The following is a 72089-nucleotide window of genomic DNA, read 5'->3' as shown; positions in this document are numbered from 1 at the left end:
TATCCCCCCAAATCCTGGAGCTCAGTGTTTATTTAACCACCTTGTATTTATATATTGTAAGTATGTATGTATGCAGGCTGTCTTCCTCTTCCTTTGCAATCTTAAAGCAACATAGAAATGCTTTATATTATTATAGAGGACTCCCCTGACCTCCAGGTTCTATCTCACCTTGACATAGAATAAATGCAATGGGAAAAGGGCAGGAAAAGTCCCTATCCTATTCGATGTCTACATCGAATCTACAACTCCTCCTCTCTCCCCTTTCCCCTCCCCCACCATGTAAACTCTTTGAAGATCAGAAACTATTCCAGGTTTGTTTGTGTCTTTGTATCCCCCGGATCTAGCACAAATGCACGGCAAATAAAAAAGGGCTTAATAAATAAGCTTTGATTGATTGACCTCCAAGGAAGAGGCCTTAGTTTTATTCCTCCCCACATCTGCTGCCTTCCCTGGCTTCCTTCAAGTCTCAGCTAAAATCCCATCTTCTACAAGAAATCCTTCCTAATCTCTCTTATTTCTAGTGCCTTCCTTGTTGATTAATTTCAATTTATCTGGTATATATTTTTCATACTTGTTTGCATGTTATCTCTCCCATTAGATTGTGAGCCCTTGAGAGCAGGGGTAAATATACAAACATTTCTCTAATACCTCCCCCTTCTATTCTGGGTTGCCTGGAACATTTACCCTGGAATACTGTGGCTATACCCAGCCTGGACTCCTAGACCTCTGGTTACCCCTGGATTCCCACTTCTGATTCTCCACTCCCGCACCTGGAACTAAAAAGGATAAATGAAAAGAGTCCAAACCCCGGGGTCTGATGGCGTAAGTTTCAGGGAGGGGAGATGTGCCTCCGACCATGCATGGTGCCACCTTTATGAGCCCATCAGCCTTAAACTTGAATGCAGGAAAAACCTCAAATATACCCAATCAGGCAGTTTTAAAGATTAAAAATAGTTCTGGCAGTGCAGCCAATGGAATGAGTCTGTTTCCATCTATGGTAAACAAATTCAGAATGTCTTCACATGTGACAGTTCTCACAGAAGATTTAGCATCTGGAGTTGTCCACACATTACTCCATCACCTTTGGATGAGAAACTAAGTGTTCTGAGTGAGAATTCTCCCATGATTCCATTGATGCATAAAGGCTACCCACTGTGGTCTGGGCAAAATTTTCTAAGTATCCATTTGTACACAGAATACCCAAATTCTCTAGAGATTCCTGTACCATAGATGATCTCCCTTAAAACGTCCAGGAAAACTTCCTCTGGATCCTTATTCCAAGGATGCAGGTTACCCAAAACAGATTTCCCCTATTTCAAGGGTAATCCAAATGGAATTTCATACTTGTCAAAGAGGTCAAGTAGGCTCAGTTTGAGAAGCAGCAAAGACAGTTAAATACTCATGGCTTCTAGGTACAGACAAAACTTGTCCTGAGAAACTACAGGGCATATTGCTTTCATAATAAGGCAAATAATCTAGGTCTATTAAAATGCAAAATAAAAATACAAATATTTTAATGAGCACTCTAGCAATATCAACTCCATATTTCTCACATTAGATTCTAAAACTACACATGTTAGAATCAATAATATGGGAGATATAAGTATCTAAATATTCAAAGAATCAACAAATGCAAAGCTTGCAAAATTGCATCAATGGAATTTATGGGGGAACACATAGAAAAAATTAACTGTACAATTATAGTCTTTTTAAAAAGCCAATTTCTCTTGGATCTTACAAACTAGGATGTCCAAAATTTAAAGTTCCAGGTAGAGAATATCTCCAGTGACTCTCCAAAAGCTGAAGAGTCTAATTTTAATTCCAATGGTACCCCATATGTATAATATGGTGTCATTCTGGCTGTATTCTCTGAGGGCTAGCTCCATTACATTTGACCACCTCCCATCCCCATTCTCCAGTACCCAGAGGAGTTGAGGAGTCTCTCTTATCTGCTGTGGGCTCAAGCAACCACCTATAGTGTTACACTTCTATTAGAAGCCCTAGGTCCCAGTTCCATTTAGTCACAATATTTGATTAGCTTTTTCATACAGACATTTACTTCAAAGATATAGCAAGAACAAGAATGTAAACCAATTCTTTGGGGATATAATCAAATTAAGCTTATAATTCAGTTTCTACATAACATTACTCCCACCAAGTTCAAGTATAAAACCTATCCCTGGATCCTTGCTCCACCAGACATTGCTTCTGAGCCTAGGGACAATACCCAACCTGAATTCCTGTACTCAGGGATCCCCATGATTTGAACCAAGGGACTTGAGACTCCACTCCCAATGTTAGAACAGATAAGGATAAAGGAAAAGCCAACCTTCCCAGCCCATCTCTTGGGGCCACATATCCTAAGTGAGGAGGCCCCCCGCTGAAGAGTGTCACCCACAAAATGTTGAGGTATAGACTCCAAAATACCAACACGCTGAGTCCTGATAAATGAATTCAACTCAAGTCTTCTCTCAGCCAAAGAAAAGTTTATTAAAAGTTTGCTTTTATTGGACACAGTAAATCTGTGCTAGAAAATTCTATGACACTCTCATACCACATGGTGTGAGATGGGGTGTTTTGGGTTTTTTTAAACATTTGATTTTAAAACTTTGAATTCCAGATTCTTTTCCTTCCTCCTTCATCACCCACGCTTCCTGGAAAGATAAGCAATTCAATATAGGTTGTATATGTGTAGCTATGCAAAACCTTTTCATAGTGGATATATTGTGAAAGACTGACTATATTTCCCTCCATCCTATCCTGCCCCCCACTTGTTCTATTCTCTATTTTGACCCTGTCCCTTTTCAAAAGTGTGTGCTTCCAACTTCCCTTCCCCCCAACTTGCCCTCCCCTCCATCATCCCCCCTCTCATCCCCTTCCCCCTACTCTCCTATAGGGTGATATACCCTATTTAGTGTGTATGTCATTCCCTCCCTAAGCCAAATTCAATGAGAGTAAGGTTGACCCATTCCCTTTTGCCTTCCTGTTCTTCCCCTCCATTGTAACAGTTTTCCATTGCCTCTTCTATATGAGATAATTTACCCCATTCTGTCTCTCCCTGTCTCCTCTCATTATATTCCTCTCTCACCTCTCAATTTCAACTTTTAACCATCATCCCTTCCTATTCAATTGGTCCTGTGCCTTCTGTCTATGTATAGCTGTACACATATATACACACACTCACATATGTATTCATACACCCATATACCCTCCTATATAGACATATATATGTATGTATACATATATATATATTTATATTCCCTTCAACTATTCTCATACTGAGAAAAGTTCCATAAGTTACAATTATAATTTTTCCATGTAGGAATGTAAATAGTTCAACTTCAATAAGTTCCTTATGATTTTTTTTCCCTGTTTACCTTCTCATGCTTCTCTTGCTTCTTGTATCTGAATGTCAAATTTTCTATTCAACTCTGGTTTTTTCAGCAAGAATGCTTGAAAGTCCTCTATTTCACGGAATGACCATATTTTCCCCTGAAACATGATACTCAGTTTTGCTGGGTAGGTGATTCTTGGTTTTAATCCCAGCTCCTTTGACCTCTACAATATCATATTCCAAGCCCTTCTAGGCCTCAGTGTAGAAGCTGCCAGATCCTATGTTATCCTGATTGTGTTTCCACAATATTCAAATTGTTTCTTCTTGGCTGCTTGTAACATTTTCTTCTTGATCTGGGAACTCTAGAACATGGCTACAATGTTCCTAGGAATTTTCTTTTGGGGATCTTTTTCAAGAAGTGATTGGTGGATTCTTTCAACCTCTATTTTGCTCTCTGGTTCTAAAACATCAGGGCAATTTTCCTTGAGAATTTCTTGAAGGATGGTTTCTAGGTTCTTTTTTTGATCATGGCTTTCAAGGTAGTCCAATAAGTTTTAAATTATCTCTCCTGGATCTATTTTCCAGGTCAGTGGTTTTTCCAATGAGATATTTCACATTGCCTTCTATTTTTTCATTTGTTTGGATCTGTTTAATAGTATCTTGATTTTGAGGAGGCTAGGTGGCACAGTGAATAGAGCACTGGCCCTGGAGTCAGGAGGACCTGAGTTCAAATCTGGCCTCAGACACTTAACATAAAAACTAGCCATGTGACCTTGGGCAAGTCCAATTGCCACCCCAATTGCCCTGCCTTCCCCCCTCCAAAAAAAAAAGACAAAAAAAATAGTGATCTTGATTTCTCAAAAAAATCTTGATTTCTCATAAAGTCACTAGCTTCCATTTGCTCCAATCTAATTCTGAAGGAATTATTCTCTTCAGTGAGCTTTTGAGATTCTTTTTCCATCTGGTAAATTTGCCTTTTTAAGGCATTCTTCTCCTCATTGGCTTTTTGAGCCTCTTTTGCCATTTGAGTTAGTGTATATTTTAAGGTGTTATTTTTTTTCAGTCAGATTGTTGACTCTCTTTTCATGATTTTTTTGCACCATTCTCATTTCTCTTCCCAATTTTTCTTCCACTTCTCTTATTTTGGTTTTCAAAATCCTTCTTAAGCTCTTCTATGGCCTGTAACCAGCTCATATTTTTCTTGGAAGCTTTTGGTACAGGAGTTCTGACTCCATTGTCTTCTTCCTGTTCCATGTTTTGATCCTTTTTGAGTTAGTGTACAGCAATCCAGATCCAAGCAGGTTAAAGCAAGAGAGATTGCCCATCAGAATGGTCACTTGGTCACCCTACAATCTGCAGGCCAGGAGCTCTGAAGCAAGCCATGCAGCAGCAGCTGCCATGCCTCAGTCTCTTCTCCCTCTGGGGGCAGAGGCTAAATCACACTCCTGGATCCCCTGTTCCCAAAGTCCACACTGACCTTTTACTTTGCCTTTGGCATTTATGGGTTGATAATTCTGAAACCACCACAGCTGCTGGTGATTCACTCTCCCCACGTCCCTCCAGCTGGTTGGGCCGTCCTGAAGCTAAAACCATGGGCTCACGCAGGGCTGGGCTCTGCTTCCAGCTCAGTGTGATGGACCCTTTCTGTCTGCCTGCTGGGCTGCTTTCAGCAGGAAATTTGATTCTCTCTTTCACTTTGTGGGGTCTGTAGCTCTAAAGTTTGTTTAAGAGTCATATTTTATAGGTATTTGAGGTGGTTATGTGGGGAGCACACAGAGTTTTCCTGCTTCTATACTGCCATCTTGCCTCTGCCCTGAGATGGGGTCTTATATTCAGAAAGGTTGTGGGAGGAATCTAGGGGTGGTCTCAGGGAGGAGTTTGGGGAGGGTCTTCAGAAGGAGTCAATAAGGTCAGGTAACAGTTGATTTGGATAGATATGTTGATAGGCTCAAGTGTGGGAAATAGATGGACAATGGAGGGCCAAGCTAGTAACAAAGGTTTGGGCAGAGCCACAATGAAAGGCTTATGGCCTCTTGCAAATGCCTCACCAAATGGGACAATTCAATCAGAATTCAAGGGGGTTACCAGAGCCTGTATCTCAAAGATTCAAGGAGAGCTCAAGGAGGTTCCCAGAGCCTGTATCTCATCACTGCAGTGAGTGAAAGCATCACCTTCAAATATAAATATAGGAAAAACAAAACGTGTTCAGTGAAGTAATTTTAAAGATACAGACAGTTCTGGCTTCACAATCAATGAAAAAGACTGTTCCTAACCATGTGGTAGTCCAACGCAGAGTGTCCATGCATGTGCCCTGGGACCAAATCCTCAGTGTCTTCCAAGTGGGTGATTCCATCTTAGGTGATTTGAGTATGTGCCAAACCCTCTTTTCACATATAATGGAGGAATTTGAGACTATGGATTCAAAGAAACCTATAAATTGAGGCAAACTAAAATTATGCTGTATCATTTAAAAAGCAATTCTACTCTGTAATTGATCCTAATTACCATTTTGTCAAACCCCATTTCTCCATGTAGAACAAAAGGCCCACCTTTCCCAGTACAAGTTAAATGTGTGGTTGATAAGATCAGTCCTAGCCTCCAGGACATTTGCTTGCTAACCAGTTTAACCTAGTACCCTAGTTTAACCTAGTACCCTAGTTTCATTTACCTGTAAACAAGGAAGCAAAAGCTTAGGCTGCACTCCTCCCCAAGGGCCAACTCTCTCTTCCTTGACTCTCCTTGTCAAAATCAGAGGTGGTTTGATCTCCTCAATGGGAAGGCTAATGGGGGTGATCCTGCCTGGGGCAGTTCAAATTTTCAAGCCAAGATCTCTGAGAGGTAATTGAGGTCCATAAAGCAATTAAATTTCCTTAATTATCAGAGAGAAGAGCATGGTCTGCCACAGCTGAAGGCCAATGCACAGTCTCTACTACTGCTAATTGTAAAACTTCCCAACTACCTCAACCCCCACCTGTCTTTTGGTGACTCAATAAAAATGGTCATTTCCATCCCATCACAGTACAGACTTTGCTGAAGTGGCTAGCATGACCCACTATTAACAATTATTCTAGTGACTATTAATAAACTATTATCTTACCCAGAAAAAAAAGTGCCTCAGTTTGCTTCAGTTTCATTTTACTAGTCACAAAATTTACCCAAACAAGTTGTAGTGGATATTAGGGACATCATCCTGTCCCCAAGGACTTTCTCCATTCTGGCTGGATAATCAGAGCCATATAAGGTTCATTTCCAGAGTGTACCTATGTTCTCCCCAGGGTAGAACTCATTTGTTTTGGGGAGTTTGGGATTGGGGGTTTTTTAAGTTAATTTATTTATTTTTAGTTTTCAACACTCACTTCCATGAGTTTAAAATTTTCTCCCTCCCCAAAACAGCATGCAATCTTGAAGAGGTTACTGATAAAGAGGGTTAGGGTTGCTCTGGAGACCCCAAAATATCAACATGCCGGGTCCTGCTGAATGAATTCTACTCAAGTCTTCTCTCAGCCAAAGAAAAGTAAAGTTTATTAAAAGTTCACTTGTATTGGACACAGAATAAGCCTGTGCTAGGTCATTCTATGGCACTCTCACAGACATGGAGACAGTCTGATGGGGTCTTCAATACAGAAGGATGTGGGAGGAATCTAGGGGTGGTCTAGAGGAGGAGTTTGGGGAGGGTCTTCAGGAGGAGTTAATGAGGTCAATGAGTGATTAAGAGTGAGAATAAGCTGGAGGCTACCTGGAGGCTACAGACAATGGTGGGCTAGGCCAGTTCAAGGGTGCATTGATATTTTGATAGGCTCAAGGGTGGGAAGTCTAATAACAGAGGTTTGGGTCCAGCCACAATGTTAGGCTTATGGCCTCTTACAAATATCAAATGAAATGATTTAATCAGAGTTCAAGGGGGGTTCCCAGAACCTGTACCCCAAGGACTCAAAGAGAGCTCGAGGGGGATCCCAGGGCCCATACCTCATCATTCCCGGCTCAAACAAATGAGACCCAAATTCTTTTGGGGTAAAGGATGAATATCTCAGCTTCTGAAAGTGCTTCCTGCTGGCAAGGGGCGTAGAGCCGTCCCTTCCTTTCTGGGTCCGGTTCAAGGGGGTCAGATTCCACATTCAAGGGGTCAGATGATGCCAGGTCCAGTGGGCTGGAGAACTTGGTTTCAGTCGGAGATTTGCATAGCCTTAGTGGTCATCCAGAGGTTGATGGCTTGAACCCTGGAGGAGACAAACCTGGCAAAGAGGTTAAGCAAACAAAGACTAAACAGGCATCAAAAAAAGAATAGAGGAAAGACAATTTCCCTGGCTAGAACTGAAGATGACTATGTCAGGCCAAAAGGAAAAGGGCAGTTCTAATTTCCCCTCTTTTTATCCTTTTTGCTGGAGGGGGCTGGGTCCTTCCTAAACATTAGCTTGACATCCTCCAGTGGCTCACAGGTATATTCTGGAGTCTCTGGGGAGGAAGCAAGAAGTGGTACCGGTTTAATATTAGAATTATGAGTCCAGCTGGGGAGACTTTCGAGTTTTACTGCTATTGGAGTGGTGAGTATGACTCAGTAGGGTCCCATCCATTTGATATCTAACTGTTCTCCCTTTTGGGTTTTCCATGACTTTAAGTAGACCTAGTCTCCAGGTTGTACTGCAGCAGGACACTCCTTTTCATTGCCAAGAGATTTTGGGAGATAATTATTGGCATATTCAGTCAGAGCATTCCTGACAGCTCTTAACTGAGTTTCAAATCGGATAATTAAACGCTATTTGGGTCCACCAGGATGTCAGAAGTTAGGAAGGGCCTCCCATACATGAGTTCAAAGAGACTAAGCTTGATATTTTCCCAAGGTGTGATTCGGACTCTGAGCAGCCCAATGGGGAGATTCTTAACCCAATCTTCTTGAGTTTCTTTGCATAGCTTAGTAAGGACCCACTTAAGGGTATGATTCATTTTTTCTACTTTACCAGAGGATTTTGGATTCCAGGCTGAGTGGAGGTGGTAATTGATTTTAAGTGTCTTTGCCACTGCCTAGGTTATCTGTGAAATAAAAGCTGGGCCACTGTCACTCTGTAAGGAGCCTGGCAAGCCAAAACTAGATATGATTTCCTTTAATAAGAACTTTGATACCTCCTGAGACTTTTCAGTTCTGCAAGGGGAAGCTTCTACCCAATTAGTAAAGGTGTCAACAAAAACCAAAAGAAATTTGAAACCCCTACATGGGCTCATATGTGTAAAATCTATCTGCCATTCTTCACCTGGGTAGGTACCCCCTCCTCTGAACAGGTTTTAAAAGGGGAGGAGGTTTGACTGCCCCTTTGGGATTCACCTGAGCTCAGGTTGGGCAGGCCTGACAGACTTGTCTGATGGTTTCTCCTAGCTTACTGCCAGTAAAAATGGGCTTTATCAGAGACTTGAGGGCATGCTTCCCTAGGTGTGTGTCTGGATATAGGCCAAAAAGAAGATTCTATTGACTTTTTTTTTTGCTTTTTGGAGGGCAATTGGGTTTAAGTAACTTGCCCAAGGTCACACAGCTAGGTTTTTGGTTTGTGTGTGTTAAGTGTCTGAGGCCAGATCTGAACTCAGGTCCTCTGACTCCAGAGCCAGAACTCTACTCACTGTGCCACATAGCTGCCCTCCATTGACTTTTTTCTGGGATTAGAAGTTGTCCTGAGGGTGTTTGAAACCACCCAGAGAAGGAAAGAGAGTATCTCCTTTCCTTAGCAAGGGCCTTTTCCCAAGGGCTGTATGAAGGTGTGAAGAAACTGGGGAGCTGTGGGAGTACAGGAGCCAGTATAGTCAACTGGCAGACAGCAGAGGTATACAGAAAAAGAAATCTTTGAGATCTAGGATAGAAAATCATTGGGTGCCCCCAGGGATCTGAGTAAGTATTGTATATGGGTTGGGGACTATGGGGTGTATATGGATGACAGCTTTGTTAACAACCCTGAGATCTTGAACCATTTGGTATTCTCCATTAGGCTTTTTTACAGGAAGAATCAGTGTGTTAGATGGAGATTGGCAAGGGACAAGGATTTTATATTTTAGCAATTTTTCAATTAATGGTTGTAGTCCTTCCCAGGCCTCAGGCTTGATTGGATATGGACAGCAATGGGGGAACACATTAGGATCTTGGAGGCGAACAGTAACTGGGAATACATGAGTAGCTCTCCCAGGAATTTCCTGATCCCAAGCAATTGGCTCAACTGTCTCCCACACTTCTGGGGGGACATGGGGGGTCTGGTGAACAGAGGGCTGTGAATGACTTAGTTATTCTCTGCAATACAGGCATCCAAGACAATGCTGAAGGACTCATGATGAAAAATGTTATCCATCCCCAGAGAAAGAACTGATGGTGTCTGAATACAGAATGAAGCATACTTTTTTTTAACTTTATTTTTCTTGAGGTTTTTTTTTAATCTATGTTTTCTTTCACAACATGACTTATTATGGAAATGTTTTGCATGACTACACATGTATAACCTATATCAAATTGCTTGCCTTCTCAATAGGGGTGTGGAGGGAAGGGCAAAAGTGAAAGAATTTGGAGCTCAAAGTTTTAAAAATGAGTGTTGGGAATTGTTTTTACATTTAGAAGTTTTACAACTGTGGAAAAATGAAATACTAATAATTTTTTTTAAATACACTTACTCCCCAAATTGTGTGTGTGTGTGTGTGTGTGTGTGTGTGTGTGTGTGTAATATACATATTGTCTCCCTTGTTAGAAAGTAAGTTTCCTTGAAGATAAGGCCTGGTATGTAGTAAGGGAGTGGTGATTGTTGATTTGTCCCAGGCCCTTATGTTAGAAGCTGAAGATAGAAAAACAAAAATGAAATAGCTCTTCAAGAAACATACTCACATGAGCTATTTCTCTTACAAACTAGATGTTGTTAGATTAAGATTTCTACTGTTAAAAGAAAAATACTGGGTTAGAAAACTATTGTTATTTTCTCAGCCCTGCTGAGCATAAGCTATAACATTCTGAAGCACTCTAACTTAAGAACTTCTTTTTTTTTTTTTGCTTTTTGGAGGGGGGAAGACAGGGCAATTGGGGTTGAGTGATTTGCCCAAGGTCACACTGCTAGTAAGTGTTAAGTGTCTGAGACCGAATTTGAACTCAGGTCCTTACTCCAGGGCTAGTGCTCTATTCACTGTGCCACCTGGCAGCCCCTAACTTAAGAATTTCAGCTTCCAGTTTTGCCTATATTTAGAGGAACTTTCACCTAAAATTATTTGGCTGTCACTTATGAAAATTATGAGATTGTTAACTAAGTTTTCTGGAGTTTTGTTTTAATCAAGTACTTACGTAGATATTTTAAAAAGGAAAATTGATAAGGCTACAAAGAAAAGACCTGTCAAATCTCCTTTGTAAACCTAGAAGGATTCTTGGAACCATCTAGTCATAAATTCTTGTCAACTCTGTGCAAGTTTTCTGTGTTGTGGCATTCCTACTGAGTAAACTGGAATCCTTGCACAAAATGGGGGTATAATTTTTGAACCTGCTTCATCTGAGGATATATTTATCTATCTATATTAATACGATGGTTTACAGCAATTGGCCAGCATTTTTCTAGGGATTTAAGTGAACTATCACATAGTCATTATCTATGTGGAATTCCACATTGTAATTATTTTCTTGATTTCTAGTGATACCTTTAAAGACAAAGGGAAGAAAAAGATATTGAGTAAATTTTTAAAAGTCTGATAAACTTGGATATTGAGATAAGGCTAATTTAATTGGATGTATATGTATATACACGCATATATGTGTATATATGGTTGGATGTATATATATATGCATATGTGTGTATATGTGTATATATGTGTGTATACATATATATATACTTATGCACACATGCATACATATGCTTAGAAAAACTGAATTTCCTCCCCATTGCAAACACTTTTTTGACTAGAGGAGGGTGGTATTTAGGAATTTTTAGTGACTAGCAATTTATTTTGATTTTATGGGACTTTTTGGATTTATGACACTTCAAGACAATTTACAACCACCTTAATCTTTATAAATTATTTTTGCTCTAAGGTTGAATGAGAGAGAAAAATATCTGTCAGTTTAGAAGTTTCCAACTAATTTACTTCATGAAAGTTTATTATCCTTTTAACATCAGGATAAATTTTAAGCTGTTTTTAAGAAAGATAAATACTTTTAGGAAGAAATATTTAAGTAAAAATCTTTTTTGTGCATATTTAAGTGAATGTCTTTAGTGTGATTTTTAGAAGACCTACTAAATTTTATTTGTAAGCTAATTTATGGCAATAATTTGATGGTATTAATAACAATTTTATCTAGACCCACTGTGATTAGTGAGATTATTGTTTAAGGAGAAAACTTTTGGGGGACCCTGGATTTTCTTTTTGTAGTCTCAGTCTCAGGTTTGTCGTGCTCTTGGACTGTCCTTAAATGAATGCTTTCAGAAAAACATCAGCAGTCAGCAGCAAAATGGGAGCAACATCTGAGATCTAAGACTAATGAATATCTGTCCCTGGAAATAAGGTAGGGAGGTTACCTTGGGAAAGCTAAGATTGGACTCTTCTTAATTAATTTTCCCATACAAGAAATCTGTCCTCCTGGTTCTATGTCCCAAGCTACTTATAGTGGTATAGGTCTTGAGAACCAGTTTTGATGATGTTAAAACCATGTCCCTGCTTATAACTCTCATAGCAGATTTCTATCATCAGGGTAGACAAAATGGGAGTTTGCCATTGCAGTACTGGATCTATTGGTTATTAGATTAATAACTAAGGTATCTAAATTACTGTAATGAGCTACAAGTGGGCAAGATCTTGCTTTTTAAATCTGAATTTGTAGTCATTCTATGGCCTAAGCAAGAGTTAAAATTAGTGCTTGAGCTTGTCATTTGCAGTTCCTGAAGTATCTCCTTCTTTCAGAATGATTTGAGTATAATTAGACAAAATAGAGAAATTTGTGACACAAAGATGTGAATTATTATGTTGTGAGGTTAAAGTCAGGAACCTCTTTGGTTTTTGTTTTAAGAACTAGGATTTCAATATAGGCACTTATGTCAGACAAGAGTACTAGCTGATGAACCATCTTGTGTCACCCTAACAGGAAATCTGATTTTACTTATGTTTGTTATTTAATCTGGGATTAGAACAAATGCAGAAATGCATGCAAACTACTTAAGTCAACTACTTAAAGATATTCCCATTGTTTAAAGGGATTCTGAAAGCAGTAATCCATGTTTATATACATTTGAGAGTTAATAACTGAACATGTTTCACTCTAGACAATGTTTCATACATTCTCTGTATACAATTTGGGATTATTGTATTTATACATCCCAAGTCTTTTGTTGTTTGTTATTAAGCATCTTAAAGCAAAATTACTTGTGTAATATTGAATTTAGGGATAAAAAAAGAAGAAATATACTCATGCCCTCGTTACTGCCTCTGTTTCCCCTTTCATTCTTTCAGGGCTCAAACAGAGAGCTTTCTGTCCTCCTCTAGGATCAACATATGCCCTGGATAAGGGTGGGGAGTGGGAAGAGAAATCAAGGAATGTGGTATCTAGCGTGGTCCATTGAATTCCATCCCCATATTCCTAACACTTCCTTGGGACTTCCAATGAGCGAGTATCTACAGGTGAATGTTGAACAAAATGTCCATGGCTGCTCCTCAGGATGATATTTGGGTCCTGCGTTCATGACCCCTGCTTTTTTCTGAATCTACACAGGCAAAGGTGAAGCTGTTTTACTAGTATTTCTGACACGTCCCAAGATTTGTAGGGCCTGGGTCTAACCAGCCTTAGCAGTAGCTCTCAGTGCTCAATCGTGCTCTCTTACCCACACAGCCTTCTAGTTTGGTCAGGAGGTTAAAATATACATTAAAAGACAAATAACTGATGCAAGATTTTGGAGAGAAAGATATTGATGTAAGGGGAAAAGAGACAAAAAATGGAAGAGAGCAATGGAAAATTACTATCTTTATTGACAGATTGAAATGGAGAGCTATAGTGGTTAGAGTCTGTTCAGAGGGCATCAGGTTTCAGTCTTCAATGGATTTGGGGGGCAGTACTGCCAATTAGTGTCTGGGGGCAGAGGGCCTGGAGCTACTATGGATGGGTGAGAAGAACATGGTGTGCCATTAGGTACAAGAATGAACATTGACCAATATGAAGAGGGGGGAGGAGTTAATAGATTGATGTCTGAGGATAGGGTAAGTATATTTATGGATGCAAGGGAGAGAAACGCAGCTCATGCTCAGAGAATTCACCTAACTTCACCTAATTTTTTTTGGGGGGGGAGTGTCACAGTTTAATGGGAAAGGCTTGGACTAAGAGGATCTAGGTTTTAACTCCCAACTCTCCCAGTTATTACTTCTGGATTATTATCAAATCACCCAGCCTCTAGGCCTCAGTGTCACCATAAAATAAGAGGGTTTGCTTGGAATTCTGGATTCTAAGGACCTTCCAGTTCTAAATCTATATCATCATCCTAATTATAATTTATAATTATGATTATAAATTATAATTGTAATTTTTCATATCAAAACAAAAGATACAAGGATATGTGCGCACTTCAGCAAATGTAACTAAAATTCAACATAGGTTCTTAACATCTTTATCTTATTGTCAGATTTATCTAGATATGAAAAGGAACGTTGAAGTAGATGACAATTAGCTGTTTTACTCTCCAGTTTTCCCTTTCCCAGGCCCAGCACTCTATCTCTACTCTGCTACCTAGCTGCCCACATGGGTTTGTATCTAGACTTTATTGCTTACTAGTCTTGGGGCTTCAGAGCTGGGATCCCAATAACAGCTACTGCAGTTTACTGATGTTGCCAGAAGGTGGCAGAAGAACACAATTTATCAGAGATGCTTGTTGAGGCCTGTGGAATAACTGCAAAAAGACCTCAGTAGAGATGACAGTGACGTCCCCAGAGAACATCAGCATTGAGTGAATGGATAAAGCTTGTATTAAACACACTATGTGCACAGAACTGTGCTAAGCTTTGGGTCTGCACACTGAAGAGTCAGCAGGCCCTGCATTCAAGGCACTCACATTTTACTGGAGGGTTCCAGCTGCAAGTTAGATGAAAAGTTCTCATGGACCCTAGAGTACAACAGCAAAGCAGACTGGCAATGCCTGTTCATTAATGTCATTTCCACTGGAGAAATCACATCAAACCTTCTGACAGTGCCAAGGACTTTGTAGGCAAGAACTTTCCCTTCTAGGTCAGAACAGCTGCCAGGCTGCATCTCCTCAGGGAGCATTTACTAACACAATAGACTGACTGGTCAACCAACTGCAAGTCATATTCTGAACAAGTGATACTTTTTCATCCAGCTGGATTTTCTTATAGGAATTATTAGACTTCATTTAGAAGGTTCTGGGGCCTAATGCAATCAGCACAAGGTCTTCTAAAAATAGGAGTATCTATTAAAGCAGAAGCCTTTTGCTATCAGTAAGGGAATCCTTCTTTCATTTGGAAATGAAAGAACTTCTTCCATAACAGCAGTAAGCACCTTAGTGGTCACACATCTCCCTTTTTTTCACATCATGATGCTAATAATTGGTCATTAAGCAGAATTTTCTCTCTGGTTGCATTTATCAAGAAGTTTGGTATGAATTTAATATATGCACCACAGACTTCTATATGGAGAACAGACTGAAAGGCTGAGTTTTGCTCTAAAAACTCAAATGCTCTATGGTTATCAACAAACAATTAACATATATATCTTATGACCATATATTATTTGCACCTTTCAGTTAGCCGTGTGGTATAAAGATATCATTTGTTGCAGAAAGTCACTCGCAAAAACCAGCACATTCTTTTGTCATATTTACATCAAGAATATTTTTATTACATGTAGAAATAATTCTTATTTAAAAAAGATCAGAAAGAAGGTATATGAGTTAATAATTTAATATCTCAGCAATTGTTTTGGGGAGTAGTATTACTGTTAGAGCTTTTTCCCATTCTCTTTTGAACTTTCTCTTGCTGAGATGTCATATAAAGTAATCCCTCAATGTTTTCAAGATTTTGTCACTGCTAGCACAGATTCCATCCATGTGTACTTGGTCTGGGCCCAATCCTTCTTCCAGACTTTGTCTCCTTAAATGCAGCTCTGCTTCCTCATAAAGCACATCAGGTGGTGAGTCCTCAGAGTCCAAATGTAATGATGTCACTGTCCTTGATGAATGATGAAGACAGATTGTTATAGAAAACCTACATGTTTTTATACAGGGGCATGATAAAGTCTTGAAACCAGGTGGGAAATCATGTGGTGTCTGCCTTGGGGCCTCTCCCTAAGTAGGGGATCTGAGAGGAGTTCTCCAATGTCTACCCTCCACACTCTCAAATCAGAAGGAAGGAAGTGCTCATGGGCCAGAGGCTACAGAGAAGGTGTGACTTGCTAAAGTGATTTGATCTTCCAAGAAGCAGAGTTTCTGGAGACAATGGTAAAGTCTAAAAGAGCAGCGAGGTGGGAAACACTTTCCTCACAACCCTTTGAGTTAGTCATTATTAGTATGGTTATCCTCATGTGGGTGAGTTAGAGGGATGTCTACCACAAGCATGCAAAAACTCTCTCCAGAAGAAAGAGCAGATTAGAACAGTTTGTTCCAAAGGCCATGAAAGTAGCTTAAGCAGGTCTGTGGAGTACTTAGAGCTTGGTCTGGTATCTAAGACACCAAGGACACCCATTGCATCCTGGGTCATTACCAATCATCTTGACTTTTGTACTGCCACTGGACTCCAATGACTCTGGAAGAAAGAATGAAATTGACAATTTTGTGAAACTCTGCTTCACATAAATACAATTCATGCACAAGTCAAGACATCACCCTTGATGCCATTGGTTCATTAAAAATGAAGGATGGGGGTGGCTAGGTGGCACAGTGAATAGATCACCGGCCCTGGAGTCAGGAGGACCTGGGTTCAAGTCCTGCCTCGGACACTTAACACACACACACACACACACACACACACACACACACACAAACCTAGCCGTGTGACCTTGGGCAAGTCATAACCCCAACTGCCCTCCAAAAAAAGCAAAAAATTAAAAAAAAATTTTAAATGAAGGATAAAGAACAACAAATAAACAAACAACAAGAAGAAATTAAAGCTCAGTGAGTTTGTGATTTTTTTTTTCAGGGTCATTCAACTAAGCAAAGCCAAGGGACCCAGATCTGAATTCTGGCTCTGCTCCTTGTATGACCTTGAGCAAGCCTCTGCTCTTCTTTGGATGTTGCTTTCTTTGTCTATAAATTGAGAAGGACATTGGGTAATTTCTAAGCCTCTGATCCATGGGCTCTTCCTTCCTTCTGATTTGAAAGGGTGGAGGGTGAACATTGAGAACTCCTTTCAGATCCCCTACTTAGGGAGAGGCCCCAAGGCAGACACCACATAATTTCCCACCTGGCTGCAGGACTTTATCATTGCCCCTGTATAAAACATGTAAGTTTTCTCTAACAATCTGTCTTCATCATCAAGAATAATGACAGCACTACATTTGGACTCTGAGGATTCACTCCCTGATGTGCTTTATGAGGAAGCAGAATTGCATGTAAGAAGACAAAGTCTGGAAGAAAGTATCCTCTTCACTACTATATGAGAAGTGGAGCTAATAAATTAATTAGACTAAGATTGGATAAAACTCCCTTCCAGATTTAAATCTTGTGACCTGTGAACTATGATATATGTCAGTCTGACACATCTCTAAGAATTATAGACTCTTAGAGATAGAAGAGATCCTCTGGTACAGTCTCCAAGCCACCCCTAGGAATCCCTTTACAACTCCATCAAGCAGGAATAAAGTCTCTACTGGCACATCTTTTTTTTTTCTTCAGCTTTTTGGAGGGCAATTGGGGTTAAGTAACTTGCCCAAGGTCACAGTGCTAGTTTTTTTGTGTTAAGTGTCTGGGGTCAGATCCGAACTCAGGTCCTCCTGACTCCAGGGCCAGTGCTCTACTCACTGTGTCACCTAGCCGCCCCTACTGGCACACCTTTTAAGAAGCAGTGGGACAGTGGTAAGAGCCCAGACTTGAGTCAGAATTCCTGCTTCCGTTGCTTACTGTCTGGGCAATGATGGGCTGTCACTTAATCTCCCTAAATCATAATTTCCTCAGGGGGTTGGAGCCCTTCTGGTTCTAAATTTATCAGACTATGACCTCCAGCAAGAGGAAATTCCCTACTTCCTGAGGCACTACATTACATTGTCAAAATCCTCACATTATGGGAAAGTTCTTCCTTATACCAAGTAGAAATCAGCCTCTCTAGGACTTTAACCCACTGATATTAGTTCTAGCCCCTAGAGCTACACAGAATAATTCTAATCCGTCTTTTTCATGAAAGTTCTTCAGATATGTGGAACATTCATGTACTAGACCAGGGATGGGGAACCTGCTAACCTCGAGGCCACATATGGCCTTCTAGGTCCTTGAATGTGGCCTTTTAATTGAGTCCAAGGTTTACAGAAGAAGTTCTTTTATTAAGGGGATTTGTTCTGTGAAGTTTGGATTCAGTCACACCACATGTGGCCTCAAGGCCACAGGTTCCCCACCCCTGTATTAGACTCTAAAGTATTATCTGAACTTTACATCTCACTAAATGTGTAACAGAATATTCTCCCCATGGAAGACTCTTAATGTTATTTTGTTTTGTTTTAAGTTGAATGAATAAAATCCATCTTCTTGAGGATGCTCATTCACAATTCCCATATGGCACAGTCTCCAGTCCTCTGATGTCCTATCACTTTATAGAGACATTCCAATTTGTCGATGTCCTTCCTAAAATACAGTGCCCAGAACTAAAAACAATGGCCCAGGTGGGGTTGGAACAGAACAAAGGTTCTATCTAATATGATCCTCAATGCAGCCAAAGAGAAAGAAGGGAGACAGAGACTTTCTCCTAAGACCCTTCAAGCTGTTTTCATTCTAAATCTAACATTTGAGTCTGTTAATGATATGTACATGACCAAGTGCATGTCAAGCATTTAAAAAGTTGAAACTGATGAGCTCTCTTAAAGAAAGGTAGGGTGGTAGAGTGGATTAAATCCTGACTTTGGCATTAGAGGACCTGCCTTCAAATGACCACTTTGCTATTGGCTTTCTGTATAACCCTGAGTTATTTAACTTTTATGAGCCTCAGTACCCTCATCTGTGAAATGAAGGGATTGGACTAGGTGATCTCCAAAGCTCCTTCCAGCTCTAAATCCTGTTAGTTTGCTGTTGAGTTGTTTCAGTCCTGTCTAATTCTGCGTGACCCCATTTGGGGTTTTCTTGGCAAAGATACTGAAGTGGATTGAAATTTCCTTCTCCAACATTCAGAATCATTAAGATGGGGTGGGTGTGATGGGACAGAAATAGGTTTATCATTGAGGGGAGTCCAAATAGGTTATCCTTGGTAGAGTTAACCCAGTATCAGAAAATTAGAATGGGATGGTATTAGCTGCATGGATAGTGCCTGGGCAGGGAAAAGGCAGGTCCAAAACTCAATGGAAGCATTCAAGTAAGGCAGGTCCTGAGGAAGTTTTGACTGAGCACAGATGAAAACTGCCTGGTGCTCAGAAGGAATTTTGTCCTAACTCGGGCTCCTAAAATGACCATAGGCCACTTAAAAAAAATATATGAGTATGACACCTACATTGAACCTGAAATGAATGACAATTGTAAGATGGCCATTACTGAAAAAGCACCATTTTTGCTATTCGCCGCCCCCCCCCCCACTACCACTCACATTCTGAGATTGGGTTTCCTAGGTGATAACCACCCTGGATTCAAAATACTCAGTGGCTTGATGCTCTTAAAGCTATAGTTTATATGCCCTCATAGGTTTACTCACCTTTAGTAATCAGCCAGCTGATACAATTAGTTCAAAGCAAAGGGATTTATTGAAATAGAATCGCATTAAGAGTAATGATGAAAAATTTCTCCCATAAACCTGGAGTGTACTCCCCCACAGATGCATAAAACAACAATGAGAAGATCAGATTTAATCATGGAGCACAAATATCCCTTCCACATAGCTGGAGTTAGGGACATGGAGCCCCCACCATCTGGAAAATGCACATAAAAATTTTTGGCCCTCCCTTCATACCAGAGAAGCCTGGATTTTTTCTTTTTCTTCTGTAGGGTATTTACAGTATCCTACAGTATTCAGTACAGTATTTATAAATTTGGGATAAGTATTTGGTCATAGGCTCTATGTCATCTACTGGCCTTCACGTGACATCTGCAGTTTCCACAAAACTCCCCCAAATTCCCATTTATTGTCTTATGCTGACCCATGATATATTAAAATAATGATGGGGAAGAGTTGTGATGTGGAAGGGATGATTGTACTCTAGAAGAGGGGTGCATACATAGGACACATTCTTTCACCATCACTATATTCCTCCTTCTGTTACCTTTTCTCACTATCCTTCCTTTACCCTAGAAGAGGCAGAAGGAGAAAGGTGAAGAAAGATTCCCTTTTAGGATCTGGATTTTTCCTCCAAAGCAGGGTCTTTTCTCAACTGCCAGGAATGACTGTTCTCAGAGAGAAAAGATTGAAGCTACTGCTGACGGACACTAACAGGAGCCTGACTGATCCTCCAACCATCCAGTGGCTCACCAGGCTGTAATTCCATCAAATTATCTACAACTTCAGGTCTCCTCAAGGAGTAAGGTATTTGTTGTGGTTCAGTTGTGTCTGACTCTTTGTTTGGGATTTTCTTGGCAAAGATACTGGAGTAGTTTGTCATTTCCCTCTCCTGATCATTCTATAGATGAGATAATCAGGGTTAAGTGACTTGCCTGGGGTCACATAGTTAGTAAAGGTCTGAGGTCAGATTTGAACTCAGGAAGACGCATCTTCCTGACTCTAGGCCTGGCATTCTATCCACTGTGCCATCTAGCTGCCCAAGCAGTAAAGCACCCCAAAACATAAACACTCCTTTATAATATCTTTACAATGGCCTATCAATCACTTCAGATTCTCAAAGGAGCGAAGCCTCACATTTCATTGTGTCTATGAACTCCCCTTAACAACCTGAAATTTCTTCAGGTGGGTTTGGGGAGACTCAAAGGGATCCCTTGATCAACCCCCTCCTACAGTGGTTATTTATTATTAACCATTAGTGGTTGTCCCAGTATTGTCATGTCAAACAGATAATGAGGCTAGAGGGTGCAATATGGACCTTATCCCTGCCTTTTTGCACAGATAAGTCAATATAATCCCAGAAAGCAGCCCAAACACAGGTTCCTTCTACCATGATATAACAGTGGAAAGAACATTGGACTGGGAAATAGAGGACCAGGGTCTCAACCCTATCTCTGTCATTTATTTCCTCTGTGATCAGGGGAAAGTTGCTTTGTGTATCTAGACCTTAGTTTCCTTACATTTAAAATGAGGAATTTTAACTAGATGATTTCTAAGGCCCCTTTCAAGACCAAATCCTTTTATCCTAAAGGTTTGCTGCTGATCTGAAATTTTGGCCCTTTCCAATAGATTCCAACGCTGCTGCATAGGACCTCTTAACTCCACCCTAGTAACTTGAAGGAGGGAAGGTTTTAGTCTAATGAATGCCCAGCACTGAGAATTTAAGAACCTCATCCAAGGTCCCACAGTTAGTCACTTAACCAACTACATCCTGTACATCTATCCACCCAAATCCAAATTCTCCAATGATAGACATGACCCTGACTCATTTTATCACATCCTAGGGTTCTCTGAAGTTACTGAACTACCCACGAAATGGAATGAACTTCAAATGCCAAGGTGGAGTGAAGTGAGCATTTAATGACACAGGAGACAAGAAATAATAGGTTCCCAATTGCCTGGCAATAGCACCAGTCCTCAAGCTCTGCTGCAATTTCCACCCCCGTGTTTCTTTGTCATGATGATTTCTCATTTTCATTAAATGAGAAATCACTTGTTTTCATGCTCCTGCAGAAAGAACATAAAAGACAAGTAGATACAGACAGTCCCTGTCTGGTGGCCTCTAATTTTAGACAGATATTTTCAGTGGGCATGTAATACTAAGCCCCTACTCCAAGCTGTACTAAGTATCTGGAGCCAAAAGACTCAGAGGAACTAGATTTAGATTCCAGCTTTTCCACTTATAGTTGCACAACCTTGGGCAAAACACAATCCTCTGGGTCTTGGTTTCTTCATCTGTAAAATGGAGAGTCTATATTTCTAAGATGGAAACAGATCTCTAAGATCTGCAACATAAGAAATCACCATAAAGACAGACGGATAAGGCACAGTGTAGAGCAAAGAGAGTAAATAATGAAACCACAGGAAGGAAAGGATTGATTGGGCTTCAATGTAATTCTTCTTCTGGGATTACTTCTCGGACCCACACTGGCAAGGGTAGCTTCAGTCCTCACAGGCATAGCCTACTACTTCCAGTGTCCCAGGAGTTTCCCTTTGGGTGGCTATTTTCATAACAGTAACTCATAAGCCCCCATGAGAGGGCTTCCCCTTAACAATCAGCCAACAGACTAAATTCTTTAATGAAGGTATTTTCTCAAATAACACAGCCAGAAAAGCAGTTTACAAAGCATTCCAAAAACAGAATGTAATCTCCTACAAATACACAAAGTCTATAGGAGAAAGACTAGGGAAGCACATGTGTAGGGAACACATGTGGCTAGGAAAATTCAGACCTCCAGACTTTCAGGGCCTTGATAGCCTTTTTTTTTTTTTCTTGGTGGATAGCTCCCACCAGGCTTTTCTCAGTTGAATTCCTTGGGCTCCCTCTTCAACAAGCAGCTGCAATATATTTTACCACTTTCAAGTACTGGCTTAGTTGGGTAGTCTCATCCTCTCTTTGGCTGAAGTGTTAAATGTTCTTTTTTTTTAAGAATCAAATATTTATTTGAGGAAAACAAATACACTTTTCTCCTTGATCAAACTACTGATTAAGAGTGAAAAACATGTGATCAGGAATCAATTTCTAAAACAGATGCAATTATTAAGTTTCACCTTTTATTCTACAAAGGAAAATGACTGAATAAGCGAATGATATTGACACCATAAGGTTTGTATAGCTTTTTTCTTTTACCAAGTCAACCTAGAATTCATTGGGAATGTACTCCAACCTCACAAACTGCACCGTGCCCCCATGTATCTGAAGTGAGATGTGCTCAAGAATAAGGGCACTGGGGGCATCATGGAGATAGTCTGAGATGAAAATCTACCTGACCTAGATTTATCAGCAATTTAAAAAATATTTTCACACTTGACTTTTTCAGATTCAAATAAAGCCTTTAGTTCTAGATATAAACCATGCTTATTGGGAAATAGAGAAGAACCCCATTTTTCTAACTCTCTTTTTTGTTTGTTTTGGAGGAGAGAAGGCAGGGCAATTGGGATTAAGTGACTTGCCCAAGGTCACACAGTTAGTAAGTGTTAATTGTCTGAGGTCAAATTTGAACTCAGGTCCTCCTGACTCCAGGGCTGGTGCTCTATCTACTGTGCCACCTAGCTGCCCCAGAACCCCATTTTCAAATCACCCTTCTCCTTTAATTATAACTGTGCTACAGGTCTACATTTGCCTGGGAGGGAAATGTCTTCAATGAGGTCATCACCTCCCTTTAAAATGAGCCTTGATTCAAAGAACTGAAAATTGAGGGGATGCCCATCACATGCAGAATGACCAAATAAGCTGTGGTATATGAATATAATGGAATACTATTGTGCCATAAAAAATTATTAACAGGAAAATTTCAGAGAAACCCGGAAAGACTTGTATGAACTGATGCGAAGTGAAGTGAGCAGAACCAGGAGAATACTGTTTAATAAATGTTTGTTGTTGTATCAAGTCCTCTGATAAGGATTTGATATCCAAGATATATAAACAGCAATAAATATACATAAGACTAATAAGCCAATCCCCAATAGATAAGTGGTTAAAGGATATGACTGTTCTCAAACGAACTGCAAAGTATTTACAACCACATGGAAGAACACTCCTAATAATAATAAGAGAAATTCAAATCAAAACAACCCTGAGGTTTTACTTTATGTCCTGAAAATTGGTAAAGATGACAAAAAATGGCACTAGTGGATGGTGGAGGGGTTGTAGAATGATAGGCATGTTAATATATTGTTGGTAGAGCTATGAAATGGCACAACTATTTTGTAAAGCAATTTGGAACTATGTACTCAAATAAAGTCACAAAAATATCCATTCTCCTTGGAATAAAAATTCCATTACTGGGTTTATGCCACAAGGAAGTCATTGATAAGGAAAAAGTGCCCAATATACTCCAAAATATTTATAGCCACACTTTTTGTGATAGCAAAGAATTGGAAACAAAGTCCATCAACTGGAGAATGACTAAAAAATATATGGTATTGAATGTAATGGAATACTACTGAACTGTAGGAAATGATATATGTGATGAATACAGAGAATCATGGAAAGATCTATATGAACTGATGCAGAGTGAAGTAAGGAGAGACCAAAAAAAGGTATATACCATAACTATAGCAATATAAATGGAAAGAACCATCATACACCAAAAAATAAAAAGTGAATGGAAAAAAATTATAAAGATCAAGCAGAACTCAAATGAAAAGATATGAGAGGACAGTCCTAATGGACCCCTTTTGGAGGTGGAAGGTACACAGGTGTCACACACATCATACTTATGCTCAAATTTTTTCAGTGTATTGATCAGTTCTGCTGATTTTTTTCTCTTTCTCTTTCTTTTTGTCTTCAAAAGTACTATTTGTTATAAAGGATATCGCTCTGGAAGGGAAAGGGGAGAAATACTGGGAATAACTATGATAATGTAAAAAAACAGAAAACATCAATAAAAACTTATTTTAAAAAGTCAAGTAAATTATACATTGATTTGAAAAGTCCCTGATCATATCTTTTGGTCAACTGATCATTTAGGGAAGGAAATGGTTCTTATTCTTATAAAGTTGAATTTTTATATATTGGAAATGAGACCTTTATCACAGAAACAACCAACTACAAAGAAGAAAAGATCTGCGATTTAGGACATTTAGTAAATGTAAAGTTTAGATAATTGCCTGAGGCTCTCAGAGGTTAAGCCACCAGACCCTGGCCATATATTTATTGAAGGTCTTTCTGATTCTTAATATAGAACTTTCTGCTAAAGCGTTCTATCTCCCCCACACTGTGACACAGCTGTGATAATATATTGCAGCGTTTTACCTGTGATAAAATGCTTTTATATAACTGCAGCTGACCACTCTCACTAGAACCCAGATTTCCCCTTCCCCACTCCCAACCCAATGCTCCTTTGGAAATTCTTAACAGAAGCTCTTTATACATATGGGAGGAAAATGCTACACTGTTTAAAGAAAGAAAGCCCTGTTATGCTCTGACTCCCGAGTAAAGGACCCAGGAGGCAGAAGGGGCCAGTTCCTCTGGGCTAGCACTGGTTTCTGGTCCATTGCTGGTGAATATTCATGAGCTTGTCTGGTTTCTAGGGGTGACGGTAAACACACTTGGGCAACTCTCGGCACTGATGAGCACTCATTATCCCAAGCTCCCTGGCAGAGGCAGAATCAAGCTGACTCTAAAGTCCAGCAAACTTCTGCTGGCTCAGCTGGTGTGGCCTGGGGAGTAGGGGGAACCTGAGAATATCTCAGCACTTAGAGGAGTTCTGTCCTGGCCAAGCTAGAGCTAGATGACCTCGGGGGTCCCTTCCACTCTCAGACCCTGTGATCCTAGAGTGAGGGGCTCAGCTCACTGGTGCAGAGCCAGGAAATGACCAGCAAAGAAGCTGGCTTTAATGGTCCTGGATGCAGGTGATTCTTTCACCAGGGAAGAGTACCAGACGCCAGAAGACCTCTCCTACAGACACCCTGGGCCACACACATTCAGGATGTGGAGCCCTTCTCAGGCATTTCAGAGGACCACAATGCCTGGTGGCAGGCAACAATCACCCAGGCCTCTGGACCCAGCCTTCGCCTCGGCGCCTTCCCTTGGAAGAACTCCAGCAGGTATCAGCCCCGTCAGGACACAGGGGGCCCAAGCCCGGGAGGCTGAGAGGGCTGCAATGCAGGCAAACCAGGTCCATCAGGACAGTCTGTGGAAGGAGCTGCTGGAGGCTGAGCTTCGGAGCCGCAGGCGCTGGTAAGTGAGCTCCCCTTAGGCTGCCTAGCTGCCTTCTACATCTTCATCTCTTTCTGGCCCTTGGGAAGCTGGTTAGGAAACTGCAAAACAAAGGCGATCCATACAAAGGCGATCCATTCCAAGCCCGACCCGTGCACGCATGCACTCCCACCTCCCCTCTGCCTTTCAGAGTCCCTGGCTTCCTTTGAGGCTCCGCTTCAGCACCAAGTCTTCTGGAAAGTCTTCCCTGATCTCTGCCTCACCCCCACCCCACCCCAAAGGGGCTAGTGCTAGCTCCCACTTCAAATGACGGATTGGCCTGTGTATGTGTTGTCTTCCCCAGTAGAATGGAGGTTTCTTGGGGGCAAGGAGCATCTCCTTTAGTCCTTCTGCACCCAATACCATGCATAGAGAAGCTCTTTGATCTGGGTTTGATGAAGTGAATTGTTTAAGCATTTAAATTAAATGTTAGGGGGTATGGGTGGGGGTTGGGAAGCAGACTTTAGGACTGAATGTTAGAAATGAAAGCAACTAGAGTAGAGAATTTTAGAATGGGGAAGAGGTACTTAAAACATAGAATGCTAGAACTGGGGGAGACCTTGGAACATAGAGTGTTAGAATTGGGGAAACTTAGGACTAGAATGCTAGAATTGGGGGAGACCTTAGAACATAGAATGTTGGAACTGGGGGAGACTCAGAACACAGAATGCTAGAACTGGGGGAGACTTAGAACACAGAACACTAGAACTGGGGGAGACTTCGAACACAGAATGCTAGAACTGGGGAAAACTTAGAACACAGAATGCTAGAACTGGGGGAGACTTAGAACACAGAATGCTAGAACTGGGGGAGACTTAGAACACAGAATGCTAGAACTGGGGGAGACCTTAGAACATAGAATGTTAGAGCTGGGAAGAACACGAGAGACTATGTAGTCAAACCTCATGTTAGACGTTAGAACTCAAGAGAAAATGAGTCCTAGAGATGAATAGGGCTGTGCCCTGGCTCACACAGTCGATTACAGTACACCAGGATGAGGTCTCAAGTTTCCTGATTTCCAGGTCAGTGCTCCAGTCCAGCATAATACTAATTTTCATCTCATTTTCTCATAAGCTTTTTTTATTTTCATCTTAAAGTTCAGGACAGGGGAGTCCAGAGAGCTTAACATTTCCTGTAACTAAGGTAGACGGCTCATATACTGCTTTGCAAAAGTAACTATGTTTTGTTTTGCGTTTCCTTTTTCATTTCCAAAGTTCCTGGCCCCTAGTAGGTGCTTGTGATACAGTAATAAGAACCTTAGATTTACAAATCAGGGAGCCCCATCAAAAAGGGAACATTCTCCTGTTAAGATCATAACAATAACTCCCACTTCTCGAGATTCTATAGTTTGCTATGCCCTTTGCCCAGCACTGGGCTATGGAGAGGAGGGGGGCGTGGGGGGAGTGGGGACAGGATGAGCATTATCATCCCCATTTCACAAATGGGGGAATTAGGATCCAGAAGTTAGATGACTTTTCCAGGGCCAAGCAGCTAGTAAAATCAAAGCTGACTCAAACTCATGTCTTCAAAATGCACTAGTTGCTCATTCATTCATTCAACAGATAAATATTTATTAAGTACCTAGTCTGGGCATTTACCTCTAAGGTCATAGACCATTTGACAAAAATTGAGTTCGAAACCCAGGTCTGCCACTTTCGATTTGTGTTACCTTAGACAAGTCATTTCTCCTCCCCCCAAGCTTTAGTTTCCTCACCTAGAAAACATAGGGCTTAGACTAGCATATCCTTCTATGATCCTAAGAGGTTCCTATTCTCTAATGTTCAGTACCAGGGGTGGGAAACCTGAATCCATTTGAATTCAGTCAAAGGGCCTCATGTGGCCTGGAGGCCACAGATTCCCCACCCCTGTAATCAACCCCATGCCTCTCGAGCAAGGAGATGCTGACATTCAATAAAGGAAGGTTAGGGTAGGCCAAGGAGAAAAGTCAAGAATATGTTTTACCAAGAAATAGTATGAAATACCGAAATCAGTTACCTTTGTTTTTGCTGTCAGAATTCTCTGCCAATTCAAAGTCCAAGAGATTTTGTGGAAAGAGTACTAAGTTTAGCACCAAAGGACTGGAGTTCAAATCTTGATTTTACAAGTGTGAGCATACAGCCAAGTTACTTCTCCTCTCTGGGCTTTAACTTCCTTGGCTATAAACAATAAGAGGAGGGAACTGGATGGCACTCTGGGATCCCCTCCAGCTCTAAAGCTTAGTATATTAAGCATAGTCCTTTTTTATCCATGAAAAAGGGCTTGAATTTCTCTCCAATTACTTGTTATGTATATGTTAGAGTTTCATTTGGGAAAATTGAATTTTTTTCAGTCTGTAAGAAGAGTTAGTTCCATACAAATGTAATTAATTAGTGGCCTAATCTTTTAATAAGATGACAAGAAGGGGAAGTCTTTCCAGTAATTTAATTTAGTACATAAATACAAAGTATCTTAATAAAATGCCTTTTTAATTCAATACAATAACCATTTATTAAGGGCCTACTCCACAAAAGGCACTGTTCTGAGCACTGGGGAGACAAAGAAATAAACACATCACTAGCAGTAAAGAAGCTTGCATTCTCCTGGAACATCTCTCTACACATGCAATAAATATATGATCATTTGAGGAAGGACTGGGAGTTGATAACTGGAGAGCTGTCACAGCCACAGACAATATGATGCCTGAGCCAAACCTTAAAGGAAGCTAAAGATCTTGGGAGGCAGAGATGAAAAAAGAAATTCATTCCCGGTATGGGGGAGAGCTGCTCCTGGAGCTGAGAGAAGCCTTTCCAGGTCAAGGAGTAGCTATTAGTTCTTTAGCTGGCACACAAGTGTACATGAAGGTATATTGCAATCAGACTATAAAGAACTTTAATTGCCAGGGTAGAGGCAGCTAAGTGGTGCAGTGGACAGAGCACCAGCCTTGAAATCAGGAGGACTTGAGTTCAAATTGGTCTCAGACACTAACTATAGGACCCTCGGCAAGTCAACCCCAATTTCCTCAAAAACAAACAAACAAAAAAAATGCCAGGCTGAAAAGTTTGCCCCAAAAGCAATAAGAAGCCATTGAAGGTTTTTTTAGAAGGCAACAATGTGCTTGAGGAAGATGATTTTAACAAATATGTGGAGAATATATTGGAGAGTGGAAAATCTATTAGGAAAATCAGTTAGGAAATCATTACAATGGTTGATGTGAGAGGTAACGAGGACCTGAACTAGGGAATGGCCATGTGAGTTGAGAAAAAATGCAGCAGAGGGAGACATGACAAAAGTTAGACATGGGAAATGACAGAACGGGCAAAGTACAAGATGATGCCCATGTTAGAAGACCAAGGGAATGTGAGAATGGTGGTGTCAGCATCAAAAATTGGGCATCTTGAAAAAAAGGTTAGGTTTAAGGAGAAATATGAGTGCAGCTTCAGACTTAAGAAGTCCAATCCCTAATGAGTCAGAATCGCCAATGAAACGTGAGACATTTAAAAATATAGTCAGAAGTCAGGGAGGGAGGGAAGGGTTTACTTTGAAAGACCAAAGAACTTGTAATGTAATGCCAAGCAAAGGCAACTTCCCAAGGTTCAAAATACCAGCATAGGTGCTCTCCATTTTATTCAGTGAAAAATTAAGAACAGAGAAGATCAAAATATGACATCATTCAAAATACAGCATTTACTAAGTGTGATTCAATAATCTCCAAGTACTACCTGATTTAATCAAGTACTACCCCACCCCAGGACATTACATTCATTTAATCAATTACAAAGTCCCTGTTCTAAATACTACTCCACCCCTAGGCTGTACCTTCATTTAGTCCATCACAAAGCCCCTCTTCTCAAATGGAGATTAGTTTCCAATCATAAGTAAAGTACATTCATTTGTTCAACAATAGAACACAAAAAGGTCAAAAGTTCCCCACCCCTGGATCACAATTGAATCTACCCCAGAGTTACAAGTTTAAGCACAGCACTTAATACCCAAATGGAGGTCTTTTCTTCATCTTGACCAGAGGCAAGTTCTCAGCAATCTTTGTTCCTGGGGAGACAAAGCTTAGCAAGGCCACAAGAAACATTGCCAGTCTCTTCATTAATTCATTCTCTGTCTGCAGAACAGTCCTAGGACCCCTGAAAACATTAGCAAAACCCTCTTCCAGGATTTCTGTAAACATACAACAAGAAAATCCTTCTTCAGGGCTTTGGAACCAACATCAAGGTTCCAAGAATTCTGCAACAACAGCACTGTCCTTCACCAGTGGACAGTATTCACTCTCTGTCTGCAGAACAGTCTCAGGAGCTCTGAACCAACAGCAAGGTTCCAAACCTTCTGCAACAACAGCACTGTCCTTCACCAGTGGACAAATCTGGCAAAACAACATCAAAACAGACAGACAAAGTACCAGCATAACAACCATGTCTCCTCAGTTCTTGGCAGCTCTGGGTGGCAGGTCTCAAAAGTCCTGGGCAGTTCAAAGTGGCCCTCAGCAATCCTCTCAGTCTCTCTCTGCCCCCAAAGGTTCTGCTTCCAAAAAGTTCTTCTGCCTCTCTCTTGTGTCTCTCCAAATCTACGTCACCAGCTCCTCCCAGTTCAGCACTCTCTTTTCATGTCAACAAGTCCATCCCACAAGTGGGATTAGCAAGCTCTGGGTTTTAACACAATCAAACCAAAAACCAAGCCAATACAGGGGAATCTTTAAATGCCATTATTATTACAGAACTGTCACCAAAGCAGTGGCCAGTGGGGGCAGCTAGGTGGCGCCGTGAATAGAACACCGGCCCTGGAGATAGGAGGACCTGAGTTCAAATTTGACCTAAGACACTTGACACACTTACTAGCCGTGTGACTTTGGGCAAGTCATTTAACCTCAATTGCCCTCCAAAAAGCAGGAAAAAAATAAAAAGCAATGGCCCATGATGAAGAAATATGCCTCCTACCTCTTGTCAGAGCAGTAATAGACTAGAAGCACAGACTCAGACATGGCCTATGTGTTGATTTGTTTTTCTTTACTCTCCATATTTATTACAGATAGGAGGAGCAGGGGTGGGGAGCAAGGTGGGTTAGTGGGGAATGGGGAATGATAGACACTGAAAGGGGCATCAGCAAAACATGTTTAAATGTACAGAAGGAAAAAAAGAAGTAGAGAAGGGTGCCCCATTGAGGCAATTTTGTTACTACCTGATTAAATTATGTATTTATCTATCTACTCCAACATCTATCTATATCTACCTACACATATTTATATATGATATATATGTCTGTGAGTATGTGTGTGTATACACACACATGCATAGGTTGTCCCCAAAGTCTTAGTGTACTTTAAAGCCCCCTGTGCTTAAACATCCTATATATTCATATATACACATACCTGTATGTGTATATCTATGTATATATGCATATGCATATACATATGAGTTAACATTCATGCAAGCAGAGAACACCTCTGACAGTAGCTCCCCATGGAGGGAGGGGTCTAACATGGAATGGAAATATCTTAGAGAAATATGGATAGGCATTCTGTAACTGGTTTGCTTCAATGAAGGGGATTAATTTATTATGAAAAGTAGAAATAAAAATATCCTTTATAGATTTAATAGAACTTGTTTTCTCTTCTCAGGATTGAAAATTGGAGTTTTTTGAAAGACTATGATCCAATGGTAAGATGCATTTATGTATGGTAGCTTTGTCTACTTTATATCTTCTTCTAGTGTGTCATCATGGAGTGAAGGTGACCCTGGGTTCCCAATGACCATGCCATCAGAGTTAAATTCTAGCTGGTCCCACAGAAATACAAGAGCCTAGAGTGCTGGCCTCATGACAGACAGGACCTTCTTGGCCAAATGTACCAAAACAGGAAATTCAACCAGACACTTATTAAGGACACTTATTAAGAATGTGCAAGGCTCTGTGTGAGGCTCTCAAGATCCAAAGGCAAAATGCCAATTGTATTAGGCCTCAAGAAGCTTAGTTTTGCTTATAGAATACAGCATGTGTACAAGTAGCCAAGTTCCAAGTATATAAGCATGTGAAGACTTCTCCCACTGGAATGGATGGACTAGAACAATTTATTCCAATGGCCATGAAGGCCGCTAAAGCAGGTGCTATGGGGCAACTAGAGCTTGGTTAGACATCAAAGACGCCAAGGTCATCCACTGCATCCCAAGTCATTGCCAGTCATTCTGATTTTTGTCTTGCCATTGGACTTCAGTGACTCTGGAAGAGAGACTGAGGTTGATGATTTTATGCAACTCTGCCTCACTTAAATCCAATTCATGCATAAGTCAAGACATCACCCCAAGGTGTCATTAATCCTCATTGAAAACAAAGAACAAATAACAGCTGTGAAAATAGAAAAATTGTTCTTGGTTCTCAGGTACCACCTCTAGGAAGAAGGTCCAGCATCAAGAAATCTTTCATGATGTTTCTAGTTTGGGGATGTTTGCTCCCTTTTCAAATCACTCTGTGTGTTCATCATACATCTAGAACAGAGGAAAGTATCATGTAGTACATGTAGTAGATAGAACCCTAAGTTAGAGTCAAGAAGGCCTAGGTTGACCTAGGTTCAAATTTGGGCTCTGATGTGGTGACCAGATGTGTTATGTAGCCTCTAGACTTTCTACATTTAGGGTTGGTGGAGGGAATTATCACATCAATAGTTCCCTGTGCTAGTGAAATCTCAAATTCCTGGAGTAACTTTCACATATCTATGTGTGCACACAGAATCCTGAGCATAATATATAATTTCTGCAGGCAGGGATTGTTCCATTTTCATGTTTTGTGTCCTCAGCAGTTACCAGTGTCTTCCACATGATAGACACAATAAAATTTTACTGAATTAAATTTACACACCATTGTGGGGTATCTGTAATTAGGCAAGGGGCAAATAGTACTTTACTGCTGCAAAACGGGCAGCTAGTAGAGCATTGGCCCTGGAGTCAGGGGGACCTGAGTTTAGATCTGGCCTCAGACACTTGACACAAAAACTGGCTGTGTGACCTTGGGCAAGTAACCCCGGTTGCTCTCCAAAAACAAAGCAAAAAAAAAAACCACCCTGTTCTGATGCTACTCTAAAAATGGCACCATGGAATGAGCTAAATTTGCTCTCAGAGCACCCAGGTTCAAATCTCATCTCTGCTATTGTAACCTTTGGAAAAGTTCCTTTCCCTTCCTCAAGTCCTCAGTTCCCTGACCTATAAAATGAAAGGATTAAACTAGATAGTATCTTTCAGCTCTAAATCCTGCAAATTAAAAGGTACAGAGCTCTAAAAGGAATCCCCCCTTCCCTTGTAAAAAATAAAAAATATACATCCTGGCCTACAAGATGAAGCTTATATCTCAAGAGCCTCCCTTGGTGATTCAATGGATTAAATGAATGCTCAGAGTCAAATAATGACCAGAGGCTGGCAATGTTAGTTTGGTTCCTACAGCCAGGATGGGTCAGAAAAGCAAGACTTGAACCCAGGTCCCCATGCTCAATCCGGTATTTTATAAACTAATTCACAAGCAGCATGGTAACACACTGGAAGGCCCGAGTTCAAATGTAGCCTCAGATACTACCTAGTTGTGGGATCCTGGACAAGTCACTTAATCTCTGCCTCAGTTTCCTCAACTGAAAATGGGGATAATAACAACACTTACCTCACAGAGTTGTTGGGAAGATCAAATGAGATAACAATTTTAAGCATTTAGCATGGTTCCTGGTGCATAGTAGGTGCTTAATAAATTCTTGTCCGCCTTATAAATTCTTCAAGCACTTATAAATGTTAGCTGCTTATTAGTATTAATATTGGCATCATCATTACAGTGCCAAAATGCGACGTGATTATATTTATCATGCCAGCATTTAGATATTTTGTGTAACTTAAATGAAATATGGTTTTCTTTTTTAGGGTAACAAAAAAGAGCACCCAAAGCTACCAGAATACATCTCTTTATTTTCTGACACCGTTCCCAGCACAGCTAATCAAGTCATTGGCAGCAGAGTGAATACAGAGTTGGGTAAGAAGATAGCAGGCATGGATTTCTTCTTTGCTGAAGGAAACCGTAAGAAGAAACCTAAGGATGGTTCTCAACCCATTTAGAATTCCAAAGAAATATTTCACGTTGTTCCCCAAGTGTGTATCCAGCTTAACATGAAACAAATGACGAAAAACAAGTTAATGGAGAACAGCACTCTCACTACCAGTTTTTGTCAAAGGATCTATTGGCCCTACTGGGCTGTATCAAGGCTGAGCTCCAAGGAAATACCGTGGAATCATCGGTGGAACATTTGAGCTGGCAGCAACCTCACTGATCACTGAATCCAAACATCTTGTTTTATAGAGGAAAAAACAAGGCCCAGAGAAGGGAAATGATCTGCCCACAGCCACAGAGTAATTTAGTGGCCTGGATGGAATCTGAATTCCCTGACACCCAGTCTAGTTGACTTTACATCAGAGCTGACTGCCTCTAAATTAATTCTGGCCATGAAAGCCTTTCAAAAGAGATGTAAACATTCCTTGTATAAGTTTTCAAGGGGAGTATTAACTTGATCTTATTACTGGCAAAGTTGAAGTGTGGGAGGATTAATATTTTCTGGCTCCTGGAGGGAAAGGAGCTATTTCTGCCATTGGGAGATTTGGCCTTTGGAGATTGCTTGGCAACCTCTGGCTGGCACCTCCCCCGCCCCCCAGGCATCTCTTAGGAATCAAGCTAACTCTCCATTGTCATAATGAACTGTCCCTGAGTGCTTGTACAAAAGACATGAAACAGGATCTGGAGTCATCAGGAAGATGAATCATAGGGCTGCTTACAGACGTTTTAAACAATTGCTCTTAAATGGTAGTTAGCACTGAGGGCCCATGCCTAGGAAGAACTCAATCTTGTGCTGCCTTCCTGGTGGCATTCAGCCAGGTTGCCTAACCAGCTTGGAGAGTGGGCTTGCAGAAATATACCGAGAGCAAGCTGATGCATGTGGGGGCAAGGGGGGAAGGGGAGGAGAGGGAAGAAAGGAAGGGTGCTAAAATGGAACAGGAATTAATCCTAGGGACACCCATCCCCATGAGAGAAGGAGACACCTGTCCCCATCAGAGCCGTGAGGGAAATACTAATCACAGCTTCTTTGCTTCTTTTTAATTCCTTCACCATTCATTTATTTAACAACATTTATTAAGCTCTGACTGTATGTATGGAGGGGATGATGTGGGGGGGGGGGGGCTTACAAAGTATATATAAGACTGTCCCTGCCCTCATAGAGTACCTAAGAACTCTTCACTTTTGTAAAACACACAACCCTATGATAGTAGTATAATGGGTAGTCTAACACTAGCCAAAACAAATTTGTTCCGTGAAGTTTGGATTCAGTCAAAGGGCCACACTTGAGTACCTAGAGGGCAACATGTGGCCTCGAGGCCGCAGGTTCCCGACCCACCTAGTCCAAAACCTGGGCTTTTACCTATTCACTTCATCCATCAATGCCCAGCCCTCTTAATTCTGTAGAGTATATAATCATGCCTTCCATCCCTAAAGTACAGCATCATTATTTCAGTCAATATTCAATAATTTTTAAAAAACTATAACTTTGATGGTTGCTGTATCTTCCTTATGTGGCTTTCTTCAAGTCTCAGCTAAAATCCCACCTTCAACAAGAAGCCTTTCTTGATCCCCCTTAGCGCTAGTGCCTTCCCTCTATTACTTATTTCCAACTTATCCTGTATATAGCATATTTGTACAGAGCTGTTTGCACTGTGTCCCCCATTAGTCTTAGAGATACCATAAAACAGGAATTGGGCGGGGAGGGGCTGCCTTTCTTTGTGTCCTCAGACTTAGCACAGTGCCTGGCATACAGTAGGCATTTAATAAAGGTTTATCGACTGATATGTCTGTGTGTGCAACATGGACATCAAGGGTGTTATGGTTGGACTCGACAATCCCATGCTGGAATTACAAGACAAGTGGGCCTGTGGCTTTGGGCTGACATGAACAGAGAATATGGAAACAATTCTGGATCTTTTCTTGACAATGAACTCCAGAGAGACCACAGGATGCAACACAGAATGTGGTGAAGAAACGAAAAAATGTTTTGAAGCTTTCAGGCTATTTGTTAAATGGAAGACTGAACTCCCTGAAAAAACTGTCTGAGGATTTAATGTTATTGCTACGAGATCAGCGTGCAAAATTATTTTCACATTGGAGCAGTTGACCAAGATACAATTCACAAAACTTTATGTTCCTGGCTATTAAAATTCCACAGTCTTATCAACCACCTTCTCCAATCTAGAGAAACTCATCCCTGCAGGCCCTCACTCCTAATTGGTGACTCCCTCTTCCAGATCAGTATTTCAAGAAAAACTCCAGCCAAGCTTCACTTCACTCCTGCCTCTCCACTCATCTCCTGTATGTATAGCCTTAACTACTTTGCCCTTCCCCTCCTCCCCACAGATGTTACCCTTCTTCTCATCAGCCACCTCCAAGTAAATGAACCATGATCATATCAATGGTGCCATTGTTTCTGGATGGGGTGTGTCAATTGTTTAGTTGTGCGTTCAACTCTTAATGACATTGTTTGGGTTTTCTTAGCAAAGATACTGGAGTGATTTGCCATTTCCTTTTCCAGCTCATTTTACAGATGATGAAACTGAGATAAGCAGGGTTAAGTGACTTACCCAGGGTCACACAGCTAGTAAGTATCTGAGGCTGGATTTGATCTGATGAAGATGAATCTTCCTGATTTCAGCTCCTGTGCTCTGTCCTCTGTGCCACCTAACTCCCCAGGATGTGTCAGTATTCTCCCCTATATCTCTATCACCATCCCGTAACTTTCTGGACCTAAGTGCCTCTCCTAGGATGCCACCCTTCTTTGGGTATTGTTCACCCCTGTTTCCCTCCTGCAGGGAAGGGACTGCCATTATGCTTGTTTATCTATCCCTTCCTTTGCACTTACGAAAAGCTTTTTTCATTTATTCTCCAGAAATCAAAAAATGTCTAAATCAGTATGTGACCAGAGGAGGTAGGCAACAAATCAGGAGACTTCGGAGACTCCACCCACAGACATGATGACAGCTCAGCGCCCACAAAGGGCATGGAAAAAAAGCAGTCACAATAAAATGACTGGAGCATTAGGAAATGAGGCTGAATCATGCAATCAGTTAACTCCCTAACACTTCCTGAAGTCTGACTTTGGATACCAACCCCCTGGACTCTGAAACTTTGTCTAGCAGTTGATCTTCTCAATATACTCTGGCTTTTTCATTTGTTCACTCTACAGACACTCTGCTAAGAACCCAACCCGGCTTTGTAACGTTTCTTCCTTCTCAGATCTTGCCTCCTCTCCCCGAGGCAGATTGTCCTCCCACCCCACCTAGGGATTTGCCTGATTCCCAGTGCTCATGGGCCCAACAAAAGGACAAAAGACATATCCCTTTCCTTCATTCCTTGCCCCAGAGAGAACTTCTTAGATTTGTCATTGAAAATATTCAAGCCTGGGGCAGCTAGGTGGTGCAGTGAATAGAGCACTGGCCCTGGAGTCAGGAGGACCTGAGTTCAAATCCAGCCTCAGACACTTAATACTTACTGTGTGACCTTGGGCAAGTCACTTAACCTCAATTGCCCTACCTTCTCCCCTCCAAAAAGCAAAGAAAAAAAAAACCACTCCAATATCTTTGTCAAGAAAACCATATGGACAGTATGGTCCATGGGGTCGTGGAGACTCAGAAACAATTTAATGATTAAAAACAAACATGGTTTGGGAGGTCAAAGACTCCTTGGGAGAGTCACATGTGGTTCCAAGTCCTCTTCAGGAGAGACACAGAGAATCAGCAGACATGTAGAGGAAGTCGGCTCTTCACCCCATCCCTGATTTTTGTCTTGCCTCCTTAGAAAATGCTAGGATAAAGTTCCTTGAGTGGGGATCAGGTACTCTTGTCTGGTTTGAGTTAAGATCTCATCTCATTTCTAGCTAAAGAATTCATTTGTGTATTCTTTTTTTTAAAAAAATTTATTGCCTTTTTAAAAAACAGCATTTATATATTTATCTCTGCCCACACTCCCCTTTGTAACACTATTCCACACCCCAAAGCCCTATCAACCTGATGAGAGATAAACATGTTTCATCAGTCTTCTGATTAATATTAGTTTTTTACCTTAATCTGAATTGTTTTTAGTATTTTTCTTTCCATGAAACATGTCTTGATTCTGCTTTCTTCACTCTACATAAGTTCATACAAATCTTCCCTAGTTTCTCTGAGTAATTTCTTATTTCTTTCACAAAAAGTGCCACTGGGGCTCTCCCTCACCTCAATACCCCTTTGACCTCATTTTGTCATATGCCTTGTAGTACACAGACCACTGGGTTTAAATAGTTTAGTGATTTTTCTTGAAAAGTTCCAAACTGTTGTAATGGTTGGACCAGTACAAAGCTCTACCACCAATGTGTATTAAGATCTCCTGTCTTAAACAACATTGCTGGGTTGGTTTTTTTTTTTTATGTTTGCCAATTTAATGTGAGGTAAAACCAGTATTGTTAAATGTTCGTTTCTCTTAGCAATTTACTGTAATATTTTGTTTGTTAACTGCATTTCTTAATTCTGAAGGTCATTTGTTTATATCTTTTGAACATTTAGCTAGGAAATGGTTCTTAGTCTCATATTTTTGTATCAATTTCCTGTAGTAGATTTTATTCTGCTTTGATTAAACAATTTTTCCTAGTCTAGTTTCTCTTGATTTTGTTTGTATACATACATTTTAATTTTATACCTCTATCCTTTGGTTTAGAATTCTCCTACTTATAATTGTGAAAGTTACCTCCTTTCATTCTCCTGATCTTACCCCATTGTGTGGGTGTTATTTTTTTCTAAACAGTAGGCTGAGAATTCGTTTGGAACTTATTGTGGAAATAAATTCTAATCCAAACATTTTCTGCCAAACATATAATCAATTTTGCTAGTAATTTTTGTCAAATAAGGAGGGTCATGATTTTCACAGTAGGTACTACATGGATGACTAGGGGCAGCTAGGTGGTACAGTGAGTAGAGCACCGGACCTGGAGTCAGGAGGACCTGAGTTCAAATTTGACCTCAGACACTTGACACTTAATTATGTGACCTTGGGCAAGTCACTTAACCCCAACTGTCCTTCCTCCCCCCTCCAAAAAACAAAAACAAAACTAAATGGATGACTAGCATTAACTTTATAAGTTACTACCAGAGTGGTGTTAAGAGATACATAAGGTGGAATCAAAGGAACTCATTCTGCAAACAAGAAAAGAAGTAGAGCTGTGACCCTGGAAGGAAATGTATGAAGCAACAACGGGCCTATATCTTAAAAGGCCTGGAAAGAAAGGTTCATTCTGGTTTGGGGAGTTTGGGCTTAAAAGTGAATGGATTTTGACACACTTACTAGCTGTATGACCTTGGGCAAGTCACTTAACCCCAAACTAACTGCCCTTCCTCCCCCTCCAAAAAGCAAAAAAAAAGTGAATTGTTTTTGGAAAAATTATAATGCTCAATGTCCGGTTTCAAGTAGCATTCTTTCTACATCAAGCCTGCTGTTCTCAATATAGAGCTGGTACAATCACATAGATAAGTAGATTAAAATGAGATTCTGGTTCATAGCATAGTCAAGCTCTTCAACAATGATGCGCTTGAAGAGTATTTTCTTCTCGCACATTTCTGAAAGCTATGGGAAACTTCATAGAAGTAGGTAGTGGGCCATCTATGGAAAAGAGGTATTCAATCATTTCCATTTCCACAATGGTAATTTTCTAGGTTACAAATTCCCTTGGTGGTTGATGTTAACTTTTCCATTTTCACCTTTACCTTAGTCAAGTTTTCCAGGGCATCATGAAGTTCCTTGCACAACATCTTAAGGTCCTCATTATATTTTGGGTGTACCTTTTGAGAATGAAAGCCAGAAACAATGCTGTTACATTCTAGTTCTACCTTGTCTTCAGTAAGTGCACTGATTTTGATGTTTCCTATTTTGTTTGCAACAGAAAACCCCATACTGTCGAGAGTCTCCCATTTCGATAATAAATTGTGCCATTCTGCAGCCTTGCCCTTCATTTTCTTGCACTGACATATAAGACAGTTCTTTTGGGAGTAACCTGGTCAGAGTTCTTGACATCCATGTCTTTAGAGCCCAAGATCCAGTCCTGTTTTATGTATTATTTAGCATATTCTAAGCTTCATGATTTTTCTACATCTTGCTATTTTCTTGAATTAATGAGTTTGCCAACTATTTTTATTTGTGATGGCCTTTTATGTAACCAATGTTTGGTGGGAAGGAATTAAACTGGTAAGTGTAAGCTTGTTGTTATTCACCCATTTCGGCTGTATCTGACTCTTGGTGACTCCACTGGGGGTTTTCCTGGCAAAGATACTGGGCTGGTGTAGCGGCACCACACTGGCATGCCCAGGATGGCCACTAGCACAGGTTCTTAGATATGCTTTACTAGGAAAGACAGCTGTTTAAGGGGTCAACAATATGTTTTAATTGCATTCACTAGTTCAGGAGAAAAGTTAGAGCACTAAACTTCAGAGAAAACACAAACAGAAAATACAGAGGAAATACAAGCAGAGAAATAAAAACCAATAGACAGGGCTTCTAACTGTCTGAGAAATTAACACAAATCAATAGACAGACCCAACTGTCTGACCAGGGCAATACAAACATAGTTACCAGAGGGAGAAGCAAAAATATCTGGGTTTTTCAAAACCCAGGGGGCTCCTTAACAGCTACCCAAAGTCTCATCTGGTCAAATCACAAGAACACTCTTTCAATGAGTTAGCCCCAAAGCAAAATGCTAACCTCAGAGTATATATACCCTTTTTAGATCCAGAAGACATTACAACCCTTGTGACTCAGTGCCTAATTAGAAATTAACAAAAGGTGTGAAAGCTTTCCTACAAGCAAACCTCCCCTAAGCAAGCTTTCTTTAATGGGCTCCATGTGAGGCCTATTAATGGACAGGAAAGAGCTTATATTCCATTAACATTAAAAGGGGTTTGCAAATTCCTTCTCATTTTTACATATAGGGAAACTGAGGCAAACAGGGTTAAGTGACTTGCCCAGGATCACATAGCTAGCAAGTGTCTGAGGGCAATTTGAACTCAGATCTTCCTGACTCCAGGTCCAATATTGTATTTACTTCACCACCTACCTGCCTGAGTGTAATCTAAGGGCTATCTTAAGGCTTCCCACTTAAGAGTAATCAAGGTAAGAGGCATTGGATATTCCAAAGCATTATGCATCTAGACCAGAGAAATTTGAAAAGGTCCAACAGATATGAGTCCAGCCTGTTACCTCTCTGGAGACTGTACAAAAGAGAAACCAGCCTTGTAGGACCTGCCTATCCTTTCCAACCCCCTGTCCCAGCTAGCACGCATTGCTCCTGGTTCTCCTCTCATGAACCATGTCTATACATTCAGACCACACAGATGAACATAGACATCTCCCATGGACTCAAATGTATCTTACATTGGAACTGGAAGGAAACATAAGAGGATCATCTACCTCATTCCCACCCTCCCATGTAATAAGCAGAAAAATGAGACCCTGAAAGATGGTATAGTTTGTTCAAGGTCACACAGATCGATGTGGGGTATAATCAATACCAGAGCCCAGGTTTCCTGACTTCCAGGCCAGTGCTTTTCCCATTAAGGCAGCATGGTGCCTCTCAATAATCACAGTAAGCATGGAGCAAAACATGAAGTCAGAAGAATCTGGAGAGAGTTCTGGCAAAATGATGCATTAGTAGTTGTGACTGAGCCCCTACTCCCTTACACCAATTCTGAGTAGAGCCAAACAAAATAGAATAACAGAAAAAAAGAAGGGGATGGGAGAAGACAGAAAACTAATGGAAAAACTGAAGAAAGAAATAAGTGAGGAGGCCCCAATACCACGGTGTAAAAGAGGGCCAAGAGAAATGCCCAAAGGGGAAGAACAAGGCAATGACAGCTAGACCTTGAGAAGAGAAGCTGGACTCACTACAGCCCTACCCTCCAGAGTGGCTGAAAATAGCAGTAAGAGCTCTAGCAATAAACATTGATTAATTCCTCCTGGTGCAAGATGCTCACCATACCAAGACAAAGCTGAAAGTCTCTGGCCTCAGGGAGCTTCTCTAAGGCAACTAAAGTTCTTCCTCTGCCCAAAATGTGATTCCAAAGCCAGCAAGATTTGCTGCAGACATGATGAATGATAAAAATGGAAAGCATACAGTGGTTGAAGAATAATGATCTTGACTCTTTGGTTTTCCTTTTGTTCTGGCTCTAATTCACTCTCTCAGTAAATCAGAAATGATCTGGAGAGTGTCTAACTCTAAATTAGGCAATTATCAGTTAACAGAAGACTTTGATCTCCTCTGGGGAGATAGTGGGACATCATGGTTGAAAAGGAAAGAGTCCATCTTCTCCTGGAGGCCCTTCGGCCTGTATTTTATTAGCTGGTTGTAGTATCCGTGACTAAAGAATTCTGACCCTTTCCTTATTAGGGAGAAGTTCTTGGCACTATACCCTGGTAGACAGCAACTGAGATGAATTATTCTGGGTGACCCAGAATAAACGAACTAAGAAGTTAGTAGTCCAACATGACACTGTGCCCAGAAGCCATCAGAACAAGTTGGGACCGTGTGCCAAGCAGTAACAATAAGACTACTACAAATCACCAAAGAAATCTTCCCAATGGAGATGCCATGGGGCAAGCAAAGCAGTGCACCAGCCAAGACCATGTGCCAACACATTAGTTATCATGAGAAGAGAGAGAGAGGGAGAGAGTACAGCCAGGGAAAGCAGATCCCACAGGAACAAGATGAAGATAATCCCAGAAGACACCAATGATCCTGCAGCATCAGAGGTCTGATTTGCCTCTCCATGAACATGCCCTGACTGTGAGCCACCCCTCTGACCATGAATTGTCCATCCACATATGTGAGCTTATTCTCCCCATTGATGATGTGTATATGGTTTATTTTTATTTTTTTTTTTTGGAGGGGGGAAGGCAGGGTAGTTGGGATTAAGTGACTTGCCCAAGGTCATACAACTAGTAAGTGTTAAGTATCTGAGGTCGGATTTGAACTCAGGTCCTCCTGACTCCAGGGCCGGTACTCTATTCACTGCACCACCTAGCTGCCCCAATGTGTATATTTCTAGGAGAACATAGCCTAGGTTTATAGTAGGCACATTAAATGTTCTTCCTATACTATTTCATTAAGTGCCTTTGCTTTGAACTAATTCTGTCCTTAGGCTGACTAGAGAAAAAATAAACACATCATCTACCTCCCACACTGTGATTTTGAATGGTTGTAGACCCACAGTGTACCTGGAATGTGGGTTAGTTTTTCTGAGTCCCCATATTTGAGAACAGGGTAGCCCAGGGTCTATGCTTACAATTTATTGGCAGGGGGGCAGTTTATAATGTGTCTCCTTCTCTCTACTCACATAACTCCAAACCTACTTCAGGCCCTTACTACCCCTCAAATGGACTGCTAATGGAGCTTCCTGATTAGTCTCTCTGCCCCAAATCTCTCCACTCTCTAACCCATCCACCCTGCTGCCAAAGTGATATTCCTAAAGCATAAATTGGACTTGGTCATTCTCTTGGTCAAGAAGCTCAGATCACTGATTGTTCCCTCTAGGATCCAATAAAAATTCATCTATGTGGCTTTAAGGGCTTTCATGGGCAGCTAGGTGGCACAGTGAATAAAGCGCCAGCCCTGGAGTCAGGAGGACATGAGTTCAAATCTAGCCCCAGACACTTAACACGTACCAACTGTGTGACCTTGGGCAAGTCACTTAACCCCAATTGCCCTGCCTTCCCCCCTCCAAAAAAGGGGGGGGCACCTTCACAACCTGGCTCCAATATACTTTTATAGCTTTATGGCACCTTACCTGCTTCACACATACTATTGTTCAGACAGGACTTTCTTGCTGTTCCCCAGATACAACTTCCCACCTCCATGCCTTTGCATAGGCTGTCCCCCATATCTGGAACTTCCGCCTTTCCACCTCTTATAATCTCTAACTTCTTTCAAGGTTCAGCTCAAAACTGTCTTCCGTATAGGGCCTTTCCTGATCTCTCTGGCAGCTGGTACCCTCTCCTCCCCATTTTATACATTGCTGTTTGTTGTTGTTGTCTGATCATTCCTGACTCTCCCATGACCCCATTTGGCAAAGATAGTGGAGTGATTTGCCATTTCTTTTCTCCAGTTCATTGTACAAATGAGAAAACTGAAGTTAACAGGGTTAAGTGACTTGCCCAGGGTGTAATGGGAATGCAGATTTGGAAGATCTTCCCTGACCCTAGGCTAAAGTGTACCTGAAGCCTGGGGTGGGAGGCTTGTTTTTCAGTAGATACTTCTTGATTGGCCAGTGAGTCAATAAGGTTGTTACATTCTCTGAGCCAGGAGAAGGCTATATAAGCCCTGATGTGTAGCTTTGTTTTGGGGGCTCACTTTGAGAAGTGTTCTGTGATTTGATATGGATTCTGAGAAGCCGTTGTCCGGAGCCACCACCCCCCCCCCCTTTGAAAAACCCAGATGTTGAAACCCAGATGTTGATTGGGTATGGATGTAATGGTTGGACAGTTTGAAATCTGTCAACTAGATCTGTTGCTGTCTTGATAATTCTGTCCGTGTACTTTGAAGTTCGGGGTGCTGACCTTTTCCCCTGAACAAGGTAAATGATATATGTCTGACTGATTAAAGTAAGCTTGTTAACCCATTTTGAGTTGCTTTCCTTTATCAAAGCAGATCCAAGAACCTATATTGGCAGCAAACCCTGAGGACGCTTGGGGTGCTTGCTGCTACACAGGGTCACACAGCTAGTAAATATCTGAGGCAGGATTTAAACTCAGGAAGATGAGCCTTCCTGACTCCAGTCCTGGTACTCTATTCACAGCACCCCCTAGCTGTCCTTTTATACATTTACTTTTTACATATATATATTTTGGAGGGGGGAAGGCAGGGTAGTTGGGTGGTCTACTTGTATTTATATATGTTTATATATAACTTAACACATACTAGCCATGTGACCTTGGCCAAGTCACTTAACCCCAATTGCCCTGCCCTTCCCCCTCCAAAAAGCAAAATATATATATATATATATATATATATTTAAATTTAAAAAAAAAACCTATGTAAACATTAAGTGAAAAGACCAAGCAAAGAAACAACCCTCTTGTAGCAGGATATATCAATGTAATATGCTAGATTCCATAACAAGTGAGGCTCCTGCTCTCATCGGGCAGACTGAAAGACCTACATTCGTGTAATTCTGCCTTTTGGAAATGTAGTTACGAAACATAATTGGCTAGAGATTATGCTGCCATGAAAAGAAAGAAAACTCTAACAATGGGAAGGGGTGTGGGGAGGTGAGAATTCCAAGTCTGTGCCACCATCTCTTCTATGTGACTCTGAGCTTTCCTCCATGCCCTCACATCATGAACAAAGGGACACAAGGAAATGCCCGGAACAGGGTGGACCACAGAGGTTCGTTAGAAATAAGATAGATCAGTCAGATGCAGTCTTTCACAGAACAGAGCGTGCTTTAAAATAGTTATTAGTGCCACCCAGCTGAAGGCAAGGCAAGGCAAGGGGATAGGACCACCAATATCCTCCATATTTCCCACAACATATCTGGAATTGGACACAACTGAACAACAATCATAAGTAATATTCTAGAAGGGGGAAATATTGCTAGAGCCTTAATATTGACTCCAAGAGTGCCTATTACATCCTTCAAAACACCAGGGTTCCTATTTTGGCAAACACTCTTTTAGGCAGAAAAGGTAGATTGTATCCCATAAAGATTCAAATTCAAGTTTCCTGACTCTGTCTGACCCTCTGTTCACTATGCCCCTCTCTACCTCTTGCAATTAAAGAAATATCTCCAATCCCACTTAAATGTAAGCACATATGCCTATGGAGAAAAGAAAGGAAAGCAGTAGGCAGTGATTGTCTCTCTTTGGTGCTTAGCTGCTTGTTCTCCTTCATTTCTAAATTGAGTTACAGATCTTCAGTGAGTTCAATGATTTGCTTAAAGAGAAACTCGGAGTTGCTAGGAAAAGGAAAATGGGTTATTGGCTGATTGTTGCTTTTTTTTTTAATTAGATTTGTTATTTCATCAATAAAGGAGCTCCTGGTGGAGCACTTCTTCTACTGATGAAGAAGAGTATTTTCTTGGCAATTCATAATCTTAGAGAAGTGCCTGGGACACAGACAGTGACTTGTCCAAGGTTGTACAACTAATGTGCGGGAAAGCAGGATTTGAATGCAGCTTTTCTGGATTAGTAAACCAGCTCTCACGCATTCTCTCTCTCTCTCTCTCTCTCTCTCTCTCTCTCTCTCTCTCTCTCTCTCTCTCTCTCTCTCTCTCTCTCTCTCTCTCTCTCTCTCTCTCTCTCTCTCTCCATGGCACCATGGCTGTCTCTTAGTAGTTGATTACTTGTTGTTCAGTCTTTTTTCAGTCACATCTGACTCTTTGTAACCCCATTTGAGGTTTTCTTGGCAAAGATACTGGAGTGCTTTGCCATTTCCTTTTCCAGTTCATTTTATAGATGAGAAAATTGAGGCAAACAAGGTTAAGTGACTTGTCCAGGGTCACACAGCTAGTAAGTATCTGAGACCTGATTTGAACTCAGAAAGCTGAGTTTTTCTGACTCTAGGCCTGGCTCTCTATTCATTTTGCCACCTAGCTGCCTCTATATTGCTCTTACAATATATTACATACATACATATATGTATATAATCTTACTCTTTAATATGCCTTAAAATAAACACATCTATAGAACATTAGTGGAGATCTCTAAAACTACACAACACCCATGTCAGTTAAACTTTCACACAGACCACTTTTTGTCCCTAAAAGTAGTTATCTGGAAGTTTGCAATAGAAGAATAAAGGCTAAGAACCAGGGAATTAAATTCTGACCCAAGGTAGAGAATGCTTGGGAATATTGTAGACCAGCATTTTTATTGAGCTTCACCTGAGAAGTCCATTGGAAACCTTTGCACCTAGAAGGCAGGCTCACTTTTCTACGGGTTATAGTGCTGGGAGAACATGCCCTTGTAGGAATACAAATGGTTCCTAGAGTTAGCTCTTTCTTCTGCGATGGAGGGAACTCCCATTGAAGCCCAGGGGCATTTCTGTCCCAGCAGGCTGAAAAAGCAGGAGGCTGCTGGGGGCTCTTTACAGAGCCATTTGGGAGAAGCTCCAGAGCAGCCCGGGTTAAGCGGGGCTGCAGATGATCAGCTTCGCTCACCTTGGACAGAGGGTCACTGGGAACTTTTCCAGAGAAGAAGGTCGCCATAAAACTAACACCATTCCTGAAATCCCGACTGAATGGCTGTCCTCTTGCCTTGGGCTATTTTTTTTAATATGAAATGAAGCTCCAAAAAAAACCGATCTTCACAAATGCGTCAGCCAATGTTGTCTTGATGAAACCCTCCCAATAAAAGACCTAAGTTCCAGTTCCAGTTCCAAGGTTTATTAACTGTGAGAAATAATGAAGACTTTCTGAGCCTCAGTATCCTCTTCTGTAAAATGGATCTGATGCACTTGTACTTATAGGGCTATTATAAGAAAAACTATTTGAAGGGGCAGCTAGGTGGTGCAGTGAATAGAGCACCAGCCCTGGAGTCAGGAGGACCTGAGTTCAAATCCAGTCTCAGACACTTAAAACACACACACACACACACACACACACACACACACACACACACACACAAACTAGCAGTGTGACCTTGGGCAAGTCACTTAACTCCAATTGCCCTACAAAAAGAAAAAACTATTTGAAATGTATTATAGACATGTGACTTTATATAATCCCAATTATCGTTCAGAACTTTAAAAAAAAAAAAAAAGGAAAGAAGAAATCCCCTGAAGCTGAGATTCAGTGAAGACTTGGGTATAAGGAAGAAGTAGAAATCAATCAAAAACACTTATTAAGCACTTAAAACAAAAGACCACTTTTTGAGCTATTTTGGTTTGATGATACAGAACCATAGGATGAGAGGAATCTCAAGATGTTATCTGAATATCACATATGTTGGATGCAATTAGCTGATGTTGCTGAGCTATTTTTTTCTTTTTAAAATCTTTCTCACTAGGAAAGGCTCACTGGGTAGGAGAGTGGTGTCATTGTTGTTTGTTGTGACAGACAGATGGTTCAGTGAACAGTGTGTGTGTGTATATATATATATATATATATAAATATACATACACACACATATATCCGAGTGTGTGTGTGTCTGTGTGTGTGTGTGCAGCTAAGTGGTGCAGTGGATAGAACACTGGGCTTGGAATCAGGAAGATTCATCTTCATGAGATCAAATTCAGCCTCAGACACTTACTAGCTGTGTGACCCTGGACAAGTCACTTAACACTGTTTGCCTCAGTTTCCTCATCTGTAAAATGACCTGGAGAAGAAAATGGCAAATCACTCCAGGATCTCTGCCAAAAAAAATACCAAATGGTGTCATGAAGACACAGCTGCAACAAGTGAACAACAACACAATATACATGTGGAAGCAAATACGATCTAAAAACAAAAGGCATCAATTTTCAAAAAAGAAAATGAAGTGTCATCTGGTCCAGACCCCTGGCCTGATATGAGCCATTCTAGACAAGTGAAACTATAGGTCGGGCTGCTAGGTGGCACAGTGAATAGAGCACCAGCCCTAGAGTCAGGAGGACCTGAGTTCAAATCTTAGCTCAGACACTTAACACTTACTAGCCGTGTGACCTTGGGCAAGTCATTTAACCCCAATTGCCCTGCCTTTCCCCCTCCAAAAAAAGAACTATAGGCCTCTTTTGTGACTGACTTCCTCTGCACTGGACTCCCACCCCTCCCTCCTGCTATGGCCACCTCACTTTTCTGGAATCTTCCATGCCAGATCCCACCCTGTGGGATAACCAAGGGGCTTGATCACTGCCCAGGATCTTGTAGCCCCAGAGGTGGGAAACCATTCAGATGTACCTGCTAGAGACCCCAGCCTTCCCTATAAAAACCCTGGAAATGACCTGAGTCAGGGAGCAGCCCAAACTCAGACACCCCACACTGAAATAAGAGTTGGTGCTATGGGACAGCTAGGTGGTGCAGAGAATAGATAGCTAGACTTGGATTAGAAAGACCCAAGTTTTAATCCTTTCGAGCAAGACTAAGTGGGTGATGCTGGGCAAATCACTCTCTGAGCCTTAATTCAATTTATTCATTTGTAAAATGAGGACAATTATAGCACCTGCTTCAAAGGGTTGTAAAGATCAAATAAAATAATATAATTGTTTATTGTAATAATAATAGATATTATTATTATTAGGAAGTCAGAATTATAGATCCCTTTCATTCTCTGCTGTGGCTTAAAAATGATTACACCTGGGGCAGCCGGGTGTGCTTCAGTGAATACAGCGTGAACTCTGGATTCAGGAGAACCTGAGTTCAAATCCGACCTGAGACTTCAGTAGCTGTGTGACCCTGGGCAAACCACTTAATTCTGTCTGCCTCAGTTTCCTCATCTGTAAAAATGAGCTGGAGAAGGAAAAACCACTCCAGTATCTCTGCCAAAAAAACCCCAATGGGATCATGGAGCATCAGATACAAGTGAAACAGGTCAACAACAAAAATTGGATAAGTAACACATGATTTTATATGTGAGTTTAACTCCTTGGGCAATCACTCTTATACCCAGGGCCCCCAGAACAGCTTGCTTTAGGTTCAAAATATTTTGTTGGTCTGCATCCACTCAAAATAATAAGCTTATGAGTCCCCACTGATGAGTGCCCTTTTTTTCTAGACAGGTAGAAAATACAATTCAAAATAAAAGATATTGAAAGAAATAATATAGTAATGATTCACAATAGAGCATTCTCCCCATAAACACGAGACACCAGACTCCCACAAACATGCACCATCAGTGAGGAGATGGCACTTCAGTTGCAAAGCACTTTCCTCCAACACTTGGGAGAGGACACACTCCCTATGTACCACCAATGTCCCTGGAGAGAGAGCAGGCTCAAATCTGAAGGGACTTTTATGAACATCTCCCCTACTTCCAAATGTGGTATAGCCAATGAATGAGTTACTGTCACTTAGCTGCTTTGAATCAAGCCATTCTTCTACTGAGTCAAACATGTCATTCAGAATGATTTCACTCTTTACTAGATTTGACTGTCAATGAATCTGACATGGACTGCAGCTCCCAGGCCTTTAGTGGCCCATTTTCTTGACATTTCAAAGCTCACAAGGTCCCAGTCTCCCACAGGCAGTCTTTCTTGGTCCTCCCTGGCTGTGAGTGTCTTCCCTTTGAGGCAGCCAGGTGATGAACTGGATAGAGTATCTAAGTCAGGAAGTACTGAATTCAAATCCAGCCCTCAGAAATTTACAAGCTGTGTGACCCTGGGTAATTCACATAACCTCTGAAGGCTTGTATAAAATGAGGATAATATCACCTGTCTCTGCAGAATTTTTGGAAGAATCAAATGGGATAAAAATGGTAACGCTCACTGCATACATATGGCACATAGTAGGCTCTGTCTAAATGCTTATTCCCTTCCTCCCTCCTTCCTTTCCCCTTTTCAGAAGTAGGATGCCCAGCCTCTTCTGTGTGGGCTGGCAGCAAGCAAAACACATTGTGCATGCTCTTGGCATCCACTGGCCAGGCCCCCTATTAAAGATATAATTTAGGTTATACATTCTCCAGATCCTTTCTAGTGAGCAACCAAATGGATTTGAACCAGAACAAAAGACAAATTAAGTAAACTTGTAATCTTGGCCCTTGAAACAGCCAGACCCAGATCATGCTGGCTCTAGTCCAGTCCTTAGAACCGTGTCCCTTCCCCACCCCCAGCCCTACCTTGTCACACTGGTTTGGGCCAATTCCCTTATGCAACCTCCATACTTGGGAAGCCCAGGGCTTTAGGCTTCTGTCCCCGGAACTTGCCCACAGGGGATGGTTTTTTAGGCTTCAGGCTGTTTTCCTAGGGTGTCTCCAGACCCCTGGTGACACTGGGCTTGGCATTTTCCCTTACTCCATCACCCAGAAGGCCTTGATACCCTGGAGCAGCCCTCACTTCAAGTCTCATCTCCTTGTCCATCCTTTATAGCAATTGTCTCCGAAGTAGGGTCCATTGAAATATGTCTGAGGCTTCATCTCAAGGGATGGGTGATCAACAAATCAGAAGGTGGGAAGAGGGGTCACATATCACCTGTACCAGTACTCAGCTTGCTTCCAATACATCCATGGCAACTCCTCCAATTCTTCCTCACACTTCCCTGCCTACAACTGCTCTTCTGCAGCTATATGGGGTCCAAAACTCTCAGGGCAGGAAGAATATCATTTAACCAGACTCAGAGGCAAATTTTCTCACACACACACACACACACACATGCCATACTGTCTCCCATATCATCATAGAAGAAAGCTCTGAGCTCTGAGGAAGGGCCAGTGAGTAATCCCCTCTGCCCACAATGTCCACCCAACTTACACTCTCCTAAATTTTCCATATTTAGGCAAGAAAAAGTGAGCAGCACAAAATGAGCAGTCATTGATGGGCTGAAATTCCATTTTCTTTCTTTCCAAACCCAACCTTTTTCTGAACTTCCTTGTTCCTGGCAGGGCACCACCATCCTTTCAGGTTCTTTACCTCCTTAACCTTGACTTGACTGAAATTGCTTGTTTCAAAGTTACCAGTGACCTCTTAATGGACAAAGTTAAAGGTCTTTCTCCATCCTCATTCTCCTTGACCTCTCTGCAGACCCTGCCAGGACCAATTACCCTCCTCTCCTGGATCCCTGTTCTCTCTCCCCTCTCTGGGTTCTTGTGATATTGTCCTCTCCTGCTTCTCCTCCTACCCGTCTGACCACTCCTGTCTGTCTCCTTTGCTAAATCATCTATTTCATGTCCCCTAACAGTGGTGTCCCCCAAGACCGTGCCTCAGATTCTCTTTGTGTCCTTTCTCCCTTGGAGACTTCATCAGTTCCTTTGGGAATAATTGTCATCTCTATATAGATAAGTCACAAGTCTATATATCCAACTATTACTTCTCTTCTGAATTTCAATCCCACACATGAATGGCTAGTTGGACATTTTGAACTGAAGGTCTTGCAGGCATCTCAAATTCTACATGTCTAAAGCAGAACTCAATACGGGGCCCAAACTGAATAAAATACTTCAGATACAATTTGGCCAGGGCACACTATAATGGGATGACCACTTCCCCTTTCCTTTTGTTCTATTCTGGGGAAGAGGAAGATCAAAATGGAGAAAGGATCATGGCTCAGGGTAGATGAGACAATGATCCTGGACAGTGGAGAAAGTGTTCAACTCCAGCTTTTGTTACAACTAGTCATTAAGTAAAAAAGAGAGGGAAACAATGGGGTGACTAAAGCCAGTGAGGAGGAAGTGAATTTAAAACCCAGACTAACTCTAATGGATATCTAATAATGCAATTTAGTAAATTCTAAATATTAAATTTAGAAAGTTTGAAAAAGGTATTTCCTTCTCATTTCATGGCACAATCCAGCATGTTTAAAAGTCTTTCTTCTAGTCAAAAATTTGTCTTTCATATCCTTTCAAGAAAATCCAGAGCAAGTATACTTGGCTAAATAGGTCAACATATGTTACATGCAACCGGGAAATAAGATATACAGACAACGGAGTATAGAAATTGACCTTGCCCTACAAGAAAGTAAGGGGGAAGGGAGTAAGGGAAGGAAGGGGGGAATATATGAGAGGGTAGAGTGGGTGAAGGGGTAATTAGTGTGTTGCCATCTTGGGGTGGGGGGTAGGAGAGAGATGGGAAGAAAATTTGGAACTCAAAATTGTGTGGAAATGAATGTTGAAAACTTAAAATAAATAAATTCTGAAAAAAATTAATAGATCAACATAGATGTCTGTGGATGATTAGAACATTGCAAATGAATACAAAATTGTACTTTATGAAATAAACCAGTCTGTTCCTCTGTGCTGCCTGCTCCATGGCACTCAGGGGGCTCATTACAAAAGTCAGGTCAGTGGAGTGGAAAAAGCATTCTCAGACTGGGAATCAGAAAACATCTCTGAGCCTCAGTTTCTTTTCTTGTAAAATGAAGATGCTGGGTTACATTGTCTCTAAATTCCATTCTAGCTCTAAAGTGGGTAATCCGGGGAGCCCAGCAGGCCCTTAGGACGTGGTTTCCCCTTCCAGTCTATCCCTGCTTCCATCTCTCATCTCTGCACTAGGTTCCCCACTGCTCAGCCTGAAGAAAAATAATTTTAAAATAACACTTCACATTTCCATAGGGCTTTTAATACTTCACAAAGCTGGGGCGGCCAGGTGGCTCAGAGAGTAAGAGCTCCGGCTTGAGTGACGGGATGACCTGGATCGAATCCCAGGCTCAGATACTCAGCACCACACCCAGAAATAACTGTCAGTGTAACCTTGAGCAAGTTACTTAACCCCGATTGCTTAAAAAAAAAAAATACTTCACAAAGCTGGGCTGTGCGAGAGACGCTGTATATCAACTTAATAAGCCCCTTGCATTGAACATTTTTATTATAAAGTCTAAATAAAGGTTACATGCTAAATTCAGGGAGTAGGGTGAGAAGGGAATATCAGGCTGATCTTAGCTATAGAATATATTTTAAAAATCCAGTCATGGTATATGTTTTCCAGGGAATTATTAATTTGATATGCAATGACTGTGCCCTCTCACACATATTCATTTGCAGCTTATTGTGATATATGGAATAAGATGCTGGATTGAGAGTCAGGAGTTTGAGTTTAAATTTCAGCTGCTCTACTTCAATAACTGTATGACCTTGTATGAGTTAGTCACCTAGCATCTATTAAGCGCCCGCTATGTGCTAGACACTATGCAAATAAAGTAAAAAAAAAAAAACTCAATCTAATGAGGGTGACAATATGTACTTAACTATGTACAGACAAGAAAAATATACATAAATATATATACACACATCAAAATATGCATTTATTAAGTGCCTACTCTGGGTCAGGTACTGTGTTGTTGTACAGATGAGAAAACTGAGGCAAACAGGGTTAAGTGACTTGCCCAGGATCACATAGCAAGCAAGTATCCAAGGCTGGATTTGAACTCAAGTCTTACTGACTCCAGGCCCAGCACTGTATCCTAGCTGCCTAGTTGTATACACATACATAAAACATATATATATATATATATATACACACACATATTATTATGTATGCATGTATATACATATTTACATATGTCTGTACATATACATATAAATTGGGAGCAATATCAAGAGGGAAGGCACTAAGATTAAGCACATGGAAAGGCTTCTTAAAGAAGGTGGGGCTTTAGCAAAGACTTTAATGAAGCTGGGGAGATAGAGTATTCCAGTCATGAAAGACTGTCACTGAAAAGACTGGCAGTCAGGAGATAGGGTTTCTTGTTGGAGGAACAGCAAGGAGGCCAATGCCACTGGATCACAGAATATGTTGAGGGAAAGAAGGTATGAGAAGACTAGAAAGTAAGGAAAGGACCAGGTTATGAAGGGCTTTAAAAGTCAAAGGTGGGGAATAGAGCACCACCCCTGGAGTCAGGAGGCCCTGATTTCTAATCTGACCTCAGACACTTAACACAAAAACTAGCCATGTGACCTTGGGCAGATCACTTAACCCCAATTACCCTCCAAAAAGCAAAAAAAAAAAGTCAAAGGTGGGGGTGTTATATTTTATCCTGATGATAATAAGGAGCCATTGGAGTTTTTTGATTAAGGTTACTTCACCTTTCATTTGTTTCTGTATCTCTCTTTTACCATGTGCCATCTTTTTTTTTTATTGTTGTTGTTGTAGTAGTGAAAAAATATATAACAGAAATACATAAAAATGAAATGGTCCTTGTTGATGTGCATACCTTTAATAGTCAGTCAATCAGTAGACACAATTAGTACAAAATAAACGCATTTACATAGATTGCCTAGTAAGAAGAGCACCTATAAAATGTTTCCCATCCTCCAACCCCTAGTAACCTGGGCACATTCTTCCACAAATACATCCAGTATCCATGAGAAGAGTAGGCACAGACATAGAGTGTTCCAGGAGTGAGGCACATGCTTCAAGAACAAGCGAGACCAAGGCAATTTACCCATTTTGTACTACAGGGATCCGATATCTTTTCTCTTCACACACTATCCTCACGTTACTTCCTCGGGTTGTAGTGTTTCTATTGAGTGGATTGCTGAATCCTTGGGTCTGCTCTTCTTCATAGCTCAAAATCTCAATGACCAGGGTTAGCTCTCATATATTCATAGTCAGCTCTCTTCTCTGCTGCCAGAGGTCACACTCTGTTTCCTGCTCCTGAATCTCTATGTATTTCCCACTCCAGAGTTGGATGTGGTATCTCCTTCCAGGGGTGAGTGGCTCTTCTATAAGATGCTGATGGGAGAAAAGGCAAGAAGAACCACCTAGTATTCTCTGTGGTCATAGTCCCCCCAAAGTTGATCCTTCTCTTGAATGAATGCACACCTGACAAGTTTGGCTTTTTTGAGGGTCACCAAGAGTGTGACCCATCTTCAGTAAGCCAATGTTCAGCTGCCCTCTAATTCCATCAGCCATAACTCATTAAAAAAAAAAAAACTTTGTTGACATATCAATGCCAATTACCTCTGTTATCTACTCCTTACTTTTTGAAATTAGAATCAGTTGATCTGGGAAGGGAGATTGACTATTTAAAATGAAGGATGGTAATGTTAATTTGAAGATCTCCCTTGCCCCTTAACAAGCCTAAGGGAATTTGAGGACCTTCCCTGATTTGAAAATATACTCTGTCCCCTAATAAGCTGAATGTGGTCAAGTAGAGCTGGTGGTGGGAAGAGTTTGCTGAAGGATGGAGTGGAGCCCAACAGGAGAAGCTTGCTTAGGGGAGGCTTGTTTTTCAGGAACACCCACACCTTGTTCTTTGTAATTAGTCAGTGGGTCATGAGGGTTGTGATATTCTCTGACCCGGGAGAAACCTATATATACCTCTGACATGAGGTTTTGCTTTGGGGTTCACTTTGGAAAGAGTTGTGTGATTTGACCAGACAAGACTCTGGGCAGCCATTGAGCTCTTCCTCCCCTGGATTGGAAAACCCAGATGTTAGGGCTTCACTCTCTGGTAACTAACTAGATATGGATGTAATGTTTAGACAGCTGGAAGCCCTGTCTATTGGTCTGCTGAATTGTGTTATTTTCTATTTATTTTTTGTCTGCTTGTAATTTCTGTTTGTATTCTCTGAAGTTCAGGGTGCTGACTTTTCTCCCTGAACTAGGTAAATGATATATGTTTGAATAAAAAAAGATTGTTAAGCCCTTTTGAGTTGCTTTCCTTTAGAAAAGCAAATCAAAGAATCTGTGCTAGTAGCCATCCTGGGTATGTTAGGATGCTTGCTGTTACAAGGATGTTGGTTAAAAGATATGAATAGCACATCATAAACACACTAAATGAACAAAGAACAATTACTTTTCAGATTTATGGGTAGGAGAAAAGTTCACAATGCAGCAAGCTATAGAAAGAATTATAAAAGATAAAAAGAATAATTTTAATTACATAAAATGTAAAAGGTTTTCTATAAATAAACGGATGCAGCTAAAATTAGAGGAAAAATAGGTAACTGGGAAAATCTTTGAAGTGGGTTTCTCTGAGAATGGTGTTATATTCAAGATATATAAGGACATGATTTAAATTTATAAGAATAAGAATTATTCCCCAGTTGATAGGATGTGAACAGGCAGTTATCAAAAGATAAAATATAGGCTATCAATAAACACATGAAAAACTATTCAGACCACTAATTATTAGAGAAATGCAAATCAGAGCAACTCTGAGGTTCTACCTCATACCCATCAGATTGGCCAAAAAGAGAAAATATTGGAGGGAGCATGGGAAAATAAACATATATATTGATTGAGTTGTCATGAGCATGACTGAGTTGTCAGTTGGCCCAGTTATTCTAGAAAGCAACTTTGAAATAAAAAAATAAACTAAACTGTATACTTCTTTACATAGTCATACCATTACTAAACCTAAGCTGCAAAGAGAACAAAAAAAGAAGAAAAGGACCCATATGGATATGTGTGTGTGTATATATATACATATATATACATATATATATATATAAAATATGTGGGTATATATACATATATATACATCCACATATATTTATATATATATACATATGTATCTGTGTGTGCATATTATATATTTATTTATAAAGCTCTTTTTTGCTTTTTTTTTGGAGGGCAATTGGGGTTAAGTGACTTGCCCAAAGTCACATGGCTGTTAAGTATGGCAAGTGTCTGAGGCCAGATTTGAACTCAGGTCCTCCTCACTCCAAGGCCGGTGCTCTATTCACTGCTCCACCTAGCTGCCCCTATAAAGCTCTTTCTTGATGGCAAAGAACTGGAAACTAAGGGGGTGACTTTCAGTTAGGGAATGATTGAACAAGTTATAGTATATGTGATGGAATATTATTGTGCTATAAGAAATGATGAAAGAGATAGTTTCAGAGAAATCTGGGAAAGTATATGAACCGATTCATAGTTAAGTGAGCAGAATCTAGAGCACAACATGCAACAGCAACAACATTGTAAAGACCAATAACTTTAGAAGACTGAACAACTCTGATTAGTACAATGATTAACCATGATTCCAGAGGACTGATGGTGAACTTTACTCCTCACCTGCCATCAGAAAGCGGATTCACTCAAGATGCAGAATGAGACAGATCTTTTTAGGCATAAATTACATAGTTATTTATTTTGTTTGATTTTGCATATTTTACAAGGGTTTTGTTTTGGGTTTTTCTCTCCCAGAGTGGGGGGGGGGCAGATTAGAAGACAGAAAAAATAAATGTGTTTTGAAAAAATAATAAGTAAGATAGGGTACCTAGCAATTGAGGAATGGTTGAACAAATCATGATATATAAATATAATGGAATACTATTGTGCTGTGAGAAACAATGAATGGGATGGTTTCAGAGAAATCTTGAAAGATATATATGAATATGAACTGATGCTGAGCAAAGCAGAACTAAGAGAACAATTCCAGCAGTGACCACAAAAATTTATAGGAAAACAATATCGAAAGATATAAGAACTCTGATCAATGCAGTGACCTCTTGGCTTCATAGGTGAAACATATCCTGGCAGAGATGAGGTGGACTATTAGTATTAGTCACATATGGCCAGTGTATAATTCTATTTTGTTTAACTGTGCCTATTTATTGCCTAGTGAGTAGTAGTACAGTAGAAAGAGTGAAGGACTTGGAGTCAGGAAGATCTGAGTTCAAATCCTGCCCAATATATTTATAGTTTTGTGACCCTGGGCAAGTTATTTAACCTCCATGTACCTCTGTTTCCAAATCTGTAAAATGGGGCTTGGATAATAATAGCATCTACCTTACAGGGTTGTTATAAGGATCATATGAGTTAAATATAAAATTATCTTTAATCTTTAAAAGTGCTGTATAAGTTCTATTATTTCTTTTTAATTTTGAGGGTAGAAGTCAAGGCAGTTGGGGTTAAGTGACTTGCCCAAGGTCACACAGCTAGTAGGGTGTGTCAAGTGTCTGAGGCCGGGTTTGAAATCAGGTTCTCCTGACTCCAGGGCCAATGCTCTATTCACTTTGCCACCTCACTGCCCCTGTTCTAACTATTATTACTATCATTATTGTTTATGACAAGGAAGAGCTTTACTGGGTTTCAGGGGGTAGAGGAGATGGTATTGGGAAGTAATAGATATTTTTAAAAAATGAACCCTACTCCTATACACGATCTATAAGAAACTAGGCTTTACTTCTTCTTCCTTCACTTTTTTCTGCCAGACTTTATTCTGATATTGTCTTGGTTCTATCTCACTAGGTAATGGATTTTAACATGGCAAGGTTTTGTGGTAATAACATTACCACAAAATATACATTGTTAGCCTTCAACTCTGGGTATGAAAGCACATAGTTCTCCCCATTCCTTGTCCAGATGAAAAAGACTTTTGCTAAAATAACCTCAACAAATCTCTCCCTGGTTTCAGGTTCTGTGCTACCCTTATCCAGCTTTGGGAATCTCAAAAGGGCTGCCCCTTGAAGCTTTCTGTCTGATAGCTCTTGTCCTCCACCTGTTCTCTCCATTTCCAGTTGATCTGCCTAAAGAAAATCTCCTCACTGGATTGTCATGTCTTTGTCCTTGGTAGTTAAACTTGTCTTCTCTTAAATTGGCTCAGCCCAAAACCATGAGACTATGCTTTCACAATTTCTTCCTAAAGCTTGAATCCCTCAGTGCAGCTCCCAGCAAAAGGTCTCCCAGACTGAGCTTCTGTTTTGTTTCTAACCCTGGGCTCTTCATGGTCTATCCTTAGCTCCTTTCTCCTTGGCAGAGCTGAAATGACTAATTCTTCCCAAAGCCAATGAACCCAGGATACCTGTCTCTCCTCTCAGATAGCAGCACCAACCATGTCCTGATCTTAGGGTCCTGCACATTTCTCATTTTTGTTTCTCCCTACAAAACACAGTTCAATCATTCACTAGCTATTTTCATTAGATGAAGAAGAAAGAAAATAAGCATTTTCTAAGCACTATGTGCCAGGTCCTTTGCTAAACCATGGGAATAAAAACACAAGCCAAAAAAGGAATATAGTCCCTGCCCTCAAGGAGCTTACATTCTAATGGGGGACATCAGTACAAGAAAGTTGAAAAATGTAGGGGATGGGGGAGATGAAGGTACCCAGAGTAGGGGCATGCTTTTGAAATGCAAAAGTCAAGAGCAGAGCTGAACAGGGAAGGAAGGCTGTCTACTCAGGGCTCCTAAACAGAATGGAGTTTCCAGAAGAAACTTAATTAATGAAAGAAGGGAGCAGGTCTCATAAAGGAATATTCCAGGGTGAGAAGGCTGTTGAAGTGATTGGATATTCCAGGGCAAGAAGGTTCCAAGCATTGAGGGAAGTTCCATGATGAGAAAGTAGCAGAGGCATAGTTTTGTATGAATTTATAGCAAATAAGAGAGAACATAATTTTACTTTCCTGTTCAAAGCAACTCTTTAGAATGGGTAGGAGTTCCTGAATTGCTTTCTCTAAGTTAAATTTCCAAAGTATTTCTAACTGAACATTTTATATTTATAGTTTACATTGAAAGTTCAAATGATATCTGCAGATATTTAAATTGAAAATGAATTCTTAGTGTACCTGGAATGGCAATATGGAGTAGAATATCTAAAAAATAAAGTAAGCACAACTTCTAGCCAACATGGAGGCCTTGACATAGGCAAACACCCAGCTCCCACCCACCTCCTCCAACGAAAGCCTCAAACTCACATCAGACTAAAATAATTATCAATTCATTTAGTGAAAAGTCCAGAAAGCCAAATCCGAACACCAGGAAATTGAATCCATCAGAGCAACAAATAAGTTAATAAACCATAACACAGCAAAAAGCCACACCACCCTTTAGACTTCCCACAAACAAGCACTTGAAAACTAGAACAGAACAAACAGAAATCAATAACTATGAGATTGCAAAAAAATAGGGGAAAATGATTGTGATACCGGTAATAGAAAAAATGTGATATATCTGATTTAAAAAACAACAGACCTAGAAAACTGATCTGCGGAAGATAATTTAAGAACTACCAGACTCCCTGAAGGCCATGGGAAACGTGGACATTATGCATGTATATTCCAAGAAATCATAAATTTGAAAAACTGTCTAGATCTTTTAGAACCAGAGGGCAAAGTGAAGAAAGAAAGAATTCATCAATTAATTCTTGAAAGAAATGCTCCCCTTCCCCCCCCCCATGGAAAATCTCTAGAGAACCTCCATATCTTCAAAGTGTGTTGAGGAAGTTAAATAAGAAAAACCTGGAGGAGGTTGGTTTTATTCTGAGGGTTTGTAAATGAAGGAAAGAAAAGGGAGGATAAAAAAGAATACATTAGTATAAAAAGGAGGAAGAAGGGGGTAGAACTTGCTCTTTCTTGTAATTAGGGTTGGTGAGGAAAAGACTATATAAATGTGGAGGAAGGAGTGAGGGGAAGCAGATATCACATGAATCTCCCTCTTTCCCAAAATGGACAAAAGAGGGTTGAACAAATATACATCCATTCTTCACAACAGTTCCATGTGGAAGCACATTAAATTCAAGAAGAAAAGAAATAGGCATTAGGGGATACAGTTAAAAGAAGGAATATTACCCAAGAGAGAAGAGTTGCAAAGAAATGCATCTTGAAGGGGAGATTAAAAAGAAAAAAAGAAACTAAAGAACTAGAATTGAGAGGACTGTCTATCAATTGGGGAAAGGTTGAACAAATTGTAATATATAAATTTAATGGAATATTACTACCTCAGAAGAAATTACTCAAAAAAGGAGAATACTGGACAATACGAATTGATACAGAGTGAAATGAGCAGAACTGGGGTGGCCAGGTGGCACAGCAATTAAGAGCTCCGGCCTGGGTGTCAGGAGACCTGGGATCGGTTCCGGCGTCAGATACTTGGCAGCCACACAAAAATAACTGGCCTTGAGCAAGTTACTTAACCCCAATTGCTTTTAAAAAAAAAAAGAAAGAAAGAAATGAGCAGAACTACCAGGAACAATTTATCCAAGGATAACATTGTAAAGAAAAACAACTTGGAAAGACTTAACAACCCTGATCAACACAATGATGAGCTGTCTCCTGGAAACTTTTTTTTTTATTAGTTAATTTATTTATTTTTAGTTTTCAACATTCACTTCCCTAAGTTTTAAATTTTCTCCCCTTCCATTGACCCTCCCTACCCAAGACGGCCTGCAATCTGATATAGCTTCTACATATACATTCCTATTGCATATATTTTCACATTAGTCATGTTGTATAGAAGAATTATAGCAAATGGGAGAAATCATGAGAAAGGCAAAAAAAAAAACAAACAAACAAAAAAGAGAAAATAGTCTTCTTCTCTCTGCATTCAGACTCCATAGTTCTTTCTCTGGGTGGGAATGGCATTTTCCATCATGAGTCCTTTGGAACTGTTTTCAGTCCTTGCATTGCTGAGAAGGGCTAAGTTTATCAAAACCAGTCATCCCATACTGTGACTGTTACTGTATACAGTGTTCTCCCTGACCAGAAAACAGAGCATCTCCTAAAATTTTCATCCTTTAGTCCTCTAAGCCCTCCATGGCAAGGAATTGTCTATTGACCACTGGGTACTCTGCTGGTAGTAATGTGGAAGTACCTTATCAGTTCTAGATTGCCAGAAATTGAGGATTGCCATGGACCCACCTGTGTCCATTTCATTCTGCCACTTCTGGGACACACACTGATGCCTCTGGGGACCATTTTACTTGTCCTTGCCTCTGGGCCCCACACTGCTACCTACTTCCACTGGGGTCCACCACTCTGATGAACTAAGCGCCAAGCACTATCTCCTCAGACCGTGCTAAGCTCATATACTGCCCCATTCTGCTACTGTCAAAGGGAGAAATAGCTTCCATTCTCATTCTGGAATTCTGAATTGTATGTAACTTTTACACTTGGGACTTCAACTGAGAGATGGAGGAGGGACACCAAAGAGTGGGCCAGGCTGTTGGTGTCTGCTACTGCCCTGCTGTGCTGGCCTCAGACACTTGCTAGCTATGTGACCGTGGCTGGGACTTTTAACCTCTGCCTGCTTCAGTTTCCTCATCTGTAAAATGGGGATAATAACAGCACCTACCTCCTGGTGTTGTTGTGAAGATAAAATATCTATATAAGCCTAAAAGCAAAAACTAGCTATTATGTTCCAGGTGGCTGAGCTAAAAAAAAAAGAGGCTATGAAAGAATAAGAAAGAATTTATGTATAAAGTATAAAGAGGCCTATGGAGATGATCTTATTTTGTGATAATGGAATATTTTCATTTTGCAATGAATCATTGTTTTTTAAAAATTGGAATAGCAGCATTGAAAAAGTTTGGGAGTTATAGTCATAGACCTAGGAGTGAATCTCAGCTTTGTTATTTTTCTGGCTGTATCCCCCTTGGGCAAGTCATGGTTTTTAGATTTGGAAGAGATCCTCAAGCCAATGCAAACCTTCATTAAGTCCCATAGAATAAAAGTAGTCTCAGTTCAATTCAACAAATGTTTATTAAACATCTACTATGTGCAAGGGACTTTGCTAAACACTTGCAATATAAAAACAATGAAGAAATAGTTCCTGCCCTCAAAGAGTTCCCATTTTATTGGGGTGATACAAAGTGTGTGTGTATGTACGTTATGTGTACACACACATACATATACATGTATACATAATGTATTTTATATATATGAAGAACAATGAAGAAATAGTTCCTGTCCTCAAGGAATTCACATACTATTGGGAAAATACAATATAAATATATTTTTATATGTGTACATATATACATATATAATAATAAATATATGTATGTGTATATTTATATGTAAAAAGTCAGTTGGCCCAATGAATAGAGTGCCAGGCCTGGAGCCAGGAAGACCTAAACTCAAATCTGACCTCAGACCCTTACTAGCTGTGTGACCCTGGGCAAGTTACTTAACCCAGTCAGCCTTAGTTTCCTCATTTGTAAAATGAGCTGGAGAAGGAAATGACAAACCACTCCAGTATCTTTGCCAAGAAAACCCCAAATGCAGTCATGAAGAGTTAGACACAAATGAAATAATTTAACAATAACATACATATGTATACATAGATGCATACACACAGGGAGATATGCAGATAAATAAATATAAAATATCTACAAAATAAATATAAATGAAATGTAGATAAGTAGGCCTAAGAGTTTCCAGGGGTGGGGAACCCTAGGCCCTAGGCAGGCAAGTAGCCTGTTGTTGGGATACATTTAAATAGACAAGAGGGTATAGAAAGCCCATTCCCATCCCCGATGTGTAGAGTAAGAGGGTAGCCACGACTGGGCAATCACTCCTCCAGTCTCCTAAGTCCGAGAGAGGTTTGGGGCTAGAATGAGGTTGCTCTACTCTCCATTTGATATTTGGGGTCCAGTGGTAATGAAAAGTTCTTTAGGTAGTTCAGAACAAAAGCTGCTTTCCCTGGTCACTCCTGGTGGGAAGCAATCTTACCCTAGACTGAGAGTGTAACTGATAACTTTCTCTTGGCCAGCTTAGCTCCTTCCCAGCAAATATTTATTACACAAAGGACAGTCACAGTTGGCTAGCAAACATATTTATTGAAGCAAACAGTAAAACCAAAATTGGGGAAATAATACAGATTGAGGTAGTTACCAAGGCATCTAAATGGAAATGGGCTCTTCAACCAGGCTGCAAGAGCACTTCCCACTACCTGTTCCCCTCCCCTCCTGAGCCCTGTTCTCTCTTTCTTCGATGGGTTGTTGTGATACGGGCCTCTTCCAGTTCTTTTCCTACCCATCTGTCCACTCCTTCTCCGTCTCCTTTGCTAAATCACAATCCATATCATGTCCCCTAACCGTGGTGTCCCCCAAGACTGTCACAGGTTCTCCCCCCCCAATCTAATGTTCTTTCCACCACCATCTTTCTGTGTCTCAGTTTTCTAATCAGTAAAAAAACGGGCAATAAAACAGTACTTGGGCCAGGTATCTCACAGGATTCTGACAAAGAAAAGTACTTTGTGACCCTCAAAGGACTGGAAATAATAGTTAATATTTATAAATGTTATATTCGTTTAATTAAATCAATCAGTATTTATTGCCATCTATGTGCTAGATGTCAGAGAGGCAAGTACAAAGAATGTAAACAGCCATGAATGACAAAATATTTCCTCAGCTCTGGGTATTTCTTGCCTGAACAGAGGAAGTGAAGGCGGAAGTGGAGGAGGGGGAGGGAAGGGACCAGTGTGCTTTCTCTTCTTTGTTCTGACTCTCCTCGCCCTGAGAATTTTTATTTTCTCCTGGACCTTTCTCTCTCCCTCTACCCCTGATAGGACTAGCAGTAGAATAGAATTAGACAGGGGAAGCAGAGGGTGTAGACAGACAACTGTCTTCTCTTAAAGTATCATAGCATAGTGGAAATGGCACTAGATCTGAGTTCAAATTCTGCCTCAAATACTTAATTGTGTGACCCCAGGCAAGGCATTTAACACCTTTGGGCCTCAGTTTCCTCAAAGGGTGCTGAGCTGACTGGCCTAAATCTACACTCTTCCCAGCTCAACACAGCCCTTTTACTCTGGTGTGACCTCCCCTCTCTAGGCCTCAGTTTCCCCACTCACAAAGTAAGGGGGACTGTACTGGATGATGTCAAAGATCTCTTCCAGCTGATCTCGGGGGATTCCCTCTGTCAGGACAGCAGAGAAAGGCGGGGGAGAAGGAGCTGGGAGCGCTGCGCTGGGAGCCGACCCGGGTGAGCAGCATCCCTCCAGTTAGCTGGGGCTGCACTGTGCGGGGCAGACCCACAAGCCGAGCAGCCCCAGACTTGTTTGGGGCGGTTCCGGATGGGAGGAGTCATAAGGGCGTGGGCTGGAGTCTAGCGTGACCACTGCGGACTCCGAGGAAGGCGGAAGGAGCTCTGGGGGACGAGGCTGCTTAGGCTGAGCTGCTGTCTAAGGGAGGCGGGTGGCGTGGGAGTGGAGCCTCGGACCCCGAGCAGCCATGGAGGGGGGGCTGCTCTTCCAGTTCTGCAACTGGAGCACGCTGTTGGTGTGCATGGTCATCAAGGTCCCGCAGATCTTCGCCCTGCTTTCTGCTAAGAGCTCGCGGGGTGTCAGCCTCAAAAGTTTGCTCCTGGAGCTGGCTGGGTAAGGATGGAGACGAGACGGGGACCTGGACCGGGCCAGGGGCCAGAGGCCGGCCGGAGGTGTCCTTCGGGAGAAGCCCTTTCACTACTAAGAGGGCTTTAAGTCTTCCTGCTTTGCCCCCACTAAGAGTAACGAGCGGCAGATTTGGGCTCTAAGGGAGGGAAACCCTAATAGAACTGCCCAAGAGTGGAATGGGCTGTCCCAAGTGGTGATGAGTTTTTGGTCACTGGAGGTATTCAGGGGGAAACTGCCTAGACGGCCTCTGCAGATTCAAGGGTGACCACCACTGGGTGTCCAGGAAGGAGAGAGCTATCAGGCCAAGAGCTTGGGAGTAAGCCCTTCCCTCTGTGGGAGGTTCCCTGGGGCTAGGTGGAAACTGGCAGGCTCTGGGTGTGACCTGAGCGAGGTGCCTGCCGCACTTGTGTTTGTTTCCCCTTGGTTTGCTGGCTTGGTACTTACTTACACGAGATGTGGATACATCTGACAATTTAGGAGGTGTAGACCTGGTGATGTTACTTGGAGCTTTGGGAGCCCAGCGAGTCATTTTACTTTTAAGAACCTCATTTGAGGCATCCACCAAGTTGGCACATAGTGGGAATTTAATAAATATCCACTTGTTTTTTGTCCGCGGATAGGGATGCAAAGACAAAACCCGAACAGCTCCGCTCTCAAGGATCTTACCTTCTATTTGGGGGCTGTAACGCCTATTCACATGTCTTGGGCAACTCTTAATATCTCTGGGCCTCAATTCTCTCATTTGTAAAATGAGGTTAGACTAGGTCGGGGTTCTTAACCCAGAGTCTGTAGACTTGGTTTTGTTTCTTTCAATGTTTTGATCACTGTATTTCAATATAACAGACTTCTTTTTAAATCCTATATACTTTATTTTATGTATTTTAAAACATTTGGAAAAGGGGTCCACCTGGCTTTATCAGATTGCAGAAGGAGGCCATGGTACTAAAAAAAAAGCTTAGTACCTTTGGACTAGATGGGCTCTGAAGTCTTTGCCTCTTGAATTGTGATTCAAGTAAATACAAGCTAATCTGTAAATACAAAGAAAGAGTTCTAGCCTTTGGGAAAAGGAAGATGGTTTTTAAACTATACCATGAAAGAAGAGTATTCTGGGAGATGCGGATAAATGTTACCCCTGGGAATTCATGGAGGTGAGAGAACATCCAGTTAGGTGAAAGGCCATTAACCTATCTTGATGGGAACATGGAGTCCATGTCTCAAGGACCAATCAATTAATCAATAAACATTTATTAAGTTCTTCTGTGCCAGGTACTGAGCTAAATGCTGGAGATGCTCCCTCTCCCCTCCAAAAAAGGCAAAAGACAGTCCCTGCCTCAGGAAGTTCACAGTCTAATGGAGCAGTCCTTGAAATGAGGCTGGAAAGTTAGGTTGAAGCCATATTACTTGTATTTAGGGAACTCTAAAAGGGAGTATTTGAGTAGGGAAATAACAGAGCTAAAGTTGAGTCCTAAGAGTTGTTGGTTTGGGGTTTTTTTTTTGCAAGTGTGGCCCTCTTTAATCTGTTTTCAGTCCATTTCACCATATTTCATGTTCCCTTCACCCCCTCTGTTTTGCTAGCCAAATTGGACTACTCCCAGCTCCACATTTATTTCTACTCCTTTATACATACATACATATATATATATATATATACAAGCTGTCTCTCACCTTTAGAATATACCACCCTGCCTTTCAGAATCATTCTTCTTTAAGGATCTCCTCAGATGCCACCACATCCTTCTTGAAAATTTTCCATGATTTGCCTAGTAGTTGGTATTTTCTTCCTCTTAAAAATTTCCTAAACTGTGTTTATTCTCTTTCTTGTCCCCTTCCCTCATCAGCTTCCATGGATTCAGTTATTTCTCTGTTGATGATGTTGAAATCTCCTTATCCAGCCCTAACATCTCTGCTGGCCTCCAGTTTTGCATCTCCCGATGCCTTTTGGATGTCTTGTACTGGATGTCTCATAGACATCTTAACCTCAACATGTACCAAACTTAGACTCAGTATGCCAAACTCCTCCTTCTTCGAGAGTTCCCTCTTACTATTGACGGTACCACTGTCCTTTCAGTTGGCAAGCCTCAAAACCTGGGTGTCATACTTGAATCCTAATTATTGACTCTTACCCTCCATAACCAATCTGTTGCCAAAGCCTGTTGATTTTACCTTTGTAACATCTCTTGAATATTCCCCCTTCTCTCCTCTGACTGCCACTATCATGGTGAAGGCCCTCATCACCTCATTCTTGGATTATTGCAATAGCCTTCTGGCTGATATACTTGGCTCAGGTCTCTTCACTCTCCAATCCTGATTTCTTCCTTTCTTAAACCTTCCTAGCCCTCTTGCACTGTTTGCTACAAGTGACATTGGCCTCCTTACTGTTTCTTTCACAAAATATTTCACCTCCTGACTGCCTTTTAACAATGGGTTTTTGCCCTTTGTCTGGAATACCCTCCCTCCAACCTCTGCCTTTTGGCTTCCCCTGACTTCTTTCTAAACTCATCTCAATCCTACCTTCTCCAAAAGGCTTTCTCCTCCCCTCCCCCCCTTCCCCAATTGCTAATGCCTTCTGTCATAAATTACTTTCAATTTACTTTGTGTATATCTTGAATGTATATAATTGTGTCCCTCATTAGAATTTGAAGGGCAGGGACTGTTTTTGCATTTGTAGTATCTCCAGGCTTAGCTGGGTATCTGGTCCATAGCAAATGTTTAATAAATTGGTGTTTACTCATTCAGAGGTCTGAGGCTATTTAATTTAATAGTAACTTGCAAATAGTAGGTACTTGATAAATATTTGTTGTGTTGAACTAAACTAGAAGCATTAAAAGGTTCTGAAGCTCAAAGGGGTTTCGTAGACCATGTGATCCATCATTTTACAGGTGAAGAAACTGATGCTCAGAGAGGCTAATGACTTGTCCAAGGGCACACAGATAGTAAAAATCACAGGAATGATTTGAACCCAGGTCTTTTGACTCTAGAGACCCTGCCCTTTCCACCATACCAGGAGGCATAGGTTATCTATCTAGTCCATCTTTTTGATCATGTTTTCAAGAGGAAAGTGAAATACAAGAAACCCAAAACCGTATTTCACCGCATAATCATTGCACCGTTGGTGGTTTTTGTTGTTGTTGTTTTTTTCAGTCCAAAAATCGTTTTATAACTTTTCATCATGTGTTGCATGGTATAATTCATAAAGCCACTTAAAAGGTAAAGCAGAGCAGCAGCATATTCACCAGTGGCAGGTGGATATGCATTCATCTCTATTTATCTCCACCTTGTAAGCCCCAAGCCTAGACTTCTCAGTGTACTGGCATCGTCAGTATATTTCTGAAAGCCACTTGCATGGTTTGTTTAGAGCGCTGCAGTACTGTCCATATTGTCACTCAACCCAAAAAGAGCCATGGCTGCTAGGCACAAGGGGAGAGCGCAGGCAGGCGAAGCTGCCATGACTAAGTCCCGTGATATGGTAAGACTTGCATCTTCCCATGCCAGCTAAACCGTATAGTTCATCTGCCAGTGATACAGTTTAGTAATGTGATTTTTAAGCAATGCCAGCATATTTTTATCCCAAAGCTCCACATAATGGTCGCACCTTGCTTTGTGTCATAAAATCTGTGATGATTTTGCAGTGAAATATGGTAACTTGTCCCAGGGTTACTCCAGTGACAGAACCAGGTCTGACATTCAGGCATGCTGGCCAGGGCTCTTTTCACCATAACATCCACTCCCCTTAGGCAGTAGACACGCATAATATACAGTGTCTACTAGGGCTAGGTGTCATAGGAGATACTGATGATTTGGTCTGGGGGACAAAATATGCAAACATGAAATGCATCAAAGAATAATCCAAGGCAAGGAAATCTGTCATCAGTTCCTACTTTCTGTGGTACTCTGTTCTTCTGTGCACTGTTCTACAAGAGCATCCTAGGTGAGGCAGTAGGATTATAGCAGGAGGAGACCTGGGTTTGAGGGCTGCCTCAGCTGCTTCTCTGTTGTATGGCTTTGGGCAAATTGTTAATGGTGTCTTTGCTTCAGTTTGTGTTAATAGATCTCTGATGACTCACACAGTTCCTGACAGATAGCAGGTGCTTAATATATGTGTGTTAAATTGAATTGATTTGAACATTTGTACCTCTCCTGCAACATCAGCAAAATGGGGGCAGGGAGACTTTTGTCCTGCTTTGCCCATTTGTTATGAGATTTCACTGAGATAATGGATCTGAGAGTTCTCCATAGACTCAAGTGCCTTGCAAATGTAAAGGTTTTTTTTTAATTAATAATAAATAACATAATATTATTTGGATCTCTGATCTCACCAATTTAAATGTCCACTGGTAGAGATTGCTTTCTCATCCTTCCATATTATTCCTCTGAGTTCCTTTGGCTTTTGAATGCTTCCTCCCTTCCTCCTCCCTTTCCCCCTGCTTTTAAGATCTCTATTATTGGGGGTAGGGGTGGGGGGAAGGGTCATTCCTTCATCCCATTCATTCCTGGTGAGCACTTTCCCCTAATACCTAGAAGAGAGAATAGCTCCATCTTAGGGAATGTGGGAGTGGGATAAAAGAAAGACAGTAGAAGATAAGGTTCTGAGTTGGAAGGAATCTTCCTAATCACTTAGTCTCAGTACTTTATAAAACTTTCACTTAAGGAATAATAAAAATTTGTATCCCCATTTTCCAGATGAGGAAACTGAAGCCCAGAGAGAAAGTGACTTGTCTAGAGTCACACTGGTAGTAAATAAAAACAGAGTGGAAATTAATCTAATTCAAAATTCATGTTTTTTCCACTACATTACATTGGCTCCTTATTCAGCCTGGCATTCAAGGCCCTTCACGGTTTGTCTCTAATCTACCTTTCCAACTGTCTTGTTGCTGAGTCATTTTCAAGTGTTCTACTCTGTGACCCCATGTGGGGTTTTCATGGCAGAGATACTGGAGTGGTTTGCCATTTCCTTCTCCAATTCATTTTCCAGTTGAGGAAAGTAAGGCAAACAGAGTTAAATGGCTTGTCCAGGGTAACAGAGTACCTGAGGCAGGATTCCAATTTGTGGCTTCTTGACTCCAAATCCAAAGCATCCTCAGCACCAGCTAGATGCCTCTAACATCATACCACTCTGGAAAGTGCCAGATTCAGATCCACAGTACAGTGCAGCAATGGAGGGGGATTTTAGAGGAGGTTTGGCCCTCACCAGGGAGAAATTTGCAGCAAATCGGGTATTGATTGAGCTGTGTATCAAACAGGGATGGGAATTGGGAGTTGGTATAATGTACAAAGAAATAGAGGACATGGTTTCCTCCCTCAAAGGGCTTGTAATGGAGTCAGGAAGACAAGATGGGAAAAGATAACTATACTCTACTTTCTTCTTTTAGCCATTATACTTCCCCAACTACATTCATTTCAGTAAGTATTTATTGAAAACTCCTACATCACAGACTTATGAGAACTGAATGAGATAACCCATGTAAAGCATTTTTCAAACTTTAAAGTACTATAGAAATACTAGTATTATTACTTTTACTTCTACTACCACTACTCACCTTCCTTCCCTCCTTCCTTCTTTCCTTCCTTCCCTCCTTCCTCCCTTCTTTCCTTCCTCTTTCCCTTCTTTCCTTCCTTCCTTCCCTCCTTTCTTCCTTCTTTCCTTCCTCTTTCCCTTCTTTCCTTCCTTCCTCCTCTTCCTCTTCCTCCTCCTTCACCTTAATTTCCTCATGTAAAATGAGCAAATTGAACTAAATAAACCTTAATCTAGCTTTAAGTCCTGTGATCCTGCCAGCTGTTCAACACTATTAACTGAACCATCCTCCATAATAAAGCATTTGGGGAGATAAGAGGGGATGAGACCCAGAAGTTTGTGCATTTGTCTTAAGATTGTTTCAAATGGAAAGTGTAGGTCACCTGATTCGTTAAATGTTCTACTTGGGCATGGCTTTGCACAAATTGCTCAGAAAATTGCAGTTCTAAATCCAGCCATGTCCTAACCATTGTCTGGGAATGAGAGTGGCTTACTAAACTGAGAGGTTTTTTTTCTTTCTTTTTTTTTTAACAGTTAATTTTATCTTGTCAAAAATGTATTTGCTCACCTTTGGTCAAATTTAGGAGTGGGGGATGGCGTGCCTGGCAGATTTTTTTATTTCTTCTACCAAGAACCCAGCAGTCAGCTTCTCCTTTGTCTTGCTGCCCTCTCTATTCCCATTGTAGGAGGCAGCCAATAAAAATGGCAAGGAAGGAAGAAGTATCAGCTTTTCCATCATCCCTAAATCCAGTTTTCCTGTCTTTTTTGCTGGTGTTAAGGCATTCCAGGTTAAGTCAATTTCCTGGGGTCACACAGCTAGTAAGTGTCCGAGATCACATTTGAACTCCGGTCTTTCTGACTCTAGGGCTGGTGCTCTATCCACTGCACCACCTAGCTGTCCCTTCCTTTCTCCTGTAGGAATGCCTTTCCCCTCCATTCATCTCTTACCCTCATCAAAAGCCAGCTCAAATGCTGTTGAGGTCAGAGAACCATAAAATGTTGAGAGATACAAGGTATAGGGGTGCACGGGACCCCAAAATACCAACATGCCAGGTCCTGTTGAATGAATTCGACTCAAGTCTTCTCTCAGCCAAAGAAAAGCAAAGTTCGCCATAATGGGTAGACTCTGAAGGAGCCTCTGTATCTGTGACACTTGTATTGGACAAGGGGGGCCAGAATGACACAGAGTGAGTCTGGGCTAGATCATTCTCTGGCCTTCTCTTTTTCACATGTAGGCAACATGGGGTCTTATATACAGAAGGTTGTGAGAGGAATCTGGAGATGGTCTAGAGGAGGAGTTTGGGGAGGGTCTTCAGGAGGAGTTAAATAAGGTCAGACTCCAGTGATGAGAGATTAAGGGTGGGAAGTAGCTGGACAGAGGAGGGCTAGGCTAGTAACAGATTTGGGACAAGCTATAATGAAAGGTTTATGGCCTCAGGAAAAAGCCTCATCAGATGGGAAGATTCAAGGGGGTTCC

At 41.0% G+C, this 72089-nt stretch overlaps 2 protein-coding genes and 1 pseudogene across 3 annotated transcripts in view; 2 read left to right on the top strand and 1 right to left on the bottom strand.

The window, feature by feature from the left end:
* The first annotated feature begins 24836 nt into the window (after positions 1-24836).
* Positions 24837-35501, top strand: CIMIP5 (ciliary microtubule inner protein 5). Its single transcript, XM_069069084.1, has 3 exons — positions 24837-25412; positions 31033-31072; positions 33305-35501. Exons 1-3 carry the CDS (start codon positions 25069-25071, stop codon positions 33494-33496), a joined length of 576 nt encoding a protein of 191 aa, XP_068925185.1. The 5' UTR covers positions 24837-25068; the 3' UTR covers positions 33497-35501.
* Positions 35502-38885: 3384 nt separating this feature from the next.
* On the bottom strand, positions 38886-39519 carry LOC138146928 (cyclin-dependent kinase 2-interacting protein pseudogene; annotated as a pseudogene).
* A 25266-nt stretch (positions 39520-64785) lies between these two features.
* Positions 64786-72089, top strand: part of SLC66A3 (solute carrier family 66 member 3) — a 29745-nt gene continuing 22441 nt past the window's right edge. The window contains exon 1 of one of the 2 annotated variants that reach the window (XM_069068915.1): positions 64786-65085. In XM_069068915.1, the coding sequence (XP_068925016.1) occupies positions 64940-65085 (146 nt within the window). In that variant the 5' untranslated portion in view covers positions 64786-64939. The remainder of the gene's footprint in view (positions 65086-72089) is intronic. The other variant, XM_069068914.1, reaches the window with a different exon arrangement.

Source organism: Petaurus breviceps, unplaced genomic scaffold, assembly GCF_028583685.1.
Source record: "Petaurus breviceps papuanus isolate PSGF00001 unplaced genomic scaffold, PetGlider_PUasm1.0 90775, whole genome shotgun sequence".
NCBI lineage: Eukaryota > Metazoa > Chordata > Mammalia > Diprotodontia > Petauridae > Petaurus > Petaurus breviceps.
This window is presented reverse-complemented; position numbering and strand designations above follow the sequence as displayed.

Excerpts from the sequence above, each read along its gene's own strand:
- CIMIP5 (XM_069069084.1), top strand. The coding sequence starts at position 25,069 with ATGGTCCTGGATGCAGGTGATTCTTTCACCAGGGAAGAGTACCAGACG. Across the intron at positions 25,413-31,032 it reads CTTCGGAGCCGCAGGCGCTG|GATTGAAAATTGGAGTTTTT; the intron begins GTAAGTGAGCTC and ends TTCTCTTCTCAG. Across the intron at positions 31,073-33,304 it reads TGAAAGACTATGATCCAATG|GGTAACAAAAAAGAGCACCC; the intron begins GTAAGATGCATT and ends TTTCTTTTTTAG.